General features: G+C 39.9%; 2 pseudogenes; both read right to left on the reverse strand.

Annotated features, from left to right (window-relative positions):
• Positions 1–19,602: 19,602 nt before the first annotated feature.
• LOC101177245 lies at positions 19,603–33,325 on the reverse strand (annotated as a pseudogene).
• Positions 33,326–45,875: 12,550 nt separating this feature from the next.
• Positions 45,876–47,049, reverse strand: LOC100587694 (annotated as a pseudogene).
• Positions 47,050–72,089: the final 25,040 nt, after the last annotated feature.

The following is a 72,089-nucleotide window of genomic DNA, read 5'->3' on the forward strand; positions in this document are numbered from 1 at the left end:
AGTGTATGAGAGTCAGCATTTCTTAGCACACTCAAAGCAGAGCAGTTCTATGAAGGCTTCCTTCACAAACGATTGCCACGTCATCTGTGCTAATTTCCTGAAAATTTTGTTAATGGTCATTCCTTAACAATCATTCCCATTTTATCTGAGGCTTTTCATTTCTGGCTTATCTTCATTATAATTTACATGTTTCCTTTTAAAATGTTTTCTAAAGCACAGCAAACCAGTAAACGTGCTAATAAAAACTAAAGCCGAGATTTAATTTCTTAGATAAAATTGAAACAGGCTGACAAACTCAGACTTGTGGGAAGATTGGAGAGACGGTTGCCTGGGAAATATTTAATGAGTCATTGTTTTTAAAACCTCCAGAGCCAGGAAGAAGGGGCTGATCAGCTGGGATGGGCTATTATATTCCTATTTCATATATTTCTAGAAACAGCACAGTTTTGTGCATGTGTTCAATGGTCCAAAATTAATAACTTCTGGTAAAATCGAGAGATGAGCTATGTTAGGCAAATTTGGTCCCCCGACCTAGTCATAAACATTTATAAATAGGATGAAAAGTCTTCCTTTAGCCATTTCTTATACGTATATGTTTATCTGTGCATATGCCTGTCTCCCTCACTTGCTAGTAGAGTTCTTTGAGCTAGAGAATGAGGGTTTTCATCTTTGTTTTACAGCTAGGACTTGAGAGAAATACATGTAATGTAATAATGCAGATGAATACTTGATGCCTGGCTGGAAAAAGGACTTTTCGAGTATAATAGTGATGGAAGAATTCCCAAAGGAAATTATTGAAATATTTGAATTTATAAAAATAAAAAATATCTCTGCACTGCCCCCTTCCTCCATATAAGTCTAAGCCCATAAACCAACTTGAGTGACAAAGCAAATAGGCGAAAATATATTCAGTAAACTTGACAGCGAGAGATTGAATACCTTTATTATATAAAGAATTCATAAATATCAAGAAGAAAAATATAAAGAGCCCAATAGTTAAATGGGCAAAGGACATAAATACATAATTCACCAAAGAGAAATAGAAGTGACTAATAAATATAAAAATGCCAACTTTTACTTTTAATCAAAGAAATGCAGAACAAAACAAATACTATTTCTGATCACTAGATGAAAAAAATTTTCTTTAAAAAATATTATAGTGAACCTGACAAAGGCAGAGTGAATAAGAATGTATTTTGATACAAACTTTCTGGAAAGCAATTTGGGAATATTTATCAAAAGCTTTAAATATATTAATATTCTTTGATAAAAGAGTTCCACTTTTATTTAATTAATTTATTTATTAAGATGGAGACTCATTATGTTGCCCAGGCTGGAGTGCAGTGGCCATTCACAGGTGTAATCATAACGCATTGCAGCCTCCAACTCCTGGGTTCCAGGAATCCTCCTACCTCAGCCTTCCAAGTAACTGGAACTATAGGCACAGGCCACCACTCGTGGCAAGAGTCCCACTTTTAGAAATGTATCCCAAGGAAACAATATGAAATGTGAGTAAAGGCACTCTATACAATGTTATTTATTTGAACAAATACTAGGAAAATTTAAAAATCCAATTGTAAGGGATGATTAAATAAATTTTGGCGTAGCCAGACAATAGGCTCTTTAAACAACCTTTAAAGTTATGCTAATGGAATTAAAAATATATAGCATGGCAAAATACGCATGGTATAATTTGAAATGAAAAAGTAATTTTAAAATAGACATTTATACATAGTTATATATACACATAGAAAAGTTACTAGAAATAAATATATCAATATTTAGCAAGAACTATTTCTAGACAGTGGAATTGAAAGTAATTTCTTCATACTTATATGTGTTTTTTTGAGCTTTTTACAAAGATAATGTACTACAAATCTGGGCACGGTGGCTCACGCATGTAATCCCAGCACTTTGGGAGGCTGAGGCAGGTAGATCACCTGAGGTCAGGAGTTCAAGTCCAGCCTGGCTAACATAGTGAAACCCCGTGTCTACTAAAAATACAAAAAAAATTAGCCTAGCATGGTGGCAGGCATCTGTAATCCCAGCTACGTGGGAGGCTGAGGCACGAGAATCACTTGAACCCAGGAGGCAGAGGTTGCAGTGAGCCAGGATCGTGCCATTGCACTCCAGCCTGGGCGACAGAGGGAGACTCGGTCTCAAAAAAAAAAAAAAAAAAAAGCATTGCTCCTGATAATGTACTATAAATCCACCTTGAAGTTATGCACATATTTTAAAGAATGTGTAGTATGTACATAACTTAAAGAAACCTGGTTATTAAAATTAGCAAGGAATAGGTAACAGGTAGAAGGAGTTTCTTTTTAAGATGAGAGACATTTGAAAGCTGCATGCAGTGGGAAAGAGTGGAGGGGGGAGGTTGAAGATATAGGGAGAGGCTCTCGTTGAGGGCTGAGGTCCTGGGATACAGAGTTGGGTGAGACCTGGGTGGGAAGCCTCTTCCAGTGAGGCCTGAAGGAGAAAGGTGCAGACCAGTTAGGCAGCGGGGATGAGAAAGTAGAGATTCTCACCTGATGACTGCTTTTTTTTCTGAAGAAAAGAGGTAGGATTCTGTGCTGGGAATCGAGCAGATGCTTGAGAAGAGTGTGAAGCTTTGAAATAGCCACTGAGCAGAAAAGAAGGCACTCTTGTGCCATTTTCCCTTCAAAACCTATTCCTTTTTCTCATTCCTGTAATCAATGATGGGCACTGATGATTCAAGATAGAATCTGGAAATCATTCTCTGCATTCCTATCAATCAATAAGGTTCTAGTAACTCAACCCCCTCAGCATCGTCTCTTGAATCAGCCTTCTCTCTGTCTTTTTCATCTTCTTGCCTGCATTACTGCAATAATTTCCTAATGGCCTGTCTAGGTTCATTTGTTTCTTCCTACTCTCAATCTTTCTATTACACTGTTGGCAGGCCCATCTTCCAAAAATCCAATTAAGGACTTTGTTATGACCCTTTAAAAAATACTCCAATTGCCTTTAGGATGAAATCCAAATTGCTCTGCAGGATATACAAGGCACTTCTTTGTTGTTTCATTGTTTTGTTTTTTATTTACCTATAAAGTTAATTTTAAAAATTTGAACTTATAGCTTGGCATGGTGGCTCCTGCTTATAATCACAGCAACTTAAGAGGCCGAAGTGAGAGGATCTTTTGAGTTCAAGGCCAGTTTGAGCAACCTGGTGAGAACCCATACCTAAAAAATAAATAAAAATAAATAAAATAAAAAGTAAAAAAAATTTTTTTGAACTTATACAATGTTTAGTAATAAAGCACAAGTTTTAACCTACTTTATATGATGAGGATCTGCAACAGATTTTGTTTGAAAAAGGACTCCAATGCTTTTTAAATTTTAATTTGGCTAGATGTGGAGGCTCACACCTGTAATCCCAGCACTTCGGGAGGCTGAAGTGGGCGGATCTCTTGGGCCCAGGAGTTCAAGACCAGCCTGGGCAACATGACAAAATTCTATCTCTACAAAAAATACCAAAAAAAAAAAAGGAGCCAGGCATAGTGGTGCACGCCTGTAGTCCCATCTATTTGGGAGGCTGAGGTGGGAGGATTGCTTGAGTCCAGGAGGTAGAGGTTGCAGTGAGCTGAGATTGCCTCACTGCACTCCAGTACAAGGCACTTCTTGATTTGTTTCTTATAATTTTCAACTTTTCATCGAGAGATGAGCTGGAACAAATCTGCATGTAAAGGAAGTAACGACAGTGGTGTGCTGGAGCCAACTCATTACCAGCTCATGACAGCCATCCACTCCATCCATCCATCCATCCATTTTTCCTTTCTTCTTTTCTTCCATTCATCTACTCTTCCATTTACAAATGCCTACAATATGCTGGCAACTGTATAGGCTAGGTGCTAGGGAAATAATACAAAGAAGTCTAGACGTGGTATCTGTGCAAGAGAAATTTAAAGGTCTGGTGAGGGAAATAGACTTAAATAAGTGTGACAAATGTTACAGCCATCAAAATATGTACAGGGTGCAGTGAATACAAAAAGGAATGAATGTTAGGTCTCTAAGGTGAGGGTTGGGCAGAGAGATGGAGTCAAGGAAAGTTTCCTAGAAACTAAGATGACTCTCGGGTTTTTGATAACTAGGTATGTTAGTTATAGAAAGCTACAGAAGCAACCTTCCCCACCCCCACCAAAAGGTGGTAAATTCCCACTCCCCTATCATTTTGGGTTACACTTGTACTAAAAAAGATGCATTTGGGGAAACATATCAGAATCTTTCAGCCTCTACATTTTTGCATGCACCATTTTCTCTGCCAGAAACATCCCCTATTCACTTCTTCACTTGGCTAATATTTAATATAAAGGCAAATGTGAAAGCATTTATGTATCAGCTAATGTGCTAATTTTTTTATATTCATTATTTCATTTAATCCTCGTAATAATCCTGTGAAGGAGGGATCTCTTTGCAGATGAGAAAACTGAGGTTCAGAAAGGTAAGTAACTTGCTCAAGGTTATCCCAACTAGTAAACTGGAAGAGCTGGATTTTGAACCCAAGCAATGAGACTCAAGAACCCATGTGTTTAATCATGGCAACAAAGTGCCTTCTCAAGATTCAGTTCAACTGTCTCATCTTCCAGAAAGTCTATCCTGTTGCCCTTTTTTAATGGGTGCATCTCCTTATTCCCAAAAATCACGTGCATGCAAATTAATCACGGCACTCGCCATACCCTACTAGAAGCATTTGTTGCTCCTTTTCTGTTCATTGGCTGCTTCCCTTTCTTTCCCAGACTATGAGCTCCTTGAGGGCAGGAAGAATTCCATACATCTGCTTCCTCAATTCAGAACACAGTACCCAGTTTTCCACAGGATCTTGATCAATGTTTGTTGAATAAACGGAGGCATGAAAAACACGGCATATTATTGATGGGAAATTAGATGGGGCTAGAAAATAGTGTATGGGCTAAACCTGCAGAGGTAGAGTGGAGTCAGATAATGAAGATTGTTATATACTAGTTTAGGAATTTGCAAGCAGCAGTCACCAGATCCTTTAAAAATACTTCCACATCCATGGATATTATACTTTTCGATTCTGTAAGTCTGCAATGTGGGTCATTAACCATGTGTGTGCTGGTACCTCTTTAACAACCCCCTACTGAAGTCCTGATTTGTAGTGTTTTTTATTTCCATGGTGTACATGTTTTTATCATGGCAAACTTCAAGTTGCCAATGTAATGTTATTGAATGTGGAAACAGGAAGTGATGCGCAGTAGCATACCATTATATTTTCACCCCACTGTTAAAATAGACATAAATGACCTCAGGAGCACAGATAATAGTGAAATGTAGTGAAATAATTAGGACATGCTGACTTCTGAGTGTTTATTACTTTTGTTTTTAATATAAATCTTTAATTGTTTATATAACTTAATTTTTAATAATGTCCAGGTTTAACAGCTATCTTACAAAATTCCTTCAATTTTTATTGACACATAATAATTGTACATATTTACGAGGTACATGTGATATTTGATACATGCATACAGTGTGTAATAATCAAATCAGAGTGATGGGATATCCATCACCTCAAACATTTGTCATTTATTTGGGTGGAAAACATTTCAAATATTTTCTTCTAGTTATTTAGAAGTGTACAGTAAATTGTTGATAACAATAATCATCTACTGTGCTATTGAACACTAGAACTTATTCCTTCTATCTAACTGTATTTTTGTACCTATTGGCCAGCCTTTCTTCATCCCCCTTTCTTCTCCCTTCCCAGCCTCTGGTAACCATCATTCTACCTCTACCTTCGTGACATCACCTTTTTTAGTTCCCACATATGAGTGAGAAGTTGAGATATTTGTCCTTCTGTGCCTGGCTTATTTCATTTAATGTTCATCAGGCTCATCCTTGTTGCTGTAAATGATACGATTTCCTTCTTTTTATGACTAAATAATATTTTACATTTTCTTTATCAATTCATCCATTGAAGGACACTTAGATTGATTTCATATCTTGGCTATTGTGAATAGTGCTGTGATAAACATGGGGGTGCAAATATCTCATTGATATTTTGATTTTCTTTCCTTTGGGTATATACCTAGCAGTGGGATTGCTGGATCATATGTTAGTTCTATTTTTAATTTTTTTTTGTGGAAATTCCATACTGTTTTTCATAATGGCTATACTTATTTAAAATTCCTTAAATTTTAACAATTGGCTCTCATGAGCTGGTAATGAGTTGGGTCCAGCATACCACTGTCGCTGCTTCCTTTACGTGCAGATTTGTTCCAGCTCAGCTCCTGGGACCAAACTTATTCCTAAGCAGGTGACTATAAAAAGCTCTGGGTCAGTGGGTTCTCAAGGTAGCATTAGCTCTCTTATTATCTGCTCTAATCTTTGTGTTCCAGTTCCTCAGTACTCATGTTTCCGCCTTGTTTTGCAGAACATTCCCTGCAGATATAACCATCTTTGCAAAGACTGCTTTTTATCCTTAACACTAGTTTCAGGCCGGGTGCGGTGGCTCACGCTTGTAATCCCAGCACTTTGGGAGGCCGAGGCGGGCGGATCACGAGGTCAGGAGATCGAGACCACGGTGAAACCCCGTCTCTACTAAAAATACAAAAAATTAGCCGGGCGTGGTGGCAGGCGCCTGTAGTCCCAGCTACTCGGAGAGGCTGAGGCAGGAGAATGGCCTGAACCCGGGAGGCGGAGCTTGCAGTGAGCCGAGATCGCGCCACTGCACTCCAGCCTGGGTGACAGAGTGAGACTCCGTCTCAAAAAAAAAAAAAAAAAAAAAAAAAAATACTAGTTTCCCTCTGACTCCTTTTTTTGAGGCAGGGTTGATCAAGTTGTGTAAGTTCTGACTTGCACAGGGGTCATTATTCATATATGGACTGTTTGCTTGGACCATCACATGTTACATTGCTTTCTATTGTTTACCTACCTCACTACTGCTTGAATACTCGCCCTGGCATTTGGACTTTCTTTGACTCCAGTACATGGATGGCTCTTCCATCCTGCTTATCCTCTTAGTTTTGGATCTACCTTTGGAATCAAGATTCTGTATTATTTTTGCTTCAGTGACTGACATCTGGCTTTCGTCCGTGATCTGATTGCAAGGCTGCCTGGCTTCCTGGCTTTGGCCTAGCCAACCACAACTCAAATCCAAATGCTGATAAATAGCAACATGAGAAAATGAGTTGATTTAAGCAGATATTACAATTTTAACGTTATCAATATCTGCCAGTAGTTACAAAGACCATAGTCGTCTTACTTCTAAACAATTCCTGAAGATTCAAGGCTGCTGAGAGTTTTGAAGAGTGTCTAGGTTAAAATAATGGAGCAAATGAATTAAATAAATGGTAGTTTTCTCCTGTCAGTTCAAAGAAGGCTCACAGAAGACTGAGTGAATATGTGGATCTTTAATGGATTGAGTTTCTCCTTTCTATAGCCTCATAGCAAGGACATATGGGCTAAATCTATGCTAAGCAATATACGTTTTTGAAATAAAACACACTATTCTTATACATAGTCTGTTTATTTGTTATTTGAACCTAACAAACTCAAGAAGGAAGACTTGGTATTTCTCTTAATGTTCAATAGTTTTTTTTTATTATTATACTTTAAGTTCTAGGGTACACGTGCACAACGTGCAGGTTTGTTATATTGGTATACATGTGCCATGTTGGTTTGCTGCACTCATCAACTCATCATTTATGTTAGGTATTTGTCCTAATGCTCTCCCTCCCCCGGCCCCCGACCCCCCGACAGGCCCCGTGTGTGATGTTCCCCGCCCTGTGTCCATGTGTTCTTGTTGTTCAACTCCTACCTATGAGTGAGAACATGCGGTGTTTGATTTTCTGTCCTGTGACAGTTTGCTTAGAATGATGGTTTCCAGCTTCATCCATGTCCCTGCAAAGGACATGAATTCATCCTTTTTTATGACTGCATAGTATTCCATGGTGTATATGTGCCACATTTCCTTAATCCAGTCTATCATTGATGGACATTTGGATAATAGTTATTAACATTGCCTATTAGTCCATTTTCACACTGCTATAAAGAAATCACTGAGACTGGGTAATTTATAAAAGAAAGAGTTTTATTTGACTCACAGTTCATATGGCTGTCAAGGCCTCAGGAAACTTATAATCATGGCGGAAGGGGAAGCAGGTACCTTCTTCACAAGGCAGCAGGATAGAGAAGAGCAGGGGAAACCACCACTTATAAAACCATCAGATCTTGTGAGAACTCACTCACTATCACGAGAACAGCATGGGGGAAACTGCCCCCATGATCCAATTACCTGCCTCCCTCAACACATGGGGATTACAGGTCCCTTCCTCCATGCATGAGGATTACAATTCAAGATGAGATTTGGATGGGGACACGGAGCCAAATCATTTCACATTGGTAACCTAATATTGATACAAAATTGACGTTAATATATTTCAGCCTTGAGCATCCTTGAATGATCTAAGAATCAACTTGAGAAAAACTGTAAGGGAAAATGCATTTTAAAATACTCATTTGGTTCCCTCAAGGGGAGCAGAAACCTTCAGTTGCTAGTTTAGGACTCAGGCTCTTGGTTGAAGGTAGGAGTTGCCCTGTGCCTCAGGCTTCACTGATAATTCTGCTCCTGCTGAAAGGTGGCTGGGGCAATTCCCAGTCCAGGAAAAGATTTCTATGCTTATTATTGAGCAGAATGAATCCTTGTGAACTCAGAGATTTTTCCACACTCCAGGAGAGCCGTTGCGTTCAATGACACAGAAAAAAATCTCCCTTAGAACAAGAAGTTGGTTTTCCTAAGAACATTCTAATTCTCAGATGCTTTCCAGAGAAAGGGAGTTACCTTAAGTCTTTTCCTGGACAAGGTAGGGTTCAAAACAGATATTCCAATAAATAAATAACTGACTGAAGTTAGAGAGCTCTCTGTTTCCAAAAACAGAGAAACAATGCCATATAAGGCTGGCTTCATAGGCATGTGACCTGCGTCATTACACAGAATTCTGCACTTAGAGGGCTCCGCACTGGATTTAAGATGTGGCTATTGTTATCTTGAAATTCTTTTTTTTATTTTTATTTTGAGATGGAGTCTCACTCTGTCACCCAGGCTGGAGTGCAGTGGCACGATCTTGGCTCACTGCAATCTCCACCCCCCTCAGGTTCAAGTGATTCTCCTGCCTCAGCCTCCCGAATAGCTTGAATTACAGGCACACTTTAATTTTTGTACTTTTAGTAGAGACAGGGTTTCACCATGTTGGCCAGGCTGGTCTTGAACTCCTGACCTCGTGATCCACCTTCCTCGGCCTACCAAAGTGCTGGGATTACAGGCGTGAGCCACTGCGCCCGGCCGAAATTCTTAATAATTTTTGAACAAGGGAGTCCTGCATTTTTGTTTTTCAATGGGCCCTGCAATTCATGTAGCAGATCCTGATTGCAAGAGAGTTGGAAAAAGACTTCCAAAGAGGAGCATTATCTGCAAGAATGCTCCAGGACAATACTGAAAACATGTCTTGAAGAAAAGTTATAATTTTTATTTATGTAGCCAGGCAAGAGTAAACTGAAAACACAGCTACCACAAGTAGTGCTTTATAAACATCCAACTGTAACAGTAGCTATCCTTTATATTGTGCTTAACATGTGCCCGGCTCTGTGTGTGTTAACTCGTTTAACCATCATTATATCCCCCCGTTCACAGTTGAGGATATGAGGCACAGAGAGGGTAAGAAAAGCTCCAGAAGTCACACAGGTAAGTAAATGACAGGGCCTAGATTCACACCAAGGCAGTATGGCTCCAGAAGTTTTTTTAAATGTAATGTTTCTCCCTTTTACTAAGGAACAATGACATTGGTTTGCAAAAAGATATTTTGCACTGTCTCTGATTAGTCTAGCTATTACTTTAGAATTCAGGGAAAACTGATGAGCTAGGGCCTTTTAAAGACTTGAGTCAATGTGTGCTTGAAAGCTAATAGTGAATTACACCATAGAAAAAACACATTCGTTCCTTTGGAACATCAGCTACGGACTATTTTATAAAGGGGAAAAGTACTAACATATTATACTTTATTGTCTCATGACTGGCATTCAATTTTGACTCAGATTTAAACTACAGTACTAAGCTTATGTGCTAGAGGCAACATATTTATCTTTGGAAATTTACAGTATATTTTATTCCTTTCAGGGAATTGGGGATTTGGCTCCTACTTGCTGAATATGTTACACGATTCTGTAAAGCCATTTTTAAATTAAAGAGACTTTCTTTGACTTTATTTTAAAAAATCTTTGTAGGCACCATAGCATATTGGTTGAAAGGATAGGCTCTAGAATCCCACAGCTGGTTTTCTGGCCCTTGTATTTGCATCTGTAACAAATATAATAAAAACAGACACCTCACATGGCTGCTATGAGATTAGGAAGGACCTAGCACTTCCTAGAACATAGTTAACCTCAGGCTATATGAATAATTATTTTATTTATGAACACTGGTATAGAACAGTGCAGTAGATGGATCTTGGGGAAATAACTTATGAGCCTCAGTTTCTTCAATGTAAGTTAATAGCACCTATCTCACAGAGGGTTACAAGGATTAAGTAAGATACTGTATAAGAAATGTGTACTTAGCACAGGGCTGGAATATAGTAAGTTCTTATTAAAATGTAACTACTATTATTCTATTTGAACTTTCTTTAATGTAGGTCTAGGTAATTCCACAGTGAAATTTGGAGCTCAGCATAAAGCCATTTTCATCTTTTTCTTCTTCTAGGCCATATTCTGTTAGAAGAATGAGATAAATATTGGTCTTTATTGTACAGCAATACTTTTATGTATTAATTATGCATTTAAAAATAAACTTTGGAAAGACAAATTGGTCTCTTTCCAATGGTCCTTTTATAAAAAGCTATTAAAAATAAGGCATAAAAGAAATCACATTCATTCATTATTAATACCTTATAGCAGTGATTACATCAGCTCAGTCTGCCCATTGATCTGCCTCAGAGCCCTTGCCTCAACTGGAGCTCAAAGAGCAGACAACAACAGAGAGGAGGCAAAGAGCACATCTTCTCCTGGGTCCTCCAGATCTTGCTCCCTCAGTAAGACCCTTCTTCTCCTGCACCTGCAGCTCTCCTCCTCCATTGATTTATTTCCCTTGGCCCATCAATGTGCTTGAGTCTTTTTCTACCTTATGCACAAGAAATAAGACAAACTATATTCCCCTCAAACTTGCTGTTCCCTTGAAGTGCCGTTTTATCTTTCCCTTTTCTTTGACTGCTAAACTTCTGCTAAAAGTGGTCTTCACATCCTTAACGTCTCCCGCTTTTTACTTGCTCCTTTCACCCTTGTGGATTTCCAGAAACTTATTTTGAAAGCATTAAGAACCTCCTAATCGTCAAGGCATTTGATTTTTAGACTTCATTCTTCTTGATCTGTCTGAAACATGTGACCCGTTGAAATCTTGACAGTTTCTTACCTTCAGAAACATTGTACTTTTCTTAACATTTGTGCCTTGGTTTGCTCATAGAAAATGTAATGATGTCAGCTTTGCAGAATGTTGTAAGAATAAAACAAGGTGATATCATTCACATATTTGGCAATCAGCAAAATTAGCATCACTTCCCCCCGCCCAGACTGTAAGTCTTACATTTAGCAGATGACTTTTATATCTGTATTTTTGTTTTAGCCTTTCTCTGCAGGTTCATTCTTCCTTTTTAACAGACTGCTGCACAACTATTTCTACTTGTAATAATAAAATCATGGATGGTTAGGGCTGGAAGCATTCTTAGAGAGATCACTCTCAATTTACAGTGGAGGAAATGGTGGTGTGGAGAGTAAATTGATTTGAGCCAAGGCTGCTTGGTCAGTAAGGAAGGCTTCGGTTTCAAACAATAGGAATCCCAATGCAATTGGCTTAAGTGTATGATCTTCCACAACAAGAAGTACAAGACTATGGTATACTAGGGTTGGTTAATGTAGCAGTTTAATGACAACATCAAGGGCTCAGGTTGCTTTCCTGGGCTGCCACCCTCAGCACATTGGTCTTTCTACAGGCCAACTCCTGGAGGTTAGATGGCCTCAGCAGTTCCTGGTGTCTCAGCTAGACCTGACAATGAAAGGAGAGGCCATCTCTTCCTGTGTGGCTCCTTTTATGAGTGAGTGTACACTACTCTGCAGCACGCAGCCGACTTTCCTTCATGCCTCATTGGCCAGACTTGTGACATGCTCTGGGAGTGGGACATGTGATTGACTCAGACCGATCAGAATTCACTCTTGGAGCCTGAGTCTCATCTCCTCTGAAGCATATGGCACTACCAACTTAGGTGGATGCAGAAGCTAAATCTGGTTTCTTAGATTAGAAAAGAGGAAGGTGCAGTGAGAAATGGGTGTTGGGTAGGCTTCGACAGTGTCTGCCACTGTCTCACAGTGAGTTTGTGGCAGTGTCACAACTAGAACCCATTACCCAACCTTCTTTCAATAATTCTTATCACCTCTGAACACTTGAACCAGACTCACCATGACTAGCATCTGACTGATTACCCTTCTACCCAGACTTGTCCAGTATCGTATTCTCCTATGTACTGACCATTTTCTTCTAAAGGTGTGTGATATGGTTTGACTGTGTCTCCTCCCAGATCTCATCTTGAATTGTAGCTCCTATAATCCCCACATATCTGGGAGGAACCTGGTGGGAGGTAACTGAATCATGGGGACAGGTTTTCCCATGCTGTTCTTGTGGGAGTGAATAAGTCTAATGATATCTGATGGTTTTATAAAGAGCAGTTCCCCTGCACATGCTCTCTTGCTGGCTGCCATGTAAGATGTGCTTTTGCGTCTCCTTCACCTTCCGCCGTGATTGTGAGGCCTCCCCAGCCATGGAGAACTGTGAGTGCATTAAACCCCCTTTTTAAAAAATATTAATTATCCAGTCTTGTGTATTTCTTCATAGCAGTATGAAAATGGACTAATACAGTATGCCACAATTTTCTTCAAAATGTATTCGTCTTTGATGCCTACCTTGTTTGTTCTCTACAATGATTCACTCTCCAAATCTTATTTAATCTCTTGATTAAAAATCTCACACATTCATCATTTTCTTTCCATGATTGCTGTTATTTCTAGGCTACATCTTTATTATATATGAATTAGATTATTATAATAGTCACATAACTGATTTTCCTGATGCAACTTTCTAACTCTCATTTATCCTTCAAATCACTGGTATATTCATTTTCCTAAAACATTCATCTCACCTTTGTGAAAACTTTGGTAGGGGGGTGCCAAGTGAAACTAAGCTGTAATAATTTTTAAAAATTAGGATAAAGTATGAATTCAAAATCGTCAGTTCCTTTTATTTCTAGTGTTAGAACTTATTTATTTATTTGAAACAAAGTCTCACTCTGTCACCCAGGCTAGAGTGCAGTGGCGCGATCTCGGCTCACTGCAACCTCTGCCTCCAAGGTTCAAGTGATTCTCCCGCCTCAGCCTCCGGAGTAGCTGGGATTACAGGCAACTGCCACCATGCCCGGCTAATTGTTTTGTATTTTTAGTAGAGACGGGGTTGCTGTGTTGGCCAGACTGGTCTTGAATTCCTGACCTCAGGTGATCTTCCCACCTCGGCCTCCCAAAGTGCTGGGATTACAGACTTGAGCCACTGTGCCAGGCCTCTAGCACTGGAATTTACCAATTTCCTTGGAGTAGATACCCTTTTACCTGAGAAGAATTGCTCGAATGGTCTCTTTCAGGTAGATGTGATGTCCAAAGTTACCATTGTTCAGGGGAAAGTGTGTAACAGAAATTTTGTCTTATATTGACAAATACTGCCCGTCTGGGAGACTGTAAAACAACAACCACAGCGATAACGACAGCAAGAACAACAATAACCCTCCATGGGTATATTTGCATAAGGTCTAAGGAGCCTTCTGGGAAGTAGTGGGTAAAACACTGACACTTGCCTTTGAAGTTTAACTTTATTACTATAATATTAATAGATTAAGATGGAGCCAACTGAGATCATTTAACAAAAGATATCAGGTGCTTTTGAGGAGAAACTCACCATAACTGTAAAGAGAATTTGGAGTGGTAACCCAAGTCATAGCCGTAAGCGTTTTAGAATGGAAGTGAAAACACCTGGTTTCCGGCTAGAGTTGGTGTGGTAAGTGAAGCGTATGTAGGTAATGCTGTCTGTCCTTGAAACTGAGGGACTTTGAAATAAATACTGTATGTGCGTATGGGTATGTGTAGGTGGGATATGGTTTGGCTGTGCTTTCACCGAAATCTGATTTTGAATTGTAGTTCCCGTAATTGTCACGTGTTGTGGGAGGGAGCTGTCGGGAGATAATTGAGTCATGGGGATGGTTTCCTCCATACTGTTCTTGTGGGAGTGAATAAGTCTCAAGAGATTTGATGATTTTGTAACAGGAAAACCCTTTTCCTGGCTCTCATTTTCTCTTTTTGCCACCACCATGTAAGACATCCATTTGCTCTTCCTTCATCTTCTGCCATGATTGTGAAGCTTCCCCCGGCCATGTGGAACTGTGAGTCAATTCAACCCCTTTCTTTATAACTTACCCAGTCTTGGGTATGTCTTTATCGGCAGCATGAAAACGGACTAATACAAGCTGTGTATGGACTAGAGCCCAGTATAGAAGTTTTTTTAGGATTTCCATAGCTGTCTAATACTCAGGGGGAACAATTTTCACTTGCTTTTGAAGAATTCTTGCCAACAGTGATGGCAGAGATGATGAATCAGTGACTTTATTCTCTTTGGAAGGGCCTCTGGAAGTTTGTAGTCACATTTTTACCGAAGTAATATAAAAAAGATATAACAGCATTCAGCCTGGAAAGGAAGAAGTGAAACTCTATTCACAGATAACATGATTATTTAAATAGAAAACATGATGCAATCTACAAAAAAAATTCCTGGAACTAAAAGTGACTTTAGCAAGGTTGCAGAATACAAGATCATACATAAAAATCAATCGTATTTTTATCTGCTGACAATAAATAAGAAATTGAAGTAACCATTTGTGATAGTATCAAAAATATGAAATATATGGAGAGTAATCTGATAAAAATACTTGAAAGACCTGTACATGGAAAACTACAAAACGTTGCTGAGAGAAATTAGAGACCAAAATAGAGAGATATACTGTGTTTTCAGATTGGAAGACCAAATAATAATATTAATTACTCAGTCTTAATATTGTTAAGGTAGCAGTTCTCTCTAAATTAATATGTAGATTTAATCCAAATAAAAATCTAAGGAGGTTTTTTTTTCTTGTAGAAATTGACAAACTGATTCTAAAACTTAGATGGAAATGCAGAGGACCTAGAATAGCCCAAGCAATTTGAAATGAAGGAACAAAATTGGTGGACTTAAATTACCTGACTTCAAGGCATATTATAACACTATAATAATCAAGACAACGTAGTATTGGTATCAAGGTAGACAAATAGATCAATGGAACTGAATAAAGAGTTCAGAAATAGACCCACACATAACACATATGGTTAACTGATTTTTGACAAAGGTATAAAGGCGATTCAGCCTCCCAAAATGCTGCGATTATAGGCGTAAGCCACTATGCCCAGCCTAGGCAAAAATTTCTTAAATGCAACACCAAAAACATGAGCCATTAAAAAATGGATGAATTAGACTTTGTTAAAATTAATAACTTTTGCTTTTTGAAAGACACTGTTAAGAGAATGGAAAGACAAGCCAACACTGAGAGAAAATATTTGCAAATCACATAGCTGATATAGCACTTACATCTAGAATGTATAAAGAACTCTAAAATCTGAGTAATAATAATAATAATAGTTTAAAATGAGCAAAAGATTAGTGCACTTCGAATTTGACACTTCAGAAAGAAGCTATAAGAATGACAAATAAAAACATAAAAAGACATCCAACATTGTTAGTCATTGAGGAAATACAAATTAAAGCCACAGTAAAATATCATTACATATCTATTAGAATGTCTAAAATAAAAATAAAGATGACTATCCCAAGCATTTGCGAGGATGTGGAATAACTGGAGTTCTCATAATCTGCTGGTAAAAATGTAAAGTGGTAAACCACTTTGACAAATTGTTTGGAAGTTATTTGAGAAGTATAATATTAATTAACCTGCTATGTGACCCAGGCATTTTACAGCCAGGTATTTATCAAAGAGAAATGAAGACATATGTCCATATAAAGACTTGTACGTGAATATTGATAGCAGCCTTATTTGTAAGAGCCAAAAACTGGACACACTGCAAGTACCTATCAAAAAGGTATGTGAATAAACAAACTGTGGGACATCAACACAGTGGAATATTACACATTAGTAAAAAGGAACAAACTGTTGATGCACCCAACAACATGGATGAATCTCCAAAAATTATGGAGTGTAAAAAGCCAGCCTATACTGTATGATTTCATTTATGTAAAATTCTATGCAAACTGAGCTATAGTGACAGAAAGCAGGTCAGTAGTTGCCTGGGGATGGGGCAGAAGTGAGAGATTCCAAGGAGTATGAGGAAATTTTGGGAGTTGATGGATATATTCATTATCTTGATTGTGGTGATGTTTTCATGGGCGTATACATATGTCATAACTTATCAGATTTTATACTTTCTTTTTCTTTCTTTTCTTTTTGAGAGAGAGTCTTGCTCCGTTGCCCTGGCTGGAGTGCAGTGGCGCAATCTCGGCTCACTGCAGCCTCTGCCTCTCAGGTTCAAATGTTTCTCACACCTCAGCCTCCCAAGTAGCTGGGACTACAGGCACGTGATACCACGCCCAGCTAATTTTTGTATTTTTAGTAGAGATGAAGTTTCGCCATGTTGGCCAGGCTGGTCTCGAACTCCTGACCTCAAGCGATCCACCCACCTTGGCCTCCCAAAGTGCTGAGATTACAGGCGTGAGACACCACCCTGGCCCAGATTTTACACTTAAATAGTTAATTTTATGTCAGTTATGCTTCAATAAAGTGGTGTAAAAAAAGATACTGTAAACATGTAAACATAGGTAAAGTGTGAAATGTTGGTTATACCTACTGAATCTGCATTTCTCCAACTGATAACCTTCAAATCCTTGGTCCTGGTCTCAGCCTAACCTTCCAGCTGTATCTCCCAGTGACATCTTAAATTCCAGTTAAAGGAGACTGTTTCCTGAATGGATGTTAGCTTTTCTTGTGCATTTTGTCACCCTGACATGGGCTGCCCACTATCTTCTGATCCCCTCACCAGATGGGATCCGAACTCCCACAATGCTTTGCGTCTTTCTTCACGGTACTCATCACTCTATGTTACAGCTTACAAACATGATTCTTACCTCCCCTATAAGCTGAGAGATTCTTGAAGGTAGTGACCCATATATTTATTATTTATCCTAGTACCCCAATGGCATCTTAGAGAATGTCTTGTAAGTAGTAATGATAAATATGTTTAACTGAAGATTTTTTAAATACTGTCCCAAAGGATTGAAAACGTTTCACTGTGCTTAAAAATATGAAACCTTTCCTAATTGTGGTGCATGCAATCTTCATTCACATAAGACTGGGTGAGTATTTCTCTTATATTTAGTTTGCTTTATGTCTTAAGCTGTCATAAGTATCTTTTGTTTATGATCTCTAGTGACATTTCTCATTACCTAAGTATCAGTAGCTATTCTTTGTAGTAGATTTGCAATTGCTTAATGATCACTCTTATAGTGCAGCAGTCCCCAGCCTTTTTGGCACCAGGAACCAGTTTTGTGGAAGACAATTTTTCTATGAAATATTAGAGTAGCGGGAAAAGGGTTGCGGGATGAAACTGTTCCACCTCAGATCATCAGGCATTGGTTACATTCTCATAAGGAGTGCACAACCTAGATCCCTCGTGTGCGCAGTTCACAATAGGGTTTATGTTCTTATGAGAATCCAATGCCACCACTGAAGTGACAGGTGTGACAGGAGGCAGAGCTCAGGCTGTAATGCTGGCTCACCCATAGCTCACCTCCTGCTGTGTGGCCCGGTTCCTAACAGGCCATGGACCGGGCCCCTGTTACAATGTGTACACTCACATTTTGAGCAAAATGGCATAGGTTGTAATGCCTATATAGTAGAGAAAAATAACAAAATTCTGTTTGTGAAATATTTCTTTGTATTTTTTGATCCCATGATGACATAATAAAACCCAATCCATGTCTAAGAAATAGTTTGAGATAAAATCTAAGAATAATTTTGTTGGAGAGTTAAGGTGAACAAGAAACTGGGTTAAAAGGAGAGCTTTATTTCAGCTTCATATATCTGACAAAATTGGGAAATTGGATAAAAGGAATTTAGGAAATTGTACTGAATGAAAATGATGTTTTGTATTTGTTCTGATGTAAAAGCATCTATTTCCCCTCACACAGAGATGGACACATAATGGTCTCAAGTCTAATGGAAGTGCTCATTTCCAAGGGTATTGTAGTTTTGAAATGAATTTGTTTGAGGATTCTAGGTCTAATTTCACATTGTTAAACTCTAAGATTACAGAAGCCTTTTCCAAAGTAATACTTGAACCTCTGAATGGCCTCATGGTGCACCTCGAGCATAGGCTTGTTGTGTACAAAGTTTGATGGGCTTGTTTGCAATACAACAAACCCTTCAATGCAAAACATTCAAATCCTCCTCTCTATAACAACTGATGCCATATCTTAGCTCTTGCCTTTCCCATGGGCTAGATTTCGTTTTCTTTTTTTTGAGATGGAGTTTCGCTCTTGTTGCCTAGGCTGGAGTGCAATGGCACGATCTCGGCTCACCGCAACCTCCTGCCTCCCAGGTTCAAGCAATTCTCCCTGCCTCAGCCTCCCGAGTAGCTGGGATTACAGGCATGTGCCACCATGCCCGGCTGATTTTGTATTTTTAGTAGAGACACGATTGCTCCATATTGGTCAGGCTGGTCTTGAACTCTCGACCTCAGGTGATCCCCCTGCCTTGGCCTCCCAAAGTGCTGGGATTACAGGCGTGAGCCACCGCGCCCGGCCTTCCGTGAGCTAGATTTCTTCCTTCACTCATGTAAGAGCTTGGCCTGGGTGATGAAGTGACAGCCACTAAAAGTTTCTAAAGCAGCTACAGGGCAGAGGTTAAGAGTTCAGGGTTTGCAGGTAGACCTTGGTTTGATTTCTAATTCTACCATTAGTTCTGTGGCTCTGATATAGTTACTTAACCTACTAAGCCTTAATTTCTTCCTCTGCAAAAAGGGTCCCATGCATGTTAAGAGCTTAGCATGGTGCCTGGCACAGAAAGCACACATCAATATATTTATGCTGTTAATATTATTAACAGAAATATCTTAGTTTTACTTCAAGAAAATAGCCTTCTTTGGTTTTTATGCATGAGTCACAAATTGGGAATTACTTATTCACATTGTTATTATAAAATAGCCTTATTGTGCTAATTTTAAAAACCTGATAGTTTGGATGTGGACAATTTTCTTAAAAACAGCTCTGGAGAATTTGGTGGTTGTGTATCTAGTGTTAAAAAAGCCAGCCCAGCTTTGCCACAAAGACACAAATATTAGTGGCTCCAAATAGATACACAGATGGCCTCATGGAGCCCCAGATATTGTCTTACTCAGTTCACTGTGGGCAGGAAGAAGACCTATTTTTAAGGAGAGGGAAGACGACTATAAATGGTTAAAAATAGGATGCTTCTCTGTCCTCTCTCTGCTACTTTCACCCTCCATGTTTCCGACGATCCCCATTTTCCCTAAATTCCTCTTATCATCTCTGTACATGTTTCCCTCCTCCTTTTCTACTCTAGAAATAGTACATATTATGAGAGAGCAAATACTTGACACCATCCCCAGAAAGTCAGTGGTGGGGATAATGCATTTTTAATCCCAAACACCTGGCCTCCTTTTGTTTGCCCTCCAGAATGAGGTTTCTTGATTATTCAAAAAAGTCCTCTTATGCTGGTGCTCACAAATGAGTAAAAAGGTTAATAAATTTCAGATCTACTTAGTAATCCAGGGAGATAGAAGTCTGCAAACAGAGATTTTTCTTTTTAGATTGAATTTGACATTATGAAAAGCTACCCATCCTTTCTCATACTCAAAGTATTTACCCAAGCTTTAAACACTGGGTAGCAAGAGTGTGGTGAAGGAGCTAACATTAATCGTGGGACCATTTTGCAGAATCTCATGCACATTATCTCATTTAATTTTCATGACAATCCCTTAAGGAAAGCAACGTCATTCCCATATGACATAAGTGAGGACAGGAGGGGGCTTTGATATATCCTATCACAGAGAGGCCCATGCTGATGCAGTTTCGTTAAGCCTTAGTGATCCCTTGTAAAATTTAGTCATCCTCTGCAGCCGACCTCCCTCATCCACACAGTGGTATCATGCTGCAATACTTTGATACAAGTGCCTCTTTGCCACTGTGCAATGCCACTTACGGTGAGATGTAGCTCCCATTTCCAGCCACCTTCTGTGGCCAGCCAATTCATGAGACCATGGACAAGTACAGACTCCATCTTACTAGGAGAGGAGACAGTGGAACTGATAGCCCCTCCCTCAGCAGTACAAATACAACATCTGTCTCCTCAAAGCTATTTCCTCTGCTCTGGTTACGTAAAGGCAGGCATGCAAGTGCCTTTATATTGGCTGGGGCAGTGGAGGTGGTGGAGGATGATAGTGGGAGGTAAGGAGAGTTTTCTGAACTGATACCTCTCAGTAAACCCTGCATGGCCATGGAAGGGGTGGTTTTGGTCTTTGGTTACAATTCTGGGACAAGAGCATCACTTATACATGGATTATCAAATTTAGCTCTTATAACAACCCTATGAGGTTGTTATAAGATTGATGTGATTATCAGTCATATTGGGTTGGGTTGATATGATTATCAAATTTAGCTCTTATAACAACCCTATGAGGAAGGTTTGTTTGTGTAATATAGTAGTTACAAACATGGGCTTGGGCTTTAATTACAGGTCTTATATCATTCATGTGAAGTTCAAACATGACCACTGTTGTGCCTATTTCCTCTCTGTATGATGGGAAGAATGATAGTACTTACCTTATGCTATTGTGAACAGTAAAAGAGATAACCTACCTGGTAGTAAATGCTGTGTTAAGTGTTTGCTATGGTTATTTTTATTTTCCAGATGAGGAAACTAACACCCAGATAGCTTCATAGCTGTTGAAGATCACATAGCTAATATGTGCCTCTAAAACCCATGCTCTTAGCCATTCCTTCATGGTGATGTTACTTAGCCTTTTCCACATTCTGGCACACATGGAAAAATGTGTGGTTATAATAATGATATTATTCATGCACAGCATTGGGGAGAATTAATAGGATAGCTCAAGTCTTAAGGTAATTGGTCTGGGAGGCCCTGACTGTCCCAGGCCCCCTCTGATTAACTGACACTCTGGCTGTACTGGAGCAGGAAACAGGACCTGCTTCTCCAGGCCAATAGTTAGGTAAGTCTTCATGGAGAAAATGATGTCTTAGGTGTGGCTGAAAGATGAGTAAAATTTAGTAGCAAAAGCAAAGGATGAGAATGGGGAAGTGGGGAAGTCTGCTTAATTTTCTCCTGTAGAAAATGGAGATCATGGTAATACCTATTTCACAGGTTAAAAATGAAATAAAGGAACATACATGGAAAAGGCTTTGTAAGATGTGATATCAATGTTAGCTGTTACTATTCTTGAGGAAAATGAATAAAATATTTAAAACCATAAAAGTGAACAGGGCATAGTGGTTGCAGAGATAGAACATTTCTACCAAACATTCACTTGGGGAAAGTTTACAGCTTTAATAGGACTTGTATCCTTTCATTAATCCATTTATTCATTCACTCTTAACCAAATAAAAGTGAACATAAGCTTTCTCCAACATTTGTTATGAGGCTTGGCCTATTTTCATCAATAACTGAAGCAAGTAGGAATAAGATCAAGAATCCCATAATCTCAAGCCAGGTGTGTCTCTGAAGTCCATAGTAGTTTGGCCATATCTGGGAAATGGCATACCAGGCCATCTCTATGTGATAGTCCCAGGGCTTCTTGGGTGAGGACTTGTCCAGAGGGACAAGGCAGCTAGGCAGAAGCAGCTGGATCCCAAAACAAAGCTTCGATCATTGGAGGGAAGGGGTTTGGGGCTGTCACTCAGGTTGTCTCTGGTTCAGGGAGGGACATCTGCATCCTGTGGAGGGAGCATGGGAAGGTTGTGAGTAAAACTTGCCCTGACAGTGTCGTCCATCCCTGGAGTCCAAGGACATATGCCTTGGACCTCCTGCCCTAAGCTAGAGTAAGCCAAGAAAAAAGAAGGGAAGAGAGACCTTCTTTCCAACTATGCAACACAATACCGAGATGCCTTGCCACTCTGAGGGCTCCATGGCATCACCTGTGGTAGGAGATGTCAGCACCTGCTGGAAATGGTGGCAACCAAAGGATGGAGGCCACAGAAGAAGAGAGAATAGCAGGTGCCATGTGGGTGAGAATCAGATTTATTTATGGAAAATATTCATAGAGTGATTAAGGGCAAAAAGTAGGAAAACATGGGTTACATAGAGAACAAGGCAAAGATAGTTAAACCTTGAAACTTTTCCTAAGTCTTCATAGGCAATTCATTTCTGTACCCTTCAGCTGCATACATGTTGAAATCCAAGATGAACTCTGTAGACTAATTCATCTCAAAATATTATTTAAGAAGTTTTTTTTTTACATAGAGAGTTCATTTAAAATTTGTCCAACTTTAACATTTTCTTTTCTGAGTTTGCTGTAAAATTCAAGTTGAGTAATTTACACAAATGCATCAATATTTTAAAAGCTACCAATCTTACACATGCAAAAAAGAAGGCTTACAATCTTCAGTAATCTTTAATGTAACACACATTCATTATATATGAGCTCTCAAAGGAGAAACTTGCGTTGTTCGGAATCCTAAGTGCTATACAATGGTGGCTTTGGGAAACTTAAATACCACACATTTGCTTTGGAAAACCATCGTTGAGTGACTTTAGTGGATTAACCCTGAAAGTCGTCATGACTGTTTTGTCTTTAATAATCTGGACCAAGCAAAAGGAGAAAAGTTTCAATGATGTGACATTCTTGTGGTCATAGTTTTAACAAGATATACTCCTTGAAATTTGCCTCTGATGCTGGAATGCTCATCAATTCTCGGAGAAGCTGACTCATACTTTGTGGCTGAACTCAAATGTCACCTATTCTGTGAACTAGTCCTCAAAACCTCGAGCAAGATTAATTGCTCCCATGGAGCTTGGTACATGCCTTTGTTATGGCACCATTATTACATAGTGTCTTAGCTAATCATGTGTTTGTTTACCCAATAAACTATGAACTTCTTGGGGTCAGGAATGGTTCTTGGCACAGGAGGCACCTAGTAGACATTTGTGGAATTAGAGTACGTATCTATCATCAGTAGATACTACATTTAAAATATGGATAGATTTGCACACTTGTAAAAACCAAGAGAAAAATGTTCAAGGAGCTGTTGCCATCCAGATGTAGGACAGAAAAACGAATTTTGGGATGTTGTCATCTTAAAATCTCCTTTAACTGGAGAGATTCAAGAGAAGTCAACAATACTTGGAGGTGAATGACTGAGTTAGTGAGTAAATGAAAGTTTCTCTTTATCTGGTGTGTACTTGATTAATACCTACATTTAAAGCTATCATTCAGGGGAGGGAAGGGGATGGGTTTGGTATTTGTTGAATTACTTCTGCCTACTAGGCTCTGTAGTAGGAAGTTTCCATTACAGGATTTCACTTTAGGTGCAACCATCCTGTTGTTTGGGTTCTATCATCTTTTTTTTCAAATGGAGAAACAGAAACTGCAAATTACTCAACTTGTATTTTCAGAGAGATTTAGTAATGTGAACAAAGTCATTCATCTAGTAAGTGGCTGGACCAGAATTCTAACTCAAGTCTGAAAAAAAGTCTTAGCATATACCTATACATATTAGGGAAAAAGGGAGAATTCAGCAGTTATTATGATAAATGAGGGGCAACCCTCGTCTTGTAGTTTACACTTACCCTCTTAAATATGTATCTAAGGAGAAGGGGGAGGTGGGATGGGGCTTGGATTAGGCAATATGTATGGTGGTTAAGCAAGTGGACTCAGAGTTAGACAACGTGGGTACAGAGCCTGGTTCTGTCTCCTTTTAGTTGTGTGACCCTGAGCAAATTATTTAACTTCCTTGAGCCTCAGGTTCTTTAACTGTAAAAATTGGTGGAGGGGAATAATCATCATTTCTATCTCACTGGATGTTGTTAGAATGAAATGAAAGAATGAACATAAACACTTAGCCGAGTGCTTGGCACACACTAATGCTCAAGACCTTATTATCATAATTATCCAATGCTCCATATTTACTACCCAAAGTCAACAGATAATTGCTTATTTCCTACTTTCTTAATGTTTAGTAGATGCAATGTTAAAGTGGAAGGCAAGTCCACTCAATGGACCTGCAGCCAGAGTATTGGGTTTGGAATCATTCAATCGGAGTTTGGTTCCTGGTTCAGCTTCGTAATCTTGCCTAGACACGTTGCTCAGTTTCTCTGGACTCAATTTTCTTATCTGTAAAGTAGTGATCAAAACTATAGCTAGCTTACAGAATTCTTGCCAGGCAAGAATTGCTAAGACAAGGAGTACACAAAAGGGCATTTAACCTAGTCTAAGAGAGTCAGGAGGATCTCCTGGAAGGGAATGAAGCCCAAGTGGACACCTAGAAAAGAAAAGAACCTCGTCAACTATGATATACACTTATGTCAATAATACATTATTATTTAAATAACATAAGTATATATAACTGACATTTAAAGTTATTTTGGACTGTATTTCCCATTTTACTGATTTTTCTTCCAATAAAACCTTTGAATTTCATTAAGTTTTAAGAAGAGAAATGCTATGATTTTTTTTTGGTAGATTGTAATTATCTCCAAAATTTGGTTCATCATTTTCCTAAAGATGTTTCTAGTGAAACGCTAGTCTTCTGCAATGTCTTCAATCATCAACTGTGTAAAGTGAGAACTAAAATAAATATAGACTGAAACTCTTTCTTGCTTTCATATTGAATGAGATAGTGCATGAGCTGAGAGAGGGAGAGAGAAAAAAAAAACACATGTTTACATCTTGGATGTGATCCTGAGTTATTCCCTGGATATAAATAAGACACCTTGAAAGGTACATTAACTTTTCCAGGTCACGAGGGTTTTCATTAGAATGCTGGACTATAAATAGTTCCCCAGTGAGGTAAAGGAAATGATGCCCTATTCCTTCTCACTCCCAGAGTTCTTAGCATACTGGAGAACAACATTCTCTTGCAAGTGTTTGGCTCACTATGTGCTGGTATTATTTATAAGGTCAAATTTTGGATTAACCTTTTGAGATTTAAAATAAAATCAGACAAGGGAATCTTTGTGAACCTTTTATTTCTTAGGGAAAATTATTTTACATGGAATTTACCTAGAGTACCACATAAAAATTCTTAACACAGAGTATCTAGCACAGTGTAAAAATATATTTCCCATGAGTAGCTTAAATGTCATCATGTTTGGTACAAAATAGGAAATACTTCATTCTGCACATTACCTTCCCAGAGCTTCTCTGCTATGGTCTCATACATAACAGTGATATCTATATAGAAAAGGATAATTGAGGAATTACCTGGTGAATTCAAACAACAGCGTCAGTCACAAGTGATAATTCAGAAAGTATTTTGTTTTGTTATCTTTTATTTTTAAATTTTTTTATTGTTATTATTTTTTAAGAAACAGTCTTACTCTGTCGCCCAGGCTGGAATGCAGTGGCCTAATCATAGGTCACTTGCAGCCTCGAATTCCTGGACTCAAATGATACTCCTACCTTAGCCTCCTGGGTAGCTGGGACTGCAGGCATGTGCCACTATGCTTGGTTAATTTTCTTTTTCTTTTTCTTTTTTGCCTGGTTAATTAACAAAAATTTTTTTGTAGAGATGAGGTCTGGCTGTGTTGCCTAGGCTGGTGGAAAACTGCTGCCCTCAAGTGATCCTTCTGCCTTGGCCTCCCAGTGTTGGAATTACAGTGAGCCACTGTGCTTGGCCTGTTTTGTTATCTTTTTAGAGCAAGATTATCTGTCTAAAGAATTTAAAAATTACCTATACTTATTTCAATGTATTTTGTCTGAAGTATTTCTGGGAGATGCATTGAACAGGCCACATTGGGATGAAGTGGGTTTATTAGAATAGTAAGATCTGGCACATGGCTGGTCATGCCAGGTTTTTGCTGGACTATAACTGCTTGAAGACACAAACTGTATCTTATTTATCTTTGAATCCCTCTGGTGTCTTGAATGTGGTAGGCATTCTCTAAATAGTTATCAAGTTGATTGAAATTCATTTTGTTATGAAAATAATTTCTGGGCCTCCTAGGAATCAGACAGTGTTTGAAAAATATATCCCTCAATGCTCATTATTACATTTGGTTTAGTTTCTCGTGGGGACCCGTGTATGTTATTGAAACATGAAATATATCTGTAATAGGAAAGTATGGATGTGACAAGAAAAGCAGCAGCAAAAATTGGGCAACCTTTGGTAAATATGGGTACAATTGATGCAGACCTGTCTGACCTAACAGAATTCGTACAGATTTAGAGTTTTTGGAAACTGTTTTCATGGTTATTGTACATTATACAGTTTGTCTTACTTTTCTCTTTAAACAGTTTTATTATTAAGTAAGCCAGAAAATGAGATGAGGAGATGCTTATCTCTCTCTCTTTCTGGGTGTGTGTGTGTGTGTGTGTGTGTGTGTGTAAACAAGAAGTCAATACAATTTCATCTCAATAAGATGATCCCTGCTTAGGAGGATAATGACCATTAATTGAGAGACTAATATGTACCAGGCAGTCTTTAAATACGTTAACATAGTTAATGCATACAACAACCCTATGAGGTACCTGTTATTTCCATTTTTAAAGTTTATAAGCTGATGTTCAGAGATGTTTAATAATTTTCTCAAGCTCACATAGTAAGTGGCTGAGCTGGGATTCACACCCAAAACTCTGACTAGTGAATCAGTTTTCTTCCCCTGTATTGTGCTTGACACAGAGGAGGCACCCACGCACGCTTATTCTTAGCAGTGTCAAAACATCTTTTTCTTTTGGGCACCATTTGTCTGTAATTATTACCTGTAGAATCTTTCTTTGAGCCTTAAAGCCAGATTAAGGCTTTGCTTATGTACAGCAGTAAAATAGTCCAATCTTAGCTTCCAGTACTGGCGATATTTTCTGGAAAGTCAGTAACTGGACAAAAGTGAGTCACTTTGAATAAAAGAAAAAAAGTGAAATAAGGGTGTTTAAATAAATAAATAATAAAAAGTGAAATAACATTTTCATGTGTTTCCTTCTACTCAGAATTCAAATTGCTCAATTAGTTGCATTAGGAAAAGACAAAGGATTAAACACCCTCATATATTTTTTGAGACAAAGTCTGGCTCTGTCGCTCAGGCTGGAGTGCAGTGGTGCAATCACAGCTCACTGCAACCTCTGTCTCCCAGGTCAAGCCATCCTCTCACCTCAGCCTTCTGATAACTGGGACTGCAGGTATGCGCCACCGTGCCCATGTCCAGCTAATTTTTGTATTTTTAGTAGAGATGGGGTTTTGCCATGTTGCCCAGGCTGCTCTCAAACTCCTGACCTCGAGTGATCTGCCTTCTTTGGCCTCCCAAAGTGCTGGGATCACAGGTGTGAGCCACCGCACCTGGCCTCACTTTTTAAACTATTGAATTAGTATCCTAGAGTTTTTACTTTCAGGCAGTAATAAAGACACCCTATGGAAGAGCGGCAGATGGAAGAGGTTGAGAAGGATTCTGTGTTTCATGAGTTGATATTTTGTCTGGGGAGGAGAATGGCGATATAAGAGAAGCATTAGCTAGTTTCTAGTCAATCTTCTTTCCTATGCACACAGGATAATTACAAAGTTAAAATTAAAAGACAATTTACCTATCTGACTTTTTTGTTTCAGTGCTGTCACACTCAGAAGCAGTTAAAATAGCAGATAAGGAAACCGCTGAGTCTGTTGAGGTCTAAACAACCTGTTTCTTTCTTGTACTATGTACCAGGTTAAGTGGTAAACAAAAGAAGCACAGTTCCAAACCTCATGGAGCTCATATAGTCAAGACATGGAAAGACAATATTTTCATATAATAGTATGTAAGAACTTTCAAAGAGACATTGCAGTCAAAAAAAATTCAACTCCAAGGGTGAAAACTTGCCTCCAAAAGGCTCCTGGAGCCAGGCTACGGCTGGGAGTGTTCAGAGGGACTGTGGGAAGACAAGATAATTGAAGGAAAAATAAGGGCTCCAACTAGTTTAAGGTATTGACATCAGCAGGAGATTGCACTGTGCCTAACTGGGGTTACTGGTGTTATTAAGCAATACAGACTGCCTGGGCATTAAAAACTCTGACTGGAGTGGGTACCATAGTGGTTTAATGCAAACGACCTTCATTGGTGACTTGAGGTAGGTATATCTGAACTCTAGCAGCTGATCACATCCACTTTCTGTGAAAAGGCTTTCATAATACTTTTTAAAAAATTATTTATTTATTTATTTAGGTAACAGTAACAGCACAAAAAATTAATCATTTTAAAGTGAACATTTCGGTGGCATTGAGTGCATTCACAATGCTGTGCAACCGTCACCTCCAGTTCCATGATATAGTCATCATTCCAAAAGGGAACCCTATACGTATTAAGTAGTTGTTTCCCATCCCCCTTTCTGCCTGTGTCTCATATCTACAAATCTGTGTTCTGCCTCTGTGGATTTACTTTTGCTGGATACTTAATATAAATGGCATCATACAATAGGTAACCTTTTGTGTCTCGCTTTTTTCACTTAGCATAATGCTTTTGAGGTTCATCCATGTTGTAGCATGTATCAGTACTTCATTCCCTTTTATGGCTGAATAATATTCCATTATATGTATACACCACCTCTTGTTTATTCGTCCATTGGCAGACATTTGAACTGTATCTCCCTTTTAGTTATTGTGAACAGTGCTGCTGTGTACATGGGTATACAGTACATGTACTTGTTTGAATACCTGTTTTTAATTCTTTTGGCACCATACCTAGGAGGGAAATTGCTAAGTCATATGGTAATTCTACGTTTAATGTTTTGAGGAACACCAAACTACTTTCTACAGGGGCCGAATGACTTTACCTTCCAACAGTATATGAGAGTTTCAATTTCTCCATATCCTCCCCAACACTTGTTTTTTGCTTTTTTGATAGCCATCCTCGTGGGTGTGAAGTGGCACTTCATTGTGGTTTCAATTTACATTTCCCGAGTGACTAATGATGAGCATCTTCCCATGCTTGTTGGCCATTTGTGCATCTTCTTTGGAAACATATCTATTCAAGTCCTTGGGCCATTTAAAAAATCATGTTGTTTGTGGTTTTTTTGTTGTTGAGTTGTCGTAATAATTTGTGAGCCATGTAGTTTAACTATGTTATGTTCAAATCCAACACCCAGAGCCGTCTTAGCGATGGGCTTGCTGGGAAGGTGTGGGCAGGGAGAAGGAACATAGGAGAGGTGGAATTTCGTGTGTGGGTGAAAGGGTTATGAGGGAAGATTCACCTTCCCTCATAACTCAGAAGAGGAAGTGCTAACTCTGGCATGGCACTTTGATGGATTTGCCTTCCTAGAATCTGTGATCTCAACTTCATTCTCACCATCAATGTCTGGCTTAGTAGTAAAGATCTACCATTTTTGAGTGCACTGCACACATATTATCCTACTTAAGCTTCATAGTCATGCTGGTTGGTGCTATTATTTTAATTTTGCAGATGACAAAAATTGAAGCTTGGGGAGATTATGTAACTGGTCCAAAATCACAACTAGGGCAGGGTGCGGTGGCTCATGTCTGTAATCCTAGCACTTTGGGAGGTTGAGGTGGGCGGATCACTTGAGGTCAGAAGTTCAAGACCAGCCTGGCCAACTTGGTGAAACCCTGTCTCTACTAAAATACAAAAAATTAGCTGGGCGTGGTTGTGCATGCCTGTAGTCCCAGCTACTTGGGAGGCTGAGGCAGGAGAATCACTTGAACCTGGGAGGTGGAGGTTGCAGTGAGCTGAGATCAGACCACTGCACTCCAGCTGGGGGACAGAGCAAGACTCCATCTCAAAAACAACAACAACAACAACAACAAAATCACAACTAGATGGAGGTTGAATGAGTAGAATTCCTTTCTCCCAGATCCATGCCCTTTCTCTGTTACTCCATGGATGGGTCGCCACTTGTTTGTCCCATTACTGCAGCCTCCTAACCTTTCTCCCTTTCTTCAGTACCACCTTCTTCAGTCAGTCCTCTGCACTGCTGACATTGGCATTCTTTCTTAAACGTAAATCTTATCATGCTACATCTCTGCTTGAAGTCTCTTAATGGCTTGTCATCCTTCAAGATCCACTGTCTTCTCTTTCAAGTTACCATCTTTTGCTTCCCTCATTTGTGCCCTACTTTACAGTCCTGTCAAACTACTCCCAGTTTCTGGAATCTGTCAAGCTGCTTCATAACCTCATGCTCAAACATAGAGTTCCCTCTGCCTGGAATGTATTAAAGGTCCCTCCTCACCCACAGCACATTATGAATCTTTTCCCCATGCCATAAAATGCACAAATATTGGCAAATGAGGTAGTCAGGGGAAAAGAAAGACAGGAAGCTGTCATTATTTACATACTTCACCTTGACTACCTGGAATATCCAAGAGAATTAACTGAAAAACAAGAAAGTAGTCAGATATAAGATTTTAAAAAATCGGTAGGTCTCCTAATCACCAGCAGTAACCAATTAGAAAATGTAATGGAAAAAAGATCTTATTCATAATAGCATCAAAATTATAAAATACCAGAAACAATAAAAATATGTAAATCCATGTATTTAAAAAACATTCTAAAATGCTATTGAAAGATAGAAAAAAGAACACCTGAGTCCGTGCACATATACTCCATGTTTCTGCACAGAAAGTTTAATGTGGTAGCTATGAGCCTAAAGCTTGAGTTTGAATGCCATTTCTACTCATTCCTTCCTTGAGCATCTCAGGAAAGTGGCTTCACTCCTCTAAGGTCTAGCTTCCTTGTTTGTAAAGTGAGAGTAATATTATTAGTTAACTAATGTGTCAAGTATAAGAATTAAAGAAAATGATCTTTTCAGAACACTCATCCCAGTGCCAGGCACATAGTAAATATTTAATCAGTTATCTATTATAGTAAAGATGCCAATTATCTTTAAGATGATCTGTGTACTTAATGCAATCCCAATTGAGGATTCGTTTTTGTGGGTGATTATAATTTTATTGGGAGATTATCTTTAGAGGTTATTCATTTTTCATTTCCTTTTTTTTTGGAGTAATGGGTTCTCTGAGTTGCAAATGTCTCACAACAAAGGGGTTTTGGTTTGGTTTTGCCTGGTGTTTTGCTGATCCCATCTCTCTCTCTCTCTCTTTCTCTCCTGTCCTTTTTTCCCTCCTTTATTTATTACCCTTTAGTTATACTATAGCATACTGTAGAAAAGTCTACAGTGAGTGTACTGTTATCCTCATTAAGAAATAGCACATTACCTGCACCCTAGGAATTCCCCCTTGTGATCCTTCCTAATAACTAACCCCTCCCTTCTCCTCAAAGTTAATTTTTTTAAGTACATTCTAACACTTTATTGGAAATTGGTTGCATACATCAATGAAATCAGATCAAAGTAAAAGCATCATTTTCACACAATAATATCCTGATATCTGTGCTATGCTATCTTCTTACATAATTTAATAAATCCCAAGATGTTCCTGATTTTGGTATCAAAGAGCTTGAGTGTCCAGAAATAGCTCTATACAAATAATAATCATAGCATTTAAAATAGCCGTCATTGTTTTGCGTTGGTTCCAAAAGTCCTGGGAATATCTCTTAAAATATAAGTACCTTAGACTGGCTGCAGTGCTGGTGGGAGGGAGTGAAGGGGGTACACATGGAGCTAATTATAGCAGGAGCTGGGCAGAGGGAACAGGCTTCTCTAGGGTGAGGAACATAAGGGGATGGGGGCTGGAGATTCTGAAAGCTGGGCAGGGAACTCAGTCACCCTGCATTTTCCAACACTGCTTGAGTGTCAAAGCTAATAGAGACAGAGACTCCAGTGTGAAAAGATGCCCGTTACCCCAACTCCCTTGGCATTGCCCAAAGATGGTAGAGCCCACTTCCAGATTATATAGGTACAGAGAGTCCACAGAGAAGGTTCTAGAAAGTTCTGCCAACCACCCCTCCCCACCCCTTTCCCCCTCCTACCCCTCTCCCACCAGCTATCACCAGCTATACTCAGTTCCCTCCCAACTGAGAAAACATGAGGGAGTAGCACTTTACAGAAAATAACTTCGGGCGGGCACGGTGCCTCATGCCTGTAATCCCAGCACTTTGGGAGGCCGAGTCAGGCAGATCACGAGGTCAGGAGATCCAGACCATCCTGGCTAACACGGTGAAACCCCGACTCTACTAAAAATACAAAAATTGATGAGGATGGTGGTGTATGCCTGTAATCCCAGCTACTCGGGAGGCTGAGGCAGGAGAATTGCTTGAATCTGGGAGGTGGAGGTTGCGGTGAGCCGAGATTGCGCCACTGCACTCCAGCCAGGGCGACAGAGTAGGACTCCGCCTCAAAATAAATAAATAAATAAATAAATAAATAAATAAATAAATAAATAAATAAAATAAAATAACTTTGCGCCAATGTGCTGTTGCTAGCCCCTTGGAATCATGTCAGGGTGCCCTTTGCTTGGTTTGACCTGACAGGCACTGGGAAAGTCTGTTCCGCCCCCAGTGTCCCCCTCACCACCTTTAAGGCATCATCAGCAATTAGGTTCCCTGGTTCTTCAAAGCTTCTTAGCACCCAGCATAACACCTGTATATCTGTGGCAGCTTTACTGCTCACAAACAGCTTTCACTTCCACTACGTCATGTGGCTCTCACAACCCTCCGAGGTAGGAAGGGCAGGGATCATCTGCATTTGAAAGACACGGAACCTGGAACTCACAGAGTTAGGTCTCTCGACCAAATTCACACAGCTGGCCAGCGGCAGAATCAAAACCAGAACTCAAGTCCACACTCCACCGTCCTTCCCACTGCTTTTCTGAGCACAGGGAAGAGGCTGGCAGAGGGGACTCCTGTACTCATCCCTCACCTGGCCCTCTTGGGAGGCTCGCGGACAGCCCCACTGAGGACCCGATGGGTCTGCGTGCGGTAGATGATGACTGCAGTGCCTGGGCACAGCAACGAGGAGGACATGATGACAATGATGGCCCGGATGCTGAGGACAGGGTGTGCTTGAGAAGCACGACTTCCATAGGGCCTTGGCTGGCTGCATCCATGTTGCTTCACCCCCAGATTGCAGATCGCGAAGGGTCTGCGGAAAGTTCTTTGGCAAGGATGGCACTGCGCTTCTCAGGGTTCCCAGGACCACACGGGATTCGGCAGCGGGACGCGACCCCCAGGTCTGGAATCTCAGCCCCAGCCAGCACGCAGAACGTGTTTCGGCTCCCCTAAGCCCCCTTAATTGGTTTTCAACAACTTTACCTTCTTTTGGACTTTATATAAATCATATATAAATGCAGTGTGTATTTTTTTGTTTGTCTCTGGCGTCTTTTCCTCAACATATGTTTGTGAGATTAAATCATGTTATGTATGTAGCTGCACTTTTGTTATTTTTATTACTGTATCTATCCTTTCTATTACCGTTGTAAATTTGGGTTATTCTCAATTTTAGGGTATTACTAATAATCTTGCTACAGTTTTGTACATGCCTTTTGATGTATGTGTATATGTATTTCTACTGGATGGATATCTGAGAATAGAACTGCTCATAGGATACATATGTTAAACTTTAATATAATAGATAACACCAAAGAGATTTCCCAAAGTAGCTGGACAAATTTACACTCCTTGTAGCAATGTATGAAAGTTCTGGTTGATCCATATCCTTCACAACACTTGATATTGTCAATATTATTAATTTTAGCAATTCTGTTGGATGTATGGTGTTACTCCATTGTGATTTTACTTTGCATTTCCCTGTTGTCATTGAGCAGCCCTTTTTCAAATGCATTTCGGCCATTTGGGTATCCTGTCTCGTTAAAGGTCCGTTCAAGTCTTTTGTCCATTTTTAACAAATTGGGTTATCTGTTTTTTTCTTTAATTTATAGGAGTCATTTAGGTATTCTGAACATGAATTCTTTGTCTGATACAGGTATTATAAATACATTCTCCCAGTTTGTGGTTTGCCTTTATACCATCTTAATAGTATCTTTTTTTTTTTTTTTTTTTTTCCGAGGGAGAGTCTCACTCTGTTGCCCAGGCTGGAGTGCAGTGAGGTGATCTTGGCCAACTGCAGCCTCCACCTGCCAGGTTCAAGCAATTTTCCTGCCTCAGCCGGTGAGTACCTGGAACTACAGGCACGCGCCACCTCACCTGGCTAATTTGTATTTGTAGTAGAGATGGGGTCTCACCATGTTGGCCAGGCTGGTCTTGAACTCCTGGACTCAAGCAATCTGCCTGCCTCGGCCTCCTAAGGAGCTGGGATTACAGGCGTGAGCCACCATGCCCAGCCTCTCAATGGTATCTTTTGATGTACAGAAATCCCAAATTTTAATAAAGTCAAATTTATCAAGTTTCTCCACACCCACAACTTTGTTTTTTTTAGAGATAGGGTCTAGTTCTGTCCCAGGCTAGAGTATGGTGGTGTGATCATAGCTCACTGCAGCCTTGAACTCTTTGGGCTCAAGCGATCTTCCCATCTCAGCCTCCCCAGTAGCTGGGACTACAGGTGCATGCCCTACCATGCCCAGCTAATGTAGTATCATTTTGGTCATATATCCATGAATCTATTTCTGGACTCTCCCTTCTGTTCCATTAGACAATTTGCTATCCTTATGCCAATGCCATCCTCTCTTAATGCTAAGTCTTGATATTTGATAGAATAAGTTTTCTCATCTTGTTCTTCAAGAGTGTTTTGGCTATTTCTGTTTTATTTCTCTTCTACATAATTTTAGAATTGGCTTGTTAATTTCCATATTTAAAAAAGCTGCTCGGATTTTGAATTGAAATTTCACTGGATATATAGATCAATTTAGGAAGACCTAACAACTTTACAATTTTGAATCTTCCAGTCCTTGAACATGGTACATCCCTCTATTTATTTAGATCTTTATATCCTTTCAGTAATGTTTCTCTGTGAAGGTTTTTATGATAATTTCTTAACTTAGGGTTCCTACATAGTTACATGTGGGGCAGGTTTGAAGTTTCAGTTTGATAAGATGATATATTTTCTTCTAAGAGTGGTCCCAGGTTATGGCAAACTTATTCATAGCTATCCTGGGCTAGTAGCCTGTATGTGTTTGATTCCTTTTTCTTTTCCTGTTTGCTGTTGTTGTTGTTGTTGTTTTTGAGGTGGAGTTTCACTCTTGTTGTCCAGGCTGGAGTACAATGGCACAATCTTGGCTCACTGCAACCTCTGCCTCCCAGTTCAAGCGAGTCTCCTGCCTCAGCCTCCTGAGGAGCTGGGATTACAGGCACCTGCCACCAGGCCCAGCTAATTTTTCGTAATTTTAGTAGAGACAGAGTTTCACTATGTTGGCCAGGCTAGTCTCCTGACCTCAGGCGATCCATCCACCTCGGCCTCCCAAAGTGCTGGGATTATAGGCATGAGCCACCGCATCTGGCCCTGATTCCTTTTTCACTGATAGCCATTTTAAGCTCCCAGCTTCTTGCAGAAGCTGTTCATAGTGCTTACCTCTAAAATGAGACTGAAGCAAAGGGTAGGTGGAAAAAGGAGCCCTTCATAGAGTCTTTTATAGTTATTTGTATAGTTGGATTTGTTATTTGATGACAATTAATACAACTTAAATTACCTGTAAAATTTAATAGCCAACCATTTCCCCTCTGCCAGCTTCAACTCCCAAACTTTGGCAACCTTCTCGGTCTTCTCCTTTCTTCACCAGCTCATCACCTGTGCTCCAGCACCTAGCTTTCTTTGATTTGTCTTTGTTCCTTGAGAGTGCCATTCTTCTTTTCACCTGAGGGCCTTTGCATTTCTTGTTCTCTAGGTCGGTAATGTTCTTCACATTTTTGCCTAATTAGCTTTAACTCATCCTTCCGTGGCTCTCAATTTCTACAACACATCCTCAGAGCAGCCTTCCGTGAATTTCAGACAGGGTCATGTCCCCTGGTATGTGCTCTTCTAATATCTTATATTTCTCTCTTGCACCATTTACCACACTTTTAATTAAATAATTAATTTTGAAAGTAGTTGTATAATTCCAGATGTGAGCTTCATGTTTGATCAGGCAGTATGACTGTCTCTTTTGCTGATTAATTCCAGGACCCAGCAGAGTACCTCATACATCATAGGCCTTTGAGAAACATTTATTGAAGGAATCAACAAGTAAAGGAATAGGATTTTTTAAAGTATACATCATACATTTATTACCAACAACCCCCTCAACTCCAAAATCAGGCACAAGGATTGAAAATAAAAAATTCATTGCACTGCTTAATAAAGCATTACTAGTAACTTTCATTAAAAATGGACAAACTTTGTTAAAAACTTATGAAGCCTTCAGATGATTTGGTTACAGATATTTGTAATATGTGCAGTTAAAACTATATGTTAACTGCTATAATGGAATACGATTTGAGGAAATGACTCAGCAAATGATTCTACAGACATCCTTATGAGCGTTCATAATCTGAAACAAACAGCAAAATGAGGTCACCAAATGTACCAACAGGGGGAAAATAACTTTCTAATGAAGGCCTAAAGATATCTGTGAAAAATATTCTCTGAAGCGAGTTGGGAGATCTCATTCAAAATTATTGCAAGAGGGTCAAATGTAAGAATCTTGGGAAATCACATTTCAGAGAATATATAAAAATCTAAATATGCTTTCACGTTTTCCAGATTTTGCTCAATCAAAATTCAGGACAGAAAGTCCTAATATGAGATCTTGGGTACCCCCATCTGCTCCTAATGAATAAGAAGTATGTTAAAGACCAAAATTATTGGCATAATAATCCATTACATATAAATCACATGTAGTGTAATCTTTATTTTTCTTATGAAAAAATCATGTTAAAAATGGCAAAATTTACACATAGGCTATTTTATATAGCTGTAAAAATGTATATCTGAACAGATCTAACATGATGCTGCTATACTCAGAATTCATTTTATGAGAACATGCAAGTAAAGTACTTTTTCTAATGTATATAAAGATACCTAATTAACAAGGCACATTGTACTAATGACTAGGAAAAGTAGCTTTTTCTCCCCCACCACCCTAAGAATTCTTGTCATGATTTCCCTTTGGCAGTAAAATTTTAAGAAGCAATTGGCAATTTAGGAGGTAACGTGGTATCTTTTGGTAAAATCTTGAATTGTTGAGCTCTTGGGACTGATCTCTCTTTGGGAGTGTCTTTTCTTTGCATGGGGCTCCTAGAGATGTGTGCAGATTTGCTTATTAAGTGTTTAGTGTGTATTAGATCACACATGAGTGTGTTCTGACCAGCTCAGCCTAGCCACAGTGAGCAGCTTTGTGGCTAGCAAAAGAGAAAGAGCAGTTGATTTGTACCCAGCTGCTGTCACCTTGGTGATGTACCAGATAGCAAGCAGGCAGATGTTGGTTTGTTGCCTTTGTCCTCTTTCCTCCTAAAACAGTATTGGCTTTCCCATTTGAACACAGCTGTGAGTTTCTTGTGTGTTGTTATTTGTTTTTTGGTGCGAATTGTCATCTTTGATTTTTTTTTTAACCCCCACACTCCCCCAGACAAGTCAAAACCTCCAGGTGAATGAGTTTTTGGGGAGAATCTTAAGTATAGTTTCTGATTCCCCTAAACCTCTTCGTGGAACCTTAGGGATCTTAGGCTCCTGGACTGGGAAATTTGAATTCTTTTTCTGTTTCTGTTTTGTGCAGTGCAGGCAATGTGGTTCTGTAGTCCCCTATACTTGGAGTGAGTTCTGAGGATACCATCTGTAAAACATCTCCTCTAGAATCCCCACTGCCTGAAGTCTGTAAAGGCCCTCTGCCCACGAACAAAGGAGGGACTTAATAACCCACTAAAGATTTTGGTAGGAAAAGGTAATTATTTCCCAAGATGAGTGCTGCCTAGGAGACTCTTCTGCTATCCCCAGGAGTCCCTTCCTCTATGCTCATTTCTAGGCTCCTATCATCCACCATCTTCAACTTCAGATGCAAGCTGGTCTCTTACTGCCTCCCTGGAGTTTTGTTGTTGGACAATTTCCTGTCCATGGATTCTCATGAGATTATGCTGAAATTTCATTCCCAATGTCATCGGGAGTGAAACTAACCAAAATTGAACTCTAGAGAATGTGCTTTAATATATAAGAACACAGCTAAGTAATTGCCATGTTGATCAGAGGAGGAAATCATTCACTATAAAATGCTGTAGGACAGACAACAACTCATTTTTAAGCAAGTTCATAACGGGAATTGCCTAAACAGAATTAAACTTTTATGGATTTTTTAAAAAAGAACCTATTTATTCATCAGACTTAAGAGAAACATTTCATTTCACTTAACTAAAAGGGCAGAAATTTTTGATGTCTCGATTACACAGGAAATGTGTTATACACATGTTCATTAGAGTGTAATGGATGACTTCAGTTGTAAAAAAAGTTCGGCCATGTTGAGACTCTTGCTCAATGATCCCTGGTGAAATCTCCTTCTTGCTACTCACTCTGTAATCAGATGTTACATCTATCGACCCAATTCTTTTGAATGGTTTCTAAAAAGGAGGGGCCATTAGTTCAAATGTGCCATTTTCGCCTGTCAAAAGGCAATTTGCAAATGAACATTACATTCTAGGAAGCAGAGCTCTTCCATTCTCACAAAAAAGTGATGATAATTGGAATTCGCATATGTTTCTTTTTTGAGAGACAGACCACAGAGTTTGTTTATGACTGTCTTTAGCACCAATGAGAAGCTCATGATGAAACGGAGGGGAAAAGAGTTAAAATGTTTTAAAACTCACGGGAAATATGTTCCAAATGATCCAGGGGCTTTTAAAAGTCCATTTTAAAAACATGAGAATGGTGTAGCATGGGGTTGTTTTTTTGGTAGCAGGGAAGGGCATCACTTTGCCAACTGCCCTTTCTGGCACTGGGATCAGCTGCTCATTATTTGTCTGAAGAATAACTGGGTGGGACCAAGGCTGCAGTCTTTAGCAGTGGAAAAGGTGATTCTTTGTGAAAAATTTAACTAGTTGGTAGAAAGATCAAACCAGGAATGCTGACTCCTTAGCAGCCTAACCCTAACCTCAACACTAACTTGGTTTTTAAACAAGGTAGTTTTTTTTGTTTTGTTTTGTTTCTGAGACAGAGTCCCCCTCTGTCGCCCATGCTGGAGTGCAGTGATGCGATCTTGGCTCACTGCAACCTCCACCTCCCAGGTTGAAGTGATTCTCCTGCCTTGGCAGGAGTAGCTGGGATTACAGGCACCTGCCGCTGCGCCCAGCTAATTTTTGTATTTTTAGTAGAGATGGGGTTTTGCCATGTTGGACAGGCTGATCTTGAACTCCTGGCCTCAAGCAATCCACCCACCTCAGTCTCCCAAAGTGCTAGAATTACAGGCATGAGTCACCTCAACCAGCCTAAACAAGATAGTTTTTATATGAATAATCTTAGATGACAGGTAAGTGTTCACAAGCATGTTTTCAAACATTCATATCAGCCCTTAAAGGGGTACCAAGCAGTCTTCACTCTCTTACTTCCTCTAAGTCTCACATCTGCACTTTAAGGTATCCCCATCAGTCAGAATAGGCCAGGTTATGCTGCTGCAACAAAAAAGCCTACAACCATGTGGTGTTGGTTTAGGGATTGCTGGTGTATGAAAAGAAAACCATTACCTGAGGCAGGAAGAATGTTTTTTTTTTTCCCTGTGCCCTGGGGATAGACAATGTTTGAGGTGGTGGCTGCTCTGTCTGCTGAGCTCCTAGAGTGAGATGAGCAGCACACCCCAGCTGAACTGCAATGCAAATAAACTTAATTTTATATCCAGTAATATTCAGTAGCATAACCTGACTTATCCTGACTACTACAATATTTAGTGTAATTTAACAGATAAACAGACAAATTCTCATAGAGGTTAAATAGCTATCCCAAGACTCTAGGCAAGGGCAGGGAAACCATGTACAGCTTCTCTCTAACACATCAGGCCGACTCTTCCTTTGTGTCTGGCAGAGCCATGAAAGATCCGTTTTTTCCATCAGCTACTGAATTCTCATTCTAATGAAGTCATTCTGATCCCATGTGCCTCTGGGAATGAACGTGGTCTTTTGCAGACAGAAACATAACTTGTTTTTTATTTGTTTGTTTAGCATTGCAGGTAGGATGACCAACCATCCTGGTTTGCTGAGGGATTTCCCAGGCATGGGAGCATCAGTGGTAAAATAAGGAAAGTCCCAGGCAAATTAGGTTGAGTTGGTCATCCTAATTGCTGAAGTGATTTCTCCTAGTAACACTTAGGAATTATGCAGCCTGGATTCCCACTGCACCTTGTAATTCTTTCCATTATAATATTTATCACATTGTGTTTTAAATGACTCAGACTGTTCAGTGTCTATCTGTACACAAAGCCCTGAACTCCTGAGACCAAGAACTATTTCTTTTCCATTTTGTATTTCTAATACCTTGTATGGTGCCTGCCACTTCAAAAGAACACAATAAATATTTATTGAATGGATGAATGACTGCTATTTCTCTGTTGTTTTTCATTTCAAAAACTGGTGTGATGTAATTAGCTTTCTCCTTTGAGGATTAATTCTACTTAGATAATAATTTAACTATAAAGAAAGGTAGGAATCTTTCTTAGCTGCAGCTACAAGCTTGCATAAAGCTTTCAGTGTGACCCATAGTGTAAAATTATATAAACTCAGCACTGGATTTCAGCATAAACCGATTCCTTTTAGACTGACTGAATAATTGAATCTCCTTGTTTGGCATTTGTTTAAAGAGAGAAGGTCATGGGACAAATGGTGGATATTTGAGGCTATGGAAACATATGTTATAAATTTGGTTTAGCTGTTTCTGGTAACTGGCATTATTGTGACTGAAGACCCAGGCTTCCCCAGTCTGCCCTCCACCCTCGGGAATGCATAACTAGATGCTTTTCAAAAACCAGAGGCAGAAAGAAAATCGCCATGGGCATGCCTCACTGATGGACTGCATTCATGCCCAGTTAAGGAAAGCAAGCAGAGGACTGAGAGACTTGCTCCAGAGAGTCAGACCCAGGGCTCATCCAGTTGAATCTTTTCTTTAACAGGCCTAAGAGGTGTGCTGAGAAAGAGCTTGGTGGTTCTTGACTCTACTTGCAGACTAACTCCTCAGACATCTTTGCTAATCACCCACAGAGGCTCTCTCATAAGTGACTAAGCTTTTCTGAGAAGTGACTTGAATTCTATGAAGGGGCCCTCTGGATTGGTGGGAAAATCATGGAACCTGTTTTAAGGGGACTTAAAAAATCCCCATCCTCAGTTTCCTCATCTGTAAAATGGGTTTCATTTTACTTACCTTTCTTACTTCACAAGATAGTTTGTGAAGGTCAAAGGAGATTACATCAGTGAAAACAGTTTGAAGATTGTAAAATGCAGAAAGAATATAAGATAATATATATTTTCTGCCTCTATTAATTCACCTGATTCTTTCCCCATCCTATAACAAAACTTTCCTAAGCTTGCCTTCTGCTTTAGAACTTCCTTTTATTTATCCCAATATTTTTCTCACCACAGAAAGAGAAAAAATGTTTGCTGTGTGCTTTGTATGTACACTGTCTTCATAACAAACTTGTGATGTAGGTACATTATCAGAGTCTTACATACAGGTACTAGTTCGTGGTGGCTTGGTAGCTTGTCCAAGGTCATGCATGCAGCCAGATCTTGGGTTTAGACTCAATTGTGCCTATCTTATAGGCCATGCATTTTCCATCCACCACACAACCTTTCAAGTTTTAAAGGGTTCCTATCCATTTTTTTTTTTTTTTTTTGATCCTGGATTTGGTATAGAAGTTCACCTTGGACTTGATCACAGCATTTTGATTTTCTAGAGTTTGATCATATTCTTCATCTCCTGTCACTCCAGCCTGAAATGTCCTGCTCTTTATTCTGGCAGTCCTTTCCATTTTCTGGACCTTTATACTTGCTTTTATTTGGAACTTTCTTGAGATGTAAGAGCTAACACTACATGTAGGAGTCCAGGTGAGGCACTCCAGCGTTGGGTACCAGGGTAGGATAATGTTTCCAGATGTATTTTCAATACTCAACATGATGCCCAGACATCATTTGTTCTTTTGACTGAAGCAAGGCAATTCCAGCGGAATGTGCTCTGGCATAGCCAGCAACCATGTGGCCAGCCCATTGGGAACATAATGTTTTGAGGTCTCTAAAATCCATTCATTTATTTATTCAACGAATGCTTTAAAATACTTGTGCCAATCTCTATTCTAGTTGCTGTGGATAGGGTAAAATAAAACACCTCAAGTCCCTGCTTTCTTAGAGTGTATTGAGAAGTATGGAAAGACAGTCGATGAATACAAAAATGTATATGACAGGTGGCAAGGGATATGCAGAAAAATGAAACTGGGGAAAGGGAATAAAGGAGGAGTGGGCAGCGGACTTGCTCTTTTAAAATAAGATGGTTAGGTATATTCCTGATAAGGTGACATTTGGGCAGAAATTTGAACGAAGCAGAGGTCATCTCAGGGAAGAACAGCCCAGGCAGAGGACAGCAAGAGCAAAGGTCTTGGGGAAGCTACTTGCCATGTTTAAGGTTATGCCAGTGTACTTGGATCAAAGTGAGAGTGGAAGGGATTGGGGGAGATGAGGTAAGAGATAAGGCAAGAGCGTCATGATCAAAGAGAGACAGATGATGTATAGTCTTGTAAATTATGGCCAGGACTTTGAGTTTTATCCTGTGTGACATAGGAAGCCATTATAGTATTACGAGCAAAGAACTGGCCTGATCCAACTGAATATTTTAAGAACTTACTCAGACTTGGCCGGGCGCGGTGGCTCAAGCCTGTAATCCCAGCACTTTGGGAGGCCGAGGCGGGCAGATCACGAGGTCAGGAGATCGAGACCATCCTGGCTAACACGGTGAAACCCCGTCTCTACTAAAAATACAAAAAATTAGCCGGGCGTGTTGGCGGGCGCCTGTAGTCCCAGCTACTCGGGAGGCTGAGGCAGGAGAATGGCGTGAACCCGGGAGGCGGAGCTTGCAGTGAGCCGAGATCGCGCCACTGCACTCCAGCCTGGGGGACAGAGAAAGACTCCGTCTCGGAAAAAAAAAAAAAAAAAAAAAAAAAAAGAACTTACTCAGACTGCTTTGTGGTGAGAGGCATGGTGGAGGCAGGGAGGCCAGTTAGACAGCTGTTGTAATAATCCAGGTGAGAGATGATGGTGGCCTGGATCAGGACGATGGTGGAGGTAAGGGCAAAATGTGGTTGGATCCTGGATATAGACTGGATAAGAGAGAAAGAGAAAAGCCAATGATAACTCCCAGTTTTCAGCCTGAGAAATTGGATACACTGGGTGAACAGAGTTACCTTTTATTCAGATGAGGTATACTGTGGGAGGCACATGTTTTGTGTATATGCGTGTGTGTGTATGTTTGTGTGTGGGGGTAGGGAATCAGGAGTTCTATTTTATATATTTTAAGTTTATGTCCAAGTAGGAAAATCAAATAGGCAGCTAGATATGAGTACGAAGTGTTCAGGGTAGAGGTCAGGGTTGGAGTTATACATTTGAGATCTTTCAAGTCTTGGGGTGAAATGAGATCACCTAGATAAATAGAGAAGTAGATAAAAAAGCGATCACAGGACTGAATCTTGGAGCACTACAACCTACCATTTAGAACTTGAGGAATTAGATGGAACCAATAAAGAAGTGTAGTTTCTTAGAAAGCTGTTTTGGTGGTTGTGTGGCGGCAGCTACCATAAATACTGATGTATATATTGGAGAACTGCTTCCAAAGTGGAACAGGATCATTGTGAAAAAGCACAAATAAAAAAAGAGAGTTTTTTCTTATCATTGAAAAATCTGGGCCAGGTGCAGTGGCTCAGGCCTATAATCCCAGCACTTTGGGAGGCTGGAGCTAGAGGATCACTTGAGCCCAGGAGTTCAAGACCAGTCTGGGCAACATAGTGAGACCTTGTCTCTATTATTAAAAAAAAAAAGAAAAAAAAATCTGCAGAAGATAGGCCAGTTACTCCCAGAAGAGAAAATTAGGTTGAATTAGTTTAGGTTAGGGAAATTTGCTTAACTGACTAGAAAGCAAAGGGATTATATATTCCTGGGAATATAAGCAAGGGATAAAAACAAAGTTCCACAACTCTTAATACCACAGATATGCAAGTTATAAGTACATGCATTTATAAATTCACAAATCAGACTTATATCAGGATATGCATATTAACAGAATCATCTACACAATGCATATAAATACAGTTTGGCCTTCAGAATACTTTTTTTTTCAGTGGCAATTGGTATTAAGTTTCCTAAGTCACACAAAGAGAGATTATTTAACTCGGCGGGATGTGGTGGCTCACACCTGTAATCCCAGCACTTTGGGAGGTCAAGGTGGGCAGATCACTTGACGCCAGAGTTCGAGACCAGCCTGGCCAACATGGCAAAACTCCATCTCTAAAAAATATACAACAACAACAAAAAATTAGCCGGGTGTGATGGTGTGCATCCATAGTCCCAGCTACTTGGGAGGCTGAAGCATGTGAATCATTTGAACCTGGGAGGCAGAGATTGCAGTGAGTGCAGATAGTGTCACTGCAGTATACCTTGGGTGACAGACAGAGACTCTGTCTCAAAAAAAAAAAAAAAAAAAGAAAAAAGAAAGATTATTTAACTCATGACTTATCTCAAGTGTGGGCCTGATTTTTCAATTTTTAATTTTTAAAAAATGCATCGCAAGCTGTTTTGTTTCAGTGTATGGGAGTGTTTCACAGAGCAACATTTTTGTAAGCAAACCTTGAGAATATATTGTATGAGTGTCCAATCTTTTGGCTTCCCGGGGTCACATTGGAAGAAGAAGAATCGTCTTGGACCACACATAAAATACACGAACATTGACGATAGCTGATGAGCTACAAAAGAAAACAATTGCACAAAAAAATCTCATAATGTTTTCAGAAAATTTACGAACTTGCGTTGGGCCGCATTCAAAGCTGTCCTGGGCCGCATGTGCCAGCCGTGGGTTGGACAAGCTTGTATTAGAGCATGTTTCTTTTTTCATTGGTACTTATTGGTACAAGATGAGATATCAAGCAATAAAAGGCAAATGTAAGCATAGTTTCTTTAAGATGCATTATAAGCTGTTTTCTTTCAAGAACGGAAGTGTTTGACAGAGAAACATCTTTGTAAGCAAATCTTGAGAACGTGTTATTAGAACATGTTTTTATCTCCATTGGTTCGTATTACATCGCTTTACCTATGGAGCTGTAAAAGGCAAATGTAAGTATGCTTCCTTTTTTTTTTTGGAGAACTGAATCAAACCGATTTTATTCAACTTTTTAGATGAGGAAAACAAATGATACAAAATAAGTCATAAGAAATGCTTTCTTATACCACTATCTCAAACCACTTTCAGTGTTTTAGAAAATGCTCACACAGCAAATACGAAAAGCTTCAACACACTCTTCCTTTGTAACTTGCTGCAATAAGTGCAACATTAACAAACATACACATTTCTTCTGTATCAATCTTAAAAGTTGAATTACTAATTTTTATGATGTTATTCATAGATATTTTTATTCGTATACTTTTAATGACATCATTGCCAATACATACATTATTTTCACATTAAGCCAATATCTGTCATGCAGCTATCAAAAATCTTAGAGTAAATTACACAGGTTTGTAGTCCAATTTAGACTCTAGCTTGTTAGAATCAGCCACTTTTCTGACTGCTTTCATGAAGTCTTCCTGTACTACAAAATCATGATCAGCACTAATTGCGAACATGCCTGCTGCAGTACAAACATTTCTCAGGTCTACTCCATTAAAGCCATCTGAAAGCTTCACAATTGCTTCCTAATCTCTCTTACCACGCTTTGTAATGGGACCTGCATGGATTTTCAGTAGGTCTAATCTTGCTTGTTCATATGGCAAATCAATATGTATTTTTCTATCTAATCTTCCCGGATACAGCAAAGCAGGATCCAGTGTATCTGGTCGTTTGTAGTCATGATCATCTTAACTCTGTGCAGAGTATCAAATCCATCCATTTGATTCAGTAACTCCATTAAAGTACTCTGAATCTCTCTGTCAGCTGAAGTACTCTCAGAAAACGGACAACCACCAATAGCATCTATTTCATCCATAAAAATGATGCATGGTTGATGGTCCCTGGGATAATTAAACATTTCTCTGATCAAACAAGCACTTTCACCAATGTACTTGTCTACAATAGAACTAGATACAACCTTTAAGAAACTGTAGTCCAACTGGCTAGCAACAGCTCGTGCCAAGAGTGTTTTTCCCATACCTGGTGGTCCGTGTAACAAACAGCATTTTGGAGGCATTATTCCTACCCACTGAAATAAATGTGTTTGTAAGAGGTAATTCTATCACCTCTCTTAATTCCCAGATCTGTTCTGATAGCCCTCCAATCTCAGAATAAGAAACATTCCAGGGGTCCTCATGAGACATGTTATAAACCAGTGGATCCACCTCTCTTGGCAAATATCTCGATAGTTAGTGTAGTCATATCCAAAGCAACTCCTGTTCCTGGCTTCAGCTTACTTTTGTCAAGCTGTCGACGACAACCCACAACATATCTTGGTCCATTTGTATCTTTAACAATGAATTTTGCTTCAGTTAACTGTTTAAGCACTTCACCCACAATCTGCCCAACACTTTGTAGGGCCTTCAGATCATTTTCAGGCTTTTCACACTGCTTGGTAAGTTCTTTTAATTGTTCCCTTAACTCGTTAAGACGGCCGTCGATCTCCTTGTGCTCAAGCAGCTTCTTGTGGTAGTCCTGAAGCACCTTACCTCTAGGGTCCGCCATGATGAGAAGCTGCTTCCTTTTTTTAATGATAGATTTAGTGCGTATAAGTGCAGCTTCTTTACATGGCTATATTGTGTCATAGTGAAGTCTCGGTTTTTAGTGTAGCCATCACCTAAATAGTGTAAATTGTACCCATTAAGTAATTTCTCATCCCTCACCCCTCTCCCACCCCAATTTTCAATTTTCAATCATGTTCTTAAGAGTTTTTTCAATTGCAATTCTTGTCTGTGCAACTAACTCATCTGATAGATAGACAATCAAAGCAGTATGTGTAAGAAGAGTGAAATATTAACAGATTCTTAAAAAGCATAGTCTCCTTTTATCCTGTGGACCCTTGCACCTCCTCCCTTCCCCTAGTGCTGCATCCCAAATTTGGCCAGCTAGAGGTAGGTCTCCAGTTCCCAAGGGGAAGTAGAGTCAGAGAACAAAGATATTGTTCCCATTTAAGTTTGAAATGTCTTGATCTTCGCAGAAGACAGATTTAAAGAATAGGTCAGGCACGGTGGCTCACACCTGTAATCCCAGCACTTTGGGAGGCCCAGGCAGGCAGATCACCTGAGGTCAGGAGTAGAAGACCAGCCTGGCCAACATGGTGAAACTCTGTCTCTATTAAAAATACAAAAAATTAGCCAGGTGTGGTGGCACAAGCCTGTAGTCCCAGCTACTTGGGAGGCTGAGGCATGAGAATCACTTGAACCTGGGAGGCGGAGGTTGCAGTGAACTGAGATCACACCACTGCACCAGCCTGGGCGACAGAGCAAGACTCTGTCTGAAAAAAAAAAACAACAAAAGAATAATAGCAGAGAGATAGAACTCCTGTGGGTGGGTCATTGGGGGAGAATTGGAGAGGCCGAGACGCTGATGGGGTGTTAGAAGGGACTCTCCCCTGCACGCCTACTTCATTTTCTGAAGATGTGAATGGGGCAAATGTCATTTCTCCAAACATCACATATACTCAAGCTGTATCCTCTAAGTTCTAGAAAAAGCTCATTGCCTTCTCTGGCTTAGTTTCAGAGAAGCTCTATGACAAGTTTGTCACCAGCAGAACAACCAGGATGTCCAGTTGCCTATTGTGCTGGGGGCTTTGTGGAAGAAACAGTGGTTGGGAGCCCTGTCTATGGATCACTGTCTTTAGGAGGAAGGCTCTTCTTGCTCCCCTTCCATGCGGTAGTAGGATGGGCTGAGGCTGCCCCTGCTTGGGAGAGGCTGCTGCCCTTGGCAGACCAAGAAAGGATCAGCTGAGCCTTCTTTTGGATGTCTTCATCTTTTCATAGTTTTTTGAAGGGAGCCTTCTTCGTGCCCACAAACATAGACTTAGTACCCGCTTCTTTGTGCTCCAATATTGTCTCCATTATAGGACTTACTGCACCATCCACTTGTCTCTCCGTTACTAGACTTGTGAACCCTTCAAGAACAAAGACCAAGTTACATTTGTCCTTATATACCACACCCCAGGATGGTGCCTGGGTCATGGTAGGCAAGCTATAATTATATGCTACGTTATAAAGAAAAACAAATGCATTCACTCTCCATGCTGTTGAGTGCTCTGTTACCTGGTTGGAGTAACTGGAGTAAGTAGAGGAGAGTGCAGGCCTATGCAATACAATGCGTTCTGTTCAACAGATGTTAAGTAACAATAACTGCAGCCACCTACAGCATGTCTTCTCATCTTTATTTCTTTTCCTTCAAATAAGAGATTGAGGCCTATTTCCCCAGAAAGATGGAAAATTGCAAGATTACCCATCTTACAATCTGTTAGCTAGTCCCCTTCTTCCTAAGACATTTCCTGTCATCACTGTGACTGTAGCCTTGCCTTAAGTACATCTTATAGTTAGTTCCCTCTTTTGGCCACATTGTGTTCTTTGAAATCATGTCTTTGTAAAATGGAACATTTTCTCCTGTAGTGACAATGTTGTAATTAAAACTGAAGGCTGACCAAAGACTCAGTATCAAATAAAATATAGTCATGATCAATAACATGTCAAAAAGACGAACCTGCAACTATAGTCCTCTAAAACGATTTAAAATAGTAAAATCACACCCCAAGTCCTATATAAAAGTCATAAGCACACATTGGTTATACAAAGATATGTGGAATTATGTAAATGTATGTAAAAACATAAAATTACATCCTACTCTATCATAAATTTTTCCTAAAACTAATACACATTAAGATGAATGTTTTTAACACATTAACGAATAACAATTTATTCTGCTTTTAAATTAAAAATGGAGTATTGGAAGATGATTTAGACAGTTCAAGTCTCTTTTTAAAAAAGTCAAGTCTAAGCAAGTTTGAAGTTATGTTCCTTTTGCTCTTTGTAGGTTGCCCTCTTCAAAGTGGAGGCCTTCGAAGTGATTCAAGTGATTCCATAGTTGCACCCAAATTAGTAGGCTCAAGAAATGTTTCTTGTTGTTTATGACAATGATGGTGTTTCTTTCCTCTTCTGAAAAGCTCACCCAATATTTCTAATCTTTTTCTTTCCTTCTCTTTTTCTTTATTTAAAGCTAAAGGCATAGTTGCTCAGTAGAAGACCAAACCAGAGCTAGGAAAGGACATGAAATGGCCTTAAATCCCTCAGGCTCTGCTTCCTTCTGTGAGTGATTCTTCCTTGATTTAATTTTTATTGTAGAAGCAATAAAACAATTGCTGATTGTGAGCAAACTCCACAAAAAGATCTTCAAAACATCTGGGACAAGATTTCTAAGAGGCCTGGCTGACCCTGCATAAAATTCAGTAAAACAATTCAATCAGCATTTATTGAAGGCCTACTGTGTTCCAGGTCTCATGTGGGGCTCAGGAGATGCTGAGGCAAAGGGAACATAACTTGGCCTTCAAGGAGCCCCTGTGAAGCGTGGGTGTTAGGGAAACTGCACCTAAGCCTAGTTGTGAGAACTTGCTACAGAATGGTAGCAGACTTGGGTCATGTTCTCTGGGGTCTTCTCCTCATATGACTACTAGGTTTGTGAGTGAAACTGATCTACAATCATGTCTGGTAAGAGGAAGGATATTTAGAAACTGTTATCCAGTAAGCCTCTGTGTTTTCTTTCTTTCTTTCTTTCTTTTCTTTTCTTTTCTTTTCTTTTCTTTTCTTTTTTTTGAGACTGAGTCTCACTGTCACCTAGGCTGGAGAGCAGTGGCACGATCTCGGCTCACTGCAACCTCCACCTCCTGGGTTCAAGCGATTCTCCTGGCTCATCCTCCAGAGTAGCTGGGATTACAGGTGCCCACCACCATGTCCAGCTAATTTTTGTATTTTTAGCAGAGATAGAATTTCACTATGTTGGCCAGGCTTGTCTCGAACTTTTGATTTCAAAGATCTGCCTGCCTTGGCCTCCCAAAGTGCTGGGATTACAGGCATGAGTCACTGTGCCTGGCCAGCCTCTGTGTTTTCTAGTGAAATATGAGGATTGGAATTTGCTTCATGTTTAATTAAGAAAACTCTCATAATCCCATTGAAAACATAAATAAGATTATCATAATGTTGGGTAAAGGCTGATAATATAGCCAGATAAAGAAATAAAAGGGTGAAACAGTAATGAGGAAATGAGCCCCTTGGTCTTGAATTGTGGAACATATTGAGTAATTGTTTAAAGAGAACCAGATTGACTGGGCGCAGTGGCTCTGCCTGTAATCCAAGCACTTTGGGAGACTAAGGTGGGTGGATCACCTGAGGTCAGGAGTTTGAAACGAGTCTGGCCAACATGGTGAAACCCCCGTCTCTACTAAAAATACAAAAATTAGCCAGATGTGGTGGTGAACACCTGTAATCCCAGCTACTTGGGAGGCTGAGGCAGGAGAATTGCTTGAACCCAGGAGGCAGAGGTTGCAGTGAGCCATGATAGCTCCACTGCACTCCAGCCTGGGTGACAAGAGCAAAACTCCGTCTCAAAAAAAAAAAAAGGAACCAGATTGGATAGCCTAGGCTGGATTTACATAGTTTAACCAATATTTTCCCTCAGAGTTTTTAAGGGTTTTTTTCAGGAGACAGTAAGATGCATATTTCAATGAAAATAATATACATCTGTGTGCATGGTAGTTTTCTGGGAAAAACAACTGGCATCAGGGATGAGACTGTTTTCAAATAATGTGTCAAAAAACAAGACATGGAAGCAAAGAATGAGTGAGTGCAATTCACATGTTAATGCTTACATGGAATTCTGTTTGTCTGGAAAGTTGTTGCTGTGTGGCAGACTTATCTGCTTTTTTTGCCTTGTAAAATAACTCTCAAGTGACTTCTTGATAAGTGTGAATACAATTAGAAACAAGACCCCAAAGGTTTTCTATTTCTCTGGAGCTATATGGCCCTGCATTTGAAACCATTACTCTAAGCTTGTTACATATATATTTTTTGCACAGAATACATTTCTAAAAATAGGATATGACCTCAGCAGAAAATTAAGCAAAAACATGTGGTTGTCTTCATAAGCATAATGCTTTAGAAGTCAAAATATATGCAAATAAACCAGAAGGAGGCCTGAGAGCTACCTCTGCCCCCATGTCTCCATTACAGTCTCTTCCTAACTCTTCTACTGTCCTGCCTCTGCTCCCTCCAGTTCAGCTTGCACATGGCCACCCAGGTGATTTGAACAGGACAGACCTCTCTGGCACCAATCCCTTCAGTGGCTCCCTTTTGTGCTCAGTAAAGGCCAAACTCTTTAGCATGGCATATGAGACCTCTGTAATCTGGCCTTTGAGGCTCATCTCCCCCTATTATCCAGCACACACATCCCCTATATTCTCATCATACTGCACCCTTCATGGAGCACACCATGTAAATATCTTTACGCTTTTGCATAGAATATACCTTCTGCCTAAAAAGCAGTTCATATATCACTTCTGAGAAATCCTCTCTAATTCTTTCAGGAAAGGAATGAGGTCTCTCTCTGCATAAAGGATCTCTATACCATCACTTGTCAAAACGCTTTATCATTATTTGTCAAAATGGAACCTTCTTTTTATGCCTCCATTGCTACTAAGACCCTGAAGTTTGAGACTGAAATTATGGGTTCTATATACTACCATAATTCCAGCATGAAATGCTAGACCACAAGGGCTGGGATTCGAAGACCTGTTTTGTGAGATCATTATCTACTTCTGGGACATAAAAGAGTTGAAGAGTCACAGGGAGAGGGATGATTTCTTCCAAGAGCATCGACTATAGGTAGTTTGTTTCTCTCCCTCTATCCACAATGAGGGACTGGAGGGAGAGACTTTCCTCTCTCCTTGAGTCAAGCAAGAGGGCTTCAGCAGGACCATTCAAGAGAAAAACAGAAGTCTCATGGGGTGTGAGGGCTTCAGTTCTGTGCCTGAGAATATTGAGGTAAAGAGGCTGGGGCTGGAGCCACCTGTCTGATGGCAGAGCAGAGGGAGACAGACCTTCACTGGGAATAAGCTGCACTTTCATTCATAAAAGCTAGCAAGACTGCATGAATGTTTCTCATTGACCAGACATGGACGCACCAACACAGAACAGCCTGGAGCTATTTTTGGACCCTGCCCAAGAGGACAGCCAGAAGACAGGGAGCTGTGACTTCAGTAGAGGAGGTATGAATGTGGATGACTAGGGCCACAGAGAGGAATGAGAAGCTAGAAGACAGGCATTGCCCACATCAAGGGGCTTTTGAGAAGACTTCAGTGGGCGTACCTCTGTGGATCCCACAAAAGCACCCATGATAGGAAGGGTCAGCTCCAACATCCTCTGAAGCCAGAGAGCACCAACGCTCGCAAGAGTGCTTGACAGGAAGAAACCTCTTGCTGTTTCTCTCTGTCTTTCCCAGCTCCAGCCCTGAAAGAGCAAGAGTGTGGTGGGTTGTGGGGAACAGAGGAGAGGAGACGCACAGGGGAAGGATATAGAGGAGAAACTGGCCATGGCCCTTCTTTCCCATTGCCTTCTCTCCAGCCTGAGGCAGCCCAAGTCAGGGAGCTGAGAAACTTAACTTTGAGTGACAATTAAATTATTAAAGTGAACTGAAACCTTACTGTTCTTGTGACTAACAGATACAAGGACTTTGTACCAAGAGTATTCAAAAGAGTTTATGGAAGCTGCCCAAGATTTCGTCGACTTTCCACGTAGGGAAGTTCACAGAGTGGGATTAGACAGCTAGCAGAGAGAAAGACTAGAGTTTCTATCTGCCAAACCCCAACCCTAGTTTGGAGACCTACTTATTCAATCTACCAGTGACATTCGTTTATTAATTTGTTGCCTCTTCATATTGAGAGCTTCTTGGGGATAGAAACTCATATATTATATTCATCTTTATAAACCTTAATGAAGCAGTATCTGCCACATAGAAAATGTTTGTTGAATGAATAAATGAACAAATTAATTGATAAATGGGAGTGATATAGTATAGTGATTCAGGGTCCAAAGCTGGGCTTTGCCACTGATTAGTTGTGGGTTCTTTGGCCAATTTCTTAACTGTGAAAGACTTGATTTACTTACCTTTTAAAGTGGCAAGAAACTAGTACTTACCTCATCAGATTTATTTGAGAATTAATTGTGAGGTACTGTATTGAAAATGCTTAGCACAGTGGCTAGTACACAATGAATGTTCAATAAATGTAAGTTGTAATGTCATTTTGCTGTTGTTAGATTTGGAGTTGCACGGATTAGTATGTAATGACCACTCCCCAAACCCAGCTGAGCCTGGTGTCCTTGATCTTGGTAGTATGCCCTTGACCCCAACTAGGCCTGGTGATCTTGATGCCTGGATCTCCCTGTTTCACCTCCTCAAGGAGGAAACTTTGTTTTCTGCTGGGCTGAGGAAGGGCAGTTACTTCTCTCCATTGGGTAGCAAAGAGTTCTGGCTGGTGGACAAACTGCTCTTACATGGGCACTCAAATAAGCCTCTGCTTTCTAGAGCTATCTGGGATCTCTCATTCTCGAGTCTTTCTGGAGTTCTATAGCACAGGCCAGCCATCTTCTAAGCTCCTCCCAAAGCTGTTTCAGCTTCCTTGGCTTTGCTAAATCAGTTATCACTGACACTTCAGCTTCTGATATTTTCTTGTTTTTGCTTCTTCTTTGTCCTTGTGCGTACTATACCTTTAACAAAGTCTTTTACCATAATTTGGGCAGAGGGTAGGGGAGATTGGGAAAATGGTACAATAAATATGAGTGTTCAATCTGCCATGTATAGCCTGAAGTATGTGTAACTTTAGTAATACGAAAAAATAAAGGCAGTTGTAAAAAAAGAATTTATTTAGAGATATAAAATGTACTTGTTCATATTTTTATACATTTAAAGTTAATAATACAACGAAATGGGTGCTATTTTGGAAAATAAACCATGTAGAAAATAAACACATCAGTGTTTTGATAAAGTAGCCATCACAAAGAGGCTGAGGTTATTAGAGAAGGCTTCGTGGCAGAGGTAGCAATTTTCCTGGGCTCTGAATAATGGGTAGAATTTGGTTTTATTAAGGACAGGATATGGGTCTATAACTCATTTATACATTAGCAGTCATGTGTAATTCAGGGTTTTATCTACTGTAGTAGCATTGCCTTGAGCTTCTCAACATGCCTTTTCTTTGTTATCCTTCCTTTTGATAAGAGACAAATACTCATTCTTGGAGAACAAAGCCAGCTCAACAGAGGGAAGCAGAGCTTGACGACAGAGAACAGATGACAAGACCCCAGCCAAAGCCAGAATGCCCTTTGGCTTCCAATGTGCAAGAGCCAGTAACTTACCCTCCTTCCCTCCCCCTTTTATTTTTGCTTAAGCTAGTTTTAGTTGGATTTCAGTCATCTGCATCAGAAAGAGTCCCAACTAATATGACAAGGTAATGAGACTATATTTAACTTGAAATTTTATTATTATTCATTTATTTATTGAGATGGAGTCTCACTCTGTCGCTCAGGCTGGAGTGCAGTGGCACGATCTTGACTCACTGCAGCCTCTGCCTCCTGGATTTAAGCAATTCTGCCAGCTCAGCCCTCCAAGTAGCTGGGAGGCGAGCACCACCATGCTCAGCTAATTTTTGTATTTTTAGTAGAGACAGGGTTTCACTATGTTGGCCAGGCTGGTGTCTAACTCCTGACTTCAAGTGATCCGCCTGCCTTGGCCTCCCAAAGTCCTGGGATTACAGGCGTGAGCCACCGTGCCTGGCCTTAACTTGGATTTTAGAAGAACACAGTGGACAGAGCTAGAACTCAATTTATAGACTAACTTACAATTACAACTTGCAGATTGTTTCTCATTACATTTATTGCTGGTAGATAATTCTTATCCTTTGACTCAAGGCAGAATGGGAACAGACTTGTGTCTGCATTTTTCCCTTTGGAGCTTGTTATTTTTCTCATAACAGATGAATTATTTGTAAGCAAAAATTAAAGATAAAAATCAATTCCCATCATCTTAAAAAAATGTGGTGAGCATGTCCCTAGAGTTATGAGAGTTGCAGAGTAATTCATCTGCAGAGTGCTGCTGGAAGGCAGAGCCCACCAATTCCCCACAGTTCAGGGTTAAGGGAATTGATCCTTTAATGCTTATAAATCAGAAGTTTTTGCTGCAGCAACCAGGGGAAACATAGCAAATCTTTAGGTGACATGGCAAATAACTTAATTATAGATAATTAGTAAATAACTACACACTATGGGTCTACTACTATTTTCAGTGCTGTTTATGTATTACTAAAAACCCAAGGATGAAGTACTGTTACTGTCATCATCCCCATTTGCCAGATGAGAAAACTGAAGCACAAAGTTAAGCCAGGATAGGCCCTCTGGCAGTTTGATGCCAGCATAACATGCTCTTGATCATTGCACTACACTGCTCTGGGTTTTAGTCAATTTACAGAATTTCAAGTGTATATGCTCTAGGTTTTAGTCAACTTCCAGAACTTTAAATGTATAAAAATAGGGACATGCGCATTTTATATCTCCTTTGTTGTATAGCGAGTCTCAGGTCTACACTGACAAACCAAGAGATTGGGGTTTAAGTCAAAAGACAGTATTACTCAAATAATCAGGAAAAGGGGGAAAATCAATTTCTGCCTGAAATGCATTCCTCTATTTGTTTTGGTGGTAGCCACATGAATTTTCTTAGTTAGATTTTAAATATTGTTACTACAAGGCTGGGCATGGTGGCTCAAACCTGTAATCCCAGCATTTTGGGAGACTGAGGCAGGTGGATCCCTTGAGGTCAGGAGTTCAAGACCAGCTTGGCCAATGTGGTGAAACTCTGTCTCTACTAAAAATACAAAAATTAGCCGGGCATGGTGGCACATGCCTATAGTCCCAGCTACTCGGGGGGCTGAGGCAGTAGAATCGCTTGAACCTGGGAGGCAGAGGTTGTAGCGAGCTGGGATCATTAATAATTTATTAAGTCACTGTAGTATAATAAGAAAGATATTTGGTGAGCTCCTAAAACCTCTGGAATTTCCTGACTGAGAAGGGTGATAAGAGCATCTTTTGTTCTAATGAGGTGACTTTGGGAGGCCCATAGTTTCAGGATGGGAGCTGGTCCCCAGAAAGACCAAGCCTTGTTTAGAAGCCTGGAACTTTTTTAGCCTTACCTCCCAACCTCCGGGGAAAGGAGAGAGGCTGATGATTGAGTTAATCACCAATGGCTGCAATCACACCTATGTAGTAAGATATCCATAGAAACCTCTAATGATGGGGTTTGGTAAGCATGTTGAGGTGCTTGGAGGATAGCGTATCCTGAGAGGGCATGGAATCTCTGCGTCCTTCCCGTGCCCCATAACTTGCCCTATGCATCTCTTCCAGCTGGCTATTCCTGAGTTGTACCTTTTATAATAAACTGGTAACAATAAGTAAAGCATTTTTCTGGGTACTGAGAGTCATTTTAGCAAATTATTGAATCTGAGTGGGGGGGTCAGGTGAACCCCTGAATTTGTGGTCAGTCTAGCAGAAATGTGGGTAGCCTGGGCATTCCCATTGAGAGCTGGCATCTGAAGGGAGGACAATCTTATGGGACTGAGCCCTTAACCTGTGGGGTCTGGTGCTAACTCCAGGAGTCAGTGTCAGAATTGAATTGAATTGTTGGAAAAGACACCACATATTTGGTTTTTGGTGGAAAGAAACCCCAATCATTTGGTGTCTGAAAACATGAGATTTTCTAGAACTGCCCTTACTAATATTTGGTTTGGGAAGAGAAAGGATGAAAGAGCGGGAATGAGGAAACTTTGATCCCTAGATGGCTACCTAGTCACCCATGGTATGAAACTGCAGTCTTGCTGTGATCAGTTACTAAAGGTAAAAGTTAGGCCGGGCATGGTGGCTCACGCCTGTAATCCCAGCACTTTGGGAGGCCGAGGCGGGCACATCACCTGAGGTCGAGAGTTCGAGACCAGCCTGGTCAACATGGTAAAACCCTGTCTCTACTAAAAATACAAAAATTAGCTGGACATGGTGGTGTGTGCCTGTAATCCCAGCTACTCGGGAGGCTGAGGCAGGAGAATCTCTTGAACCCAGGAGACGGAGGCTGCAGTGAGCCGAGATTGTGCCACTGCACTTCAGCCTGGGCAACAAGAGTGAAACTCCATCTCAAAAAAGAAAAAAAGACTAAAGGTAAAAGTTGCTAGTGGAATTTTGAAATGGTGATAGACCTAAATTCCAAGGAGTTGGCAATTAGATTTGTAAGACAATTAGATTTGTAAGACAATGCAAAATAATAACAAGCATCCTAAATCTACAATCTCTTGGTTATTGTTATTTGTAATAGCTAAAACGAAAGTAAAAGTGTGAGTGCTGGGTCGGGCTTTGATGGTGGAGTAGGCTCAGATTTCGGTTGGTCAGAGCTTCAGTTACTAGCCTCAAAACCACCCTAAAGGGGAAACTGATGCTGAGAAAGTAACTCTAAATCCTCTGGTCACCAAGAGGGTAGACCACATGGGGGAAAGACAAAACCAAAAAATGACTTAAGCCAACGTTATGGCGTGAAGGAGTTGTCTCATTTTGTGGATCAGTTGTCATCAGCTTCCCAAAAAACCTTTACTAAAATGGATTGTGAGAGTGACAAATTTAGGGGCAGTTTTTTTGGTTTTAAATGCTGCAGAGTGCAAGGGCAAGTTTGGTTAATACAGGACCCACAGCTGACTATGGAACAATTGCAGACGGCTAGACATCATTCAGACACACAGGAGGTTATTCCTGAGAAAACCGGCATTCTGGTGGTCTTGATAAAAGCCACTGTAAGGTGTATTTACCCAAAGATGGGAGACTGTTCAACTCTCTCTACAAAGGCCAGGTAGAACACCCAAGATGAAGCAGCTGATGTCGGATTGACTTTATGATGACCAAGGTATTCATCCAGGAATATGCCTGTTACCCAGGACATGGTAAATACTGTGAGTAAGGGGTCCCTTCTTACATGGGCACCCCATGTAATCCTACTGCTGCAAAACCGAACAACAGTTTGAGTAGAACAAGTGTCTGGCACCTAATGTGTGCTCTCAAATTGGTTCGAATCTTAGATACTTGTTCCAGATCCTGGTAGCAGTGAACAAAACAGACAATTCATGGTCCCCTTGGAGCTAATACTTTGATGTTCTATTACAGAAATGGACATGGGATGGAGACACCTGACATATTCAGAGAACTAAAGGCTCCTCCATCGCCAAAGGAATCTTGGGAATTTACAGCCGTAATTCTATCTTGTAATTATGGACAGAGCCTTATATTGGATGGAGGTCAGTAGGACTGTTGGAATGCCAAAGTTGGCTCCCTGAGTTTGTCTTTGAGCTATCGCGACATCTGTGCCACACTTTAGAAAAACTGATAATTTATTTTTATTTTAAAATTTATCTTACAAGTATTTCATCTGTTACGAGAGCAAAACACATTCCAGAGGGGAAAATGCACACATTCCTGTACTCCATGTCCGAGAAAGCGAAGTGAATACTTTCTGCTGCCAATATGCTTAATTAGGGTAGACAAGGGAGACAGTACCATTTAAAATTATGTTTTTGTAAAGTCACATAAGGAAATGGACATAATATTGAGTGGTCAGAAATCTATGTTCTAGTAATTTAAAAAAATGCACTGGGTTTGTTTTATAAGAAGAGGAATTAAAAGAAACATGAGTGGGAGTTAAGTATTTTTATAAAACGTTCTGTAGATTTAATAATGTGGTTCTTTAAAATTTGTCATTCCTGCACAGCAGGGAGATAAGACAATTATTTTCGACGCTTTATGAGTATTGTTTAAATTATTCAGTATTCTCTTTTATAGCTAAATTGCTGAAGTAAAAATATATCCAAAAATTAATGTACTTTTATTTATACAATAACAATACCTTATAACTAAGTATGAGCTGATCACACTTACATGCTCTTTCATCAAATACTCCCAACGCTTTGAAATATAAATTATAATTGATATCACTTTAGGTATGAGAAAATTATGGTTCAAGAAGGTTTTATGATTTTCCCAAGATGCAAGTGGTGTCGTTGGGACCAGAACTTGGGAATTCTGACTAGAGATTTTGAGCTGGGTAGATGTAGCGATCAAGAGAATGGGCGCTAGTGTCAGTTGGACCTGGGGTTGTTCCCTAGCTGTATCCTTACTAATTACTTAGCCTCTCAATCCTCACTTTCCTCTTCTGAAAATGGGGATGATATGACCTACCTCATAGCCTGGTAGTGAGGATTAAATGAGATAATTACTAAATGTGAAGTGCTTGGCACATAGTAGATATATGTTCAATTAAGTATTGCAAATATTATTCCAAATCAATAATATTTGGAAAATATTTGGAAAATATTTCAATAATATTTGAAAAATAAAAATAATGACTTAATATTGTCTTCTTATTTGGAAGAAAACAATAGATTAAAACAGTGGAGGCCAGGCATGGTGGCTCATACCTGTAATCCCAGCACTTTGGGAGGCCAAGGCAGGAGGATTGCTTGAGCCCAGGAGTTTGAGACCAGCCTGGGCAACATAGTTGAGACCACGTCTCTACCAAAAAAAAAAAAATTAAAAATTAACCAGGTGTGGTGGTGTGTACCTGTAGTCCCAGCTACCCAGCTACTGGAGGTGGGGGAGGCCCAAGATGGGAGGATTGCTTGAGCCTAGGAGGTTGAGGCTGCAGTGAGCCATGATGGAGCCACTGCATTCCAGCCTGGGTGGCAAGAATGAGATCTTGCCTCAAAAACAAACAAACAACAACAAAAGCCTAAAAAGCAAAAGAACAGTGATTCTCAACTGGAGGCAATTTAGTCCCCCACCCCCACAGGACATTTGATAATGTCTGTAAACATTTTTGGTTGTCACAAATGGAAAGGTGCTAGTTGGTAAAGGCCAAAGCTGTCAGAAAACATCCTACAATGCACAGGGCGGGCCCCACAACAAAAAATTATGTGGTCCAAGTGTCACCAGTGTTGAGGTTGAGAAGCCCTGCATTAAAACAATAAGAATTCGTAGAGTATACTTAAGAAATTGTATTTGTTTTTGTTTTTCGATAAAGATGGGGGCCTTGCTATGTTGCTCAGGCTGGTCTTGAACTCCTGGTCTTAAGCAGTCCTCCCTCCTTCGCCTCCTAAAGTGCTGGGATTATAGGCATGGGCCTCCACACCCAGCCCTTATTGAGTATACTTTTTTTTTGTTTTTGAGACAGAGTTTCGCTCTTCTTGCCCAGGCTGGAGTGCAGTGGTGCAATCTTGGCTCACCACAACCTCTGCCTCCTGGGTTCAAGTGAGTCTCCTGCTTCAGCCTCCCTAGTAGCTGGGATTACAGGCATGTGCCACCATGCCTGGCTAATTTTGTATTTTTTAGTAGAGATGGGATTTCTCCATGTTGGTCAGGCTGGTCTGGAACTCCCGACCTCAGGTGATCCGCCTGCCTCGGCCTCCCAAACTGCTGTGATTACAGGCATGAGCCACCGCGCCTGGCCTATTGAGTATACTTTTAATGAGCCATGTAAACATCACTTCTCCAAGCATAGAAGAATTTGAAAATAGGAGATAATATATTATCTTTGCGAGTATAGAACACAAAAATTAGTGTAAGGAAATGACATAGTTTATGTTGGACATATGAATAGAATGATAATCTAGAGTTTTTAATAAGAAAGAAAAGTTACCAGTTAAGTTCTTTGTGGCTGAGAGGTGACAGTTTTCAAAACTGACAATTTATAGTTTATTTTTAAAAAAATAAATTTTAATGTGATAGGATCGCTTAAATTCATCAGCAAATGGCCTCCTTCGCTGGCTTTCCATCATTCATTGAATACTTTTCAATAGCCAGGGCTTTAGTAACACCAGTAAGATATGATTTGATGAAAATAAATTATAGAAATTTGTATTTAAGTAAGGGCTGGATGCAGTGGCTCACGCCTGTAATTCCAGCACTTTGGGAGGCCTAGGCGGGTGTATCACTTGAGGTCAGGAGTTTGAGACCAGCTTTGCCAACATGGTGAAACCCCATCTCTATTAAAAATACAAAAATTAGCCGGGTGTGGTAGCATATGCCTGTAATCCCAACTACTCAGGAGGCTGAGGCAAGAAAATCACTTGAACCTGGGAGGTGGAGGTTGCAGTGAACCAAGATCGCACCACTGCACTCTAGCCTGAGAAACAGAGGGAGACTCTGTCTAAAAAAAAAAATTTGTAACTAAGGGAAAATAATGTAATTTAGATGTGTTAGTATTAAGACCAAAATGCAGTATTCTCCTACTTAGAAATCAGGAGACTCAGTACTTTTCACAGTGATCATAACTTCCCTTAATTTGAATATTTTAAAACTAATTATATTATGAAAATGGAATCCCACATACCAACTCACTTAGAGGTATTGATCATGATGAACTGATTTCTCTAGATTTATAATCTGAATAATTTATTATTGTGCAATACACCCCACGTTAATGACATCTACAAAGTAAAAGCAAAAAACTAATCTTTCACCAACTTCTACTCATGTTTGAAGAAGAACTTCCTGTATATATGTCAAAATCAGTCACCACAGAGCCCAGAGATATCAGATTATATAATATGCTGGTGTAGAGAGCAGATACAAAGGTGTCTTTTTTTAATTTTTAATTTTTGTGGGTACGTAGTAGGTGTATATATTTATAGGACATATGAGATGTTTTGAGACAGGCAGGCAGTACTATAATGATCACTTCATGGAAAATGGGGTATCTGTCTCTTCAAGTATTTATCCTTTGTGTTACAAATGATCCAATTATACTCTTTTAGTTATTTTAAAGTGTACAATTAAATTATTATTATATACTATAGTCACCCTATTGTGCTGTCACATAGTAGGTCTTATTCATTTTCTTTTTGTACCCATTAACCACCCCCACCTTCCCTCCCACCCCCCAACTACCCTTCCCAGCCTCTGGTGACCATTCTTCTACTTTCTATCTCTATGAGTTCAATTGTTTTTATTTTAGATCCCACATGTGAGAACTTGTGATGTTTGTCTTTCTGTGCCTGGCTTATTTCACTTATCATGATCATCTCCAGTTCCATCCATGTTGTCGCAAATGACAGGATCTCATTCTTTTTTTACAGCTGAATAGTATTCCGTTGTGCATAAGTACCACATTTTCTTTATCCATTCATGTGTTGATGGACACTTAGGTTGGTTCCAAGTCTTGGCTATTGTGAATAGTGCTGCAATAAACATGGGAGTGCAGGTATCTCTTTGGTATACTGACTTCCTTTCTTTTTGGGAATATGCCCAGTAGTGGGATTGCTGGATTATATAATAGCTTTAGTTTTAGTTTTTTTGAGGAACCTCCAAATCTCCATAGTATTTGTACTTATTTACATTCCCACCAACAGTGTATGAGGGTTCCCTTTTCTCCACATTCTTGCCAGCATTTGTTACTGCCTGTTGTTTGGATAAAAGCCATTTTAACTGGAGTGAAATGATATCATTGTAGTTTTTTGTTGTTGTTGAGACAGAGTCTCACTCTGTCACCCAGGCTGGAGTGCAGTGATGCAATCTTGGCTCACTGCAACCTCTGCCTCTCAGGTTCAAGTGATTCTCCTGCCTGAGCCTCCCAAGTAGCTGGGATTACAGGCATGCACCACCACGCTGAGCTAATGTTTGTATTTTTAGTGGAGACAGGGTTTCACCATGTTGGACAGGCTGGTTTCGAATTCCTGACCTCAAGTGATCTGCCCACCTCAGCCTCCCAAAGTGCTGGGATTACAGGTGTGAGCCACCACGCCTGACCTCATTGTGGTTTTGATTTGCATTTCTCTGAAGATCAATGATTTTGAGTACTTTTCTTATACCTGTTTGTCATTTGTGTGTCTTCTTTTGAGAAATGTCTATTCAAACCTTTTGCCCATTTTAAAATCAGAGTGTTAGATATTTTCCCATAGAGTTGTTTAACTCCTTACGTATTCTGGTTATTAATCCCTTGTCAGATGGGTAGTTTGCAGATATTTTCTCCCATTCTGTGTGTTGTCTTTTCACTTTGTTGATTGTTTCCTTTGCTGTGCAGAAGCTTTTTAACTCGATGTGATCCCATTTGTCCATTTTCGCTTTGGTCACCTATGCTTGTGAGGTATTACTCAAGAAATTGTTGCCCAGATTAATGTCCTGGAGAGTTTCCCAGATGTTTTCTTGTAGTAGTTTCATAGCTTGAGGTCTCAGATTTAAGTCTTTAATCCATTTTCATTTGATTTTTGTATATGGTGACATAGGGGTCTGGTTTCATTCTTCTGCATATGGATATCCAGTTTCCCAGCACCATTTATTGAAGAAACTGTTTTTTCTATAAATGGGTTTTTTAAAAAAATGAAGAATATTAAAGAAAGAAGAAACTGTTTTTTCTATAAATGGGTTTTTTAAAAAAATGAAGAATATTAAAGAAAGATGCATTGTTTCAGCTAAAGCCAGGCTTACCACCGTGATTGTACTCTGAACACCGTTTCAGGAAGGACCTCAAAGATATCCATGTGCTCAACAAGGGGTACGGCATATGCTTCTCTGGCGCTAGCAGGGTCAGCCTGCTGCCATGGTTGGAGGTGAGGACCAGATGTGGTGCTAAAAGGAGAAGACTGGGGGTGGGCGAAGGGTGGTGGTATCATTCATTCGGTATGTATGTACACATGTGTTTATTATTTATCCAGTTTTTAAATAGTGTGAGAATACACATCATTTAATATATATTTATTGATCAACTAATATGTGCCAGGCCTGTGTTTGTGCTGGCAACAGAACAATAATGAAGGCAGAAGACAAGGAAAGGGAGACAGCTTGACAAGGAAACACCTGGCTCCCCCATCCCTCATAAGTTCACACGTTTATAGGTTGGTGGGGGAAAAACTTATCTAAACTGAAAATTAGACAAACTATTTATTACACATAGTACACTAACAAAATACATAAATACAACAACAAAAAGTAAAGTGGATTATGAGTAAAAGAATAACTATAGGAAGTAATCTAACCTAGGGGGTCAGAGGAGGTAGCCAGTAGGTACAGTCTTGCTCAGTGTAAAACAAATAAAACTCCCACAAAAGCAAAAGGACGGCTTTGGTTTGATAAACAGCACAATTCAGATATCAAATATTCCTAGTTAAGTGTGTGGTTCTAGGCCTTTAAAAGACAGAATCCTGTGGCAAGTGGTGGTTATTTTCACAATGAAGTTGGTAGAACAAACCAAAGTTGACAGGATATCAAAAATCCTGATTGGCTTTAGTTACTGAGTGACTGCTGGGAGAAACGTGGTTTTAAGAAAAGGTGAGATTGGTGTGTAGGCAAAGAGCTGGGAGAGAACTCCAGGTCTAGGAGATAGTTTGGAAGGAGTAAAAAGTAAAAAGCAAACAAGAGGTAAACAGAATGATGTGATGGGTGGAAAAGCACAGAGCCCGTGGGGAAGACTGGGCTTTAAGGGCACAGACAATGAAACCAGCTAGAAGGCAGGAAGTGCACCCTGGGGTGGCCTTCCGGTACAGGAACCTGACCTGGACAGGAAGTGAATGGCATCATCTGAGGAGCAGGAAGGGGAGATGTGAGGGAAATAAGTGTCCATTGCATAAACCTTGCTAGAGCTTTTATCCTGTTACAGGGTTGTAGGCAGCTTGGAGCTTCTCTAACAAAATAATCTGGCCTGCTGGGAGGTATTTGTGAGGGACAAGAAGGGAGACGAGAAAGGTTAGAGTGTGGGCAATTACTGTGGGGCTCTGTCTTGTCTCGGCTCCCTTTTGGGTGACCTAAGATATTTGTCTTGGATCCAAACAGGAAGAAAATAAGTCTCATTTCCTCCCCTCTCCCAACCCCCTGCCTCCCATGATGAAATGATCTATATGGGACTCTTGGTTGACATAAATCTTTGTGCTTTAATAAAAACTAAAGGTTCAGGAGTGGGAAGTGGTTAAGAAGTTGTTTGCTGGGGATTATATCGATAGTTCATCCTGTTTAGACCGAAGAATGACAATGATAAAGAAGTTAAAACAAGCAACAAACAAACCCACTAGGGTAAATGGGGCAGGGGAAACTGAGAAGTTAAAATGAAGACAGAACTGAACATATGTGAATATAAACTTTTCTTTTTAACCAGGTGTAAACAAAGTGGTATGAGGAAAGATGGGAAGAGATATAAAAATAAACAGCATTAGGTTAAAGGGGATAATTATAGAAGCCAAAATGAGAGGTGAGTGTTGCAAAGGATCCAGCTAACTTTCGAGACTTGAGAACTTTCTTCAAACATTTCCTTTCAGGACACTGTGGAGCTTTCAATCTTCCAGGATTTAACAAGACCCTAAATGTGTATGCCTTAAATACACACAAACACACACATTTTTTTGTTTGTTTGTTTTTTCCTGTTGGGGGAGAAGAGAGAGTAGGAGATGTGTTCTTCGTTGTCATTTGGAAAACAGCTTCCGGTACATTTTATTTGCTTTTAAAAGCCCTGGAGAATAGTCAGCAAATAGAAATTGGTTTGCAGAAATAACATGGCTTCCTGGAACTTAGGGGGAAGGAAATGGGTGGTTTCTTTAATTACTGTAGTATTTGTTTAGTATAGTGTGTCTTATAACTAAAGATAGAATTCTGGCTAATGTCCAGGAGGGAAGGTGAATTTGGATATTAATGAATTCGGAAGCTTCATACAATTGTGTTGAATTTACCAGGTTAAGTAAGACAATAATGCTCTTTGTTTTCCCTATCCTGGCCAGATCAGAGTGGACTGAAGTTTGTTTTCAGATACCTAATGTTTAAATTCAAGTGCATTATTATTTACATATGAAGAGCTAATGACTTTAATGTAAGCAACTAAGCTTATTTACAACAAAGAAGTGACTAGGTGACAAGAGGAGTGTCGATACTGCCTTAATTAGTTGATTTGCTAATTATTCTTTTCTGCTGTGTGTGATAGTACTTTTCCTAATGAGCAGCAGAAACAAGGATGCTCCAGCAAAAGCGATTTGAACACAGTAGTAGCAATAGCTTCTTGGCCATTTTAGGTCCATTTGTGCTGAAGTTGTTGACTTTATACAATTTTGCAGACTTCATAAGATTGAAGAACTAAGTGTATTCCTGTAGATTTATCCTGTTTATTTATCAGCTATGTGACTTAGCTCAAGTCTGAGAAGCTTAAAAGGTATTTACTGAAAGTGAAAATAAATTAGATGGCAGGTTTGAACTTAAATAAGAATTAAAAATATGTCCCACAGCAGTGCCATGCATTTATTTCTTCAGGCTTCTTAAAGACATTGATTGGTAATAGATGCATCCACGCTCATTGGTGTGGGAAGCCCTGGGAGAATGGCTGGAAGGCGCCTTCATTTTCTTTTGTGTAGGCTTGCATTTCTTCTGTATTTGAAAGTCATGATACTGAAGAAATTCAAAAATCCCCAGGAGATTCTATGTCCACATAAGAAATGCAAACTTATCTTTACTTTAATGTGTTCACTTCTCATAACTCCTTGACTGGAACCCTTCACTTCATCCAGTCTGAGAGTTATGCAAGTTTCTGATACAGGCATGCACATTCCTGACACCATGCTTTTGCTTGGCCGTGCCTCCTGCCCAGAATGCTGTCTATTCTCTTACGCACATCCTCTCTCTATCCCATTTTTGTCCTATTTCTTCCTGATTCAGAGAGGGTGGTGATTGGTGGATATGGCTAACATTTATTAAGTATACCTCATGCTTTACGTACTGTGGTGGCAATTTATGTGCACTGTTTAATGATACCCCCGTTTTACAGGTAGGGAAAGAGAGGCTTACAGAATGTCACTGGGCTCACACTAGTAAGTGGCACAAAGCCGGAATATAAATCTAGGTCTTTTTGGTCATTTCTGGACTTAATTTTATAGTGCCTTGAATTGTTTCTTAGCTATTGCATCTACTAAGGCCTTATTTCTCTAACCAGATTGTCAGTGGCTAGAGGCAAGGAGCTTATCTTTTAGTCTGCATAGAGCAGGCCCTCAATAGTGATAGCCTTCTACTGAAGTGAAAAATAACATGTAAAACGTGAAAGGATTTTTATTATTTGGTTAAACACTGGAAGAAAGAAACAAATCCCAGGAAACTAATTTCTCAGAATTATTGCATGAACACAAGACACTGTGGTTCTTAGTGTGGTCGGCGCCACTCCCATGGGTGTCTGGAAGTGTGGGGGCAGTCCTTAGGTTGTCAGGATTCTGATGGTATCTTGCAGTTAGCGTGTGGTAGATGGGGACGTCAAACACCTTGCAGAAAGTAGGACCATTCTGCACCCTGCAGGGGCCCAATAAGGGAAGCAGCACCTGGAAAACATGGACCCAGATGCCAGATTGAGTTCCAACCTACCTCCACCTTTTACTAACTGAGTAAATCTTTCTCATGTTAACTATGTGCCCTCTCTACTCCTGGCACACGGTTAGTGCCCAATAGCGTCAGCTCATGATTACCATCCTCTAGAAAAGTGTCCCCTATGGCAAGACATGATCTTTGCGGAGCAAGAGAACTTACTAGACTAATAGTAACAGTATAAAAATCAAGGTGTAATGAACATACAGAGTGGAATAATAGACGTTGGAAACTCCAAAAGATAAGAGGGTGGGGTGGGAGTGGGAATGAGGGATGAGAAATTACCTGTTGGGTGCAATGTACAGTATTCAGGTGATGGGTACACAAAGAGTCCAGACTTCACCACTATACAATATATCCATGTAACAAAACTGTACTTGTATTCCCTAAGTCTAAAGAAAGAAACCAAAACTAAAAAAAAAAAAAAAAAAAAAAAAAAAAAAAAAAGAATCAAGGTGTGTTCCAAAACAGTGCTTCTCAAACCTTAATGTGCTTACAAATCTCCTAGAAATCTTGTTAAAATGCAGATTCTGATTCAAGATGGGGCTAGGATGGGACCAGAGTGTCTGCATTTCTGATAAGCTCATGATCCCAGAGCTGCTGTTGGGTACCAAAGTTCTAAAGTACCTTGAGGGAGAAGCCAACTTAATAAGTGAAATAATGAAGCATTTATTGCATACCTACTATATAACTTAAATGATAAAAATAGAGTAATGGAGGTTGGATATAAGGAGTATAGAATTTGATTTCTTCACAGAAGGAGCTTCCATCTGCTTTGCCACTTTTATCTGAGAGACAGAGAGTAAGAGAGAGAGAGAGCACACACATTTTCCATAGATAACTATATTTTTCAGGGGAAAAAGGCAGAGAGGTATTTCTTGTGTGTGTTTCCTCACACAAAAAGGCCATTTTGGGTCCCCAAATAATTTTAGAGGAGGTATTATAACTAAAGGAAAAACTTGGCAGCCATTCTTGGATGCAGGGTGTAAGCCTTGCATATCTCAGAACTAGTATGAATGGTGTGCATTTGGGTATTTCTGTGTGTGTGCAGTTTTACATGTCTGTATATGAGCTGGAAAGTGTACTGGGCCATTGCTAGGGAATTGATTTCTTAAACATCACTAGAGAAGAGGGATATTTTCCCTCATAAAGATTAAAGCCTCAAGTTAAGGGGCAGGAGTTCCTAAGGCAACCTTGACTAGGAACTTTGCATATTACAGTCAGTCGATGTTATTTGAACATAGTCATTGAGAGAAGAGACTACTCATTATCCACTTAAAATACTTCCCGGCTGCAGCATGGTGTTGTATGGAAGCCAAAGCAATTGGCTTTGCATTTGGCCAGCTGATTTAGCAAGAAATTTCGCAAATGATGCAGTCCTTCCAGATGGTGCTGTTGGGTTTTTTAGAATGTTTTAAAACACTGATGGATTTGACCATGAACTGAATTTCCAGTCTCTTAGATCCACCTCCAGCCACCCCTTGACGATCTCCATGGCAGCTGGAGACAAGGAACAGACCTTTTCTGCAACCTTATGATAAATGATTTCCTTTAAAAACCACTCGCATAATAAAAATGTTTTGGTGTAAACTTGGCCAAGGGGAACTCTTGAAACTTTCAGTTTCTTTGCCTAACTCTGAGTTGCTTGAGTCGCATTTTTGCATGGTTCTTCATTGACTTTCTGGTGCTCTGCCTGGAGGTCTTTGCTTATCTATGAGTTGCCTGAGTCACATTTTTACATGGTTCTGGTGCTCTGCCTGCAGGTCAAGAAGGAGCCAGTATCTCCAGGAGGAGTGAGAGAGTGCTCTGCCAGTGTGAAGTGTAAATCCTTGAGAGGCTGTGGCAAGGGTCCATGCCTGAATGTGTAGAGCAAGAACAGCTGGAGGCTGTGGCTTTCTCCAGGAAGAGGTTTCTAAATTTGCCTCTTAGAAGATATCAGAAAGTTCAAGGTACTGTACCATCTTCACAGGCCGAATTCTTGTTCAAATCTTTACAACAGGGGCTGGTCCTGATCTTTGCTGTTGACTGCTTTCTTGTTTTCTTGGTTTCTATTTGAATCACCACCTTTTATTCGTCTTCCTTGGTGCCCTTTTGGTTGTGCTTATTTAGGCTTTATGTAAGCAGCATCTCTGGATGCATAAATGAGGCAGATAAAATTCCCTAGGGTGACTGATCTGCCCTTCATCTATTTTTAGCACTGCAAAGAAGTTACCATAGCCCACAGCATAACTCAATCACTGTAAGCCAGTGAACACATTCTGAGTTTTGTTTTTTTTTTTAAATAACCTTTCCTGGAGGCATTTGGTATAAGCTAAGCTTAAAGGCACATGATTCAATCATTGATTATTCAAGACATTTCATACTTAGGCTTTTATAATAACCATATTGTCACTGTCAACTAGATATTCAGCTCTGGTTTCTAATTTTGCACTGGAAGCTGTACAAAGTCTATTGTGTTCTGTGTGTGTGTGTGTGTGTGGCTCTGGCAATGCAGAAATGGCAACAAGGAAGTATCTAGCACCCACGAAAAGACTGATGAACACCAATTTGCTTTCTCTCAGTCAAGCCATCTTTCTTAAGAGAACCCTTGGCCTGTAGCTTGAACTGTTTAATCTTTGTATATCTTCCATCCCTTCCACCCTTAGGGAACCTCCATAAGGTGAGGACAATGTGTCTTTTTTACCACCTGCTATCATCTAAATGTTAGTGTCTCCCTCAAATTCGTATGTTGGAACCTAATACCCAATGTGATAGTATGAAGAGGTGAGTCCTTTTGGGAAGTGATTAAGTCATGGATCAGTGCCTGTATTAGTCAGGATTCTCTAGAGGGACAGAACTAATAGGATATATATATATATATATATATATATATATATATATATATATGAGTTTGTTAAGTAGTATTAACTCATACGATCACGAGGTCCCATACTAGGCTGTCTGCAAGCTGAGGAACAAGGAAGCCAGTCCAAGTGCCAAAGCTGAAGAACTTGCAATCCAATGTTCGAAGGCAGGAAACATCCAGCAGTGGAGAAAGATTTAGGCTGGGAGGCTAGGTCAGTCTAGCCTTTTCACGTTTTTTTGCCTGCTTTATATTCTGGCTGAGTTGGCAGCTGATTAAGGGTGGGTCTACCTTTCCCAGCCCACTGACTCAAATGTTAATCTCCTTTGGCAACACCTTCACAGACACACCCAGGATTAATCCTTTGCATCCTTCAATCCAATCAAGTTGACACTCAGTATTAACCATCACAGTGCCCTCTTAAAAGAGGTGCCTTGCCCTTACTGCCATTTGGTAATATAACAAGAAGGCACCAGTTTTGAAGCAGAGAGCAAGTCCAGACACCAAATCTGCTGTCACCTTGATCTTAGACTTTCCAGTCTCCAGAACTGTAAGCAATACATTTCTGTTATTTATAAATTACCCATTTAAGGTATTTTGTTATAGTAGCCTGAACAGACTAAGATACCACCATACCTCTGTGGTTTAGCACAGGGCTTAAGCTTAAGGCAGCATTTATTCATTTGTTCATTGATTTATCAGTTCATTTAACAAGTGTTTATTGGTAAACACCAACATTCCAGCTTGTCTTGGAATGAAGTTTCCCCATCTTTGATAGGAATACATGCTTATCACTTCCAGTTTGGCTGTAAGAGCTCTGCTATACCCCCTCTACTTCTTGGAAGCATGCTCCTGTAAGGTTGTTAGCTCTGCCCTCCTATCCAGATTTGCTCTTTTCCTTTGCATCTGCAGAATCAGCACTATTTCTATAACAAAGTGGTTCCCCCTACTTCTGAATATCACTGGTTTCTTTTATTAATTTCTTTCATTCAAGGTTAAAGAAGTAGTTATATGATGTGATCTGTGATGGTTTCATGGTGTGTCTGCTTTGGCTTGGATAAATCACATTCCCCAGAGCTCCCTTTCTAGTATGTTTCTGACTAGGGTGGTCTACAAGGGAGAGTCTCTTGCAAAAATTGGAAGATGGAAGTGAGGCAGCAGCTATTTTGTAGCACACATGTACCTTCTCCTAATTGTTGAAACACTAATCTAGGTGCTGCCGTGAAGGGATTTTGCAGCTGTAAAGTCCCTAATCGGTTGACTTGAAGTTAGTCAAAAGAGATTTTATTCTATGTGACTTAATCAGTTAAAAGCTTTTTAAAAGAGAGTCTAGACCAGGGGTGTCCAAGGGAGAGAGTACAGTCATGGGTTCTTAGTTTCTGTTTCTCATTGGGCCAGAAAAGCCCCTTCCTCATGCCTCTTTTCTGCTTATTACTAGAGACGGAAACTAAAAACTATGGCTTCAGGCTGCTAAAAGCCTA

The sequence above is a fragment of the Nomascus leucogenys genome, chromosome 10 (genome assembly GCF_006542625.1).
Source record: "Nomascus leucogenys isolate Asia chromosome 10, Asia_NLE_v1, whole genome shotgun sequence".
Taxonomy (NCBI): Eukaryota; Metazoa; Chordata; class Mammalia; order Primates; family Hylobatidae; genus Nomascus; species Nomascus leucogenys.